General features: G+C 38.2%; 1 protein-coding gene and 1 long non-coding RNA gene across 4 annotated transcripts; one reads left to right on the forward strand and one right to left on the reverse strand.

Moving 5' to 3' along the window:
• The first annotated feature begins 22,773 nt into the window (after positions 1–22,773).
• On the forward strand, positions 22,774–48,844 carry pik3r1 (phosphoinositide-3-kinase, regulatory subunit 1 (alpha)). 3 transcript variants are annotated; one of them, XM_039779442.1, is made up of 15 exons: positions 22,774–23,010; positions 25,966–26,582; positions 39,323–39,415; positions 39,596–39,670; positions 40,028–40,159; positions 40,775–40,976; positions 41,353–41,435; positions 46,012–46,213; positions 46,302–46,482; positions 46,581–46,706; positions 46,794–46,936; positions 47,044–47,220; positions 47,332–47,406; positions 47,503–47,673; positions 48,189–48,844. In XM_039779442.1, the coding sequence occupies exons 2-15, from the start codon at positions 26,246–26,248 to the stop codon at positions 48,376–48,378; spliced, it is 2,187 nt and encodes a 728-aa protein (XP_039635376.1). In that variant the 5' UTR covers positions 22,774–23,010; positions 25,966–26,245; the 3' UTR covers positions 48,379–48,844. The 3 variants fall into 3 exon arrangements, with proteins under 3 accessions (XP_039635376.1, XP_039635377.1, XP_039635378.1); XM_039779443.1 differs by lacking the exons at positions 22,774–23,010; positions 25,966–26,582; positions 39,323–39,415; ... (2 more) ...; positions 40,775–40,976; positions 41,353–41,435 and adding an exon at positions 42,893–43,375 and having other exon boundaries at positions 48,189–48,842; XM_039779444.1 differs by lacking the exons at positions 22,774–23,010; positions 25,966–26,582; positions 39,323–39,415; ... (2 more) ...; positions 40,775–40,976; positions 41,353–41,435 and adding an exon at positions 44,236–44,601 and having other exon boundaries at positions 48,189–48,842.
• Positions 39,868–40,848, reverse strand: LOC120545255. The gene is made up of 2 exons (XR_005636639.1): positions 40,746–40,848; positions 39,868–40,150 (listed from the first exon to the last, which is right to left on the reverse strand). It is a non-coding gene; the product is annotated as an uncharacterized LOC120545255 (long non-coding RNA).
• Positions 48,845–64,570: the final 15,726 nt, after the last annotated feature.

The raw sequence follows: 64,570 nt of genomic DNA on the forward strand, positions 1-64,570 counted from the left end.
CTACTTTTCTTTGCAAAAGCATCAGAATACTTCTTCCGCTACTGCTGAAAACAAGCTCTGTGTCTGAACCACTGCCTCGTTCTCTCTTTCACTGCTCCCTATATTATAGACACTACATAGTCTGTAACACTTTACTTGAAGGTATCGACATAATCGTGACATGACACTGTCATAATTATGACATGACATTGTCATGAACATGTTATACACGTTATAAACAAGTCATAAACGTTTATGACTTCTGTCATTAAGTGTCATATTTTTTTTTTTGACATTACCAGAAGTTGTCTTGATTATGACAAGTTGACATTAATCAAAGTGACATTACCAGAAGTTGTCTTGGTCATGACAAGTTGACATTAAATTAGTTTGGGATGTCTTTGTAATGACAACTTGACATTAACCAGGATGACATTACCAGAGGATGTCTTTGTCATAATAACTGTTGCAAATGAGAAGTTGTTCTCAATCGACCTGGATAAATAAAAGGTTAAATAAAAAAAATAAAAATAACTTGACATAATGTCATCCTGTTTACTGTCAAGTTGTCTTAATAAGGACACTCCAAAGAAATTTAATGTCAAGTTATCATGACAAAGACATCCTCTGGTAATGTCATCCTGGTTAATGTCAAGTTGTCATTACAAAGACATCCCAAACTAATTTAATGTCAACTTGTCATGACCAAGAAAACTTCTGGTAATGTCACTTTGATTAATGTCAACTTGTCATAATCAAGACAACCCAAACAATCTCAACTTGTCATGACAAAAACCGAATGACACTTAATGACAGAAGTCATAAACGTTTATGGAGATTGTTTATAACGTCATGTCATAATTATGACAGTGTCATGTCACGATTATGTCGATACCTTCAAGTAAAGTGTTACCAAATAGTCTACTCTATGGGGAGCAGACATTATGATTCATCGTCATTCATAACATTAATTATTATAATTACCTTCACCAAGGAGGTCATGTTTTCGGCTTGTTTGTGTTTTCGTTGGTTTGCTTGTCTGTCAGCAGGATTACTGAAAATGTATTGGCCAGATTTTCATGAAACCTGTTGGAAGCGTGTAGCAAGGGCTAAGGGAGAACCAGGGGAGCGCCCATTAAAGCGGATTCAAATTACAGGGCAGATACACTATTTTTTTTCGTGAACATCGCGAGATATGGCATTTGTGCTTCATGTGGTGCCGGAATAATCTGAAAAATGAGCTCCCGACTGGGAAAACTCACACTGCATTAACACTGTGTGATAGGACTTGCCTTGGCGGAGGTCTGCGCTCTCCTAATGCCATTCTAATTCAAATTATTTTCTTTTGTAAGTGCAAAAACAAAACAAATGCGGTCTCTGGGTTTAAAGTTTGTGAAACGTTTTGACGTTTTTCGCACATCGCTGCAATGGCCCTGCTCCAATAGAAACTTAAACTAGACTTTGAAATCCCCAATGAGCTGTTGGACTGTATTTACATGGACAAGCTCATATTGAACATCTGAAAAGACAATATTACTGAACTGTTTCAATCCAAAGTCAGCGAAGGGACAGAAAAATAGTTTCTCAGTGCCCTCAAAAACAGACAGTTAAAATAGTAAATAAATAAAAAGAGTTCTAACTTTACGCTTTCAACTTTGTATAGGACCCGCTGAGTGAAGGGAACAAATGAGCGTTATGTAAACACATTCCCTGCACGCACAGCCCAGACCGCCACAGCTGGCTGAATTTGCGTAAGAGGCCCTGGCACAGACTCTGTGTGTGCCATCCGGGTTTGTAGATCACTGGAAATCTGCTTTGGTTCAGTCCTGTGTCACGGGCACCAACTGCATGGTACTGTGCAACGGATGGATTAACATAAGTGCAGGATTGAGGTTGTCCCAGATCACTAGAGAATCATAAGAGACTTTTTGTCCCAAATTTCCAAAAGCATTCATGAAACTTTGAAGGGGTTGTCTAAAGGTTATGCACTAAATTGTAATATGATTAACTCGCATTTTTCTAAACGAGAACCCAACTGATGCCATAAAGTAGGCACAATGAATTGTTTGAGGGGTCTGCTGGACAAGGAGTATTTCATTTAAAACAGTTTGTTTCCATTAAGGTCAGTGCGACTGTACTTTATGTAAAAGGATGACAGCCACTGCATTTGTCAGAATGGGATATGGGAGGATACTTTTATAGTCAAAACAGATATGAAAAACCAAAACCTATTTATTTTTTACTATATTTTTTACAATTAAAAGAAACATCAAGGATAACGTGTATTTCATACTACAGGTAGGCTACCCTATGGAATTTCTGTGAGCAAGTCACTGTGTTTGTATGTGTTGTACCAGCACACGTACGAACGCTAGACACTGGGGTGACTTGATATTCATTTCTGTACTGGAGAGGACCACATAGTTGTTGTGTGAGAGCTGCTTGAAGAGGTGCACCGGCCGGCAATGTAGAAGAAACAAAGTAATAGGTGGATGTACATTTAAAAAGTAAATATCACTGAGGCTCTCTCAGGACAAAGATAAAGGAAAAGTTTATTTTGGGAAATAATCTTATAGGTTTTCTTGCAGAGAGGTAGATGAGAAGATTGATACCGCTCTCATCTCTCTCCAGCAGTTAGCTTAGCTTAGCATAAACACTGGAAACAGGGGAAAACTGCTAGCGTGGCTCTGTCTAAAGGTTATTCACTTCTAATTCACCTCATTCAGTGACACTTTGTCTCGTTTCACTGGCTTATAGTTTCTGCAATAACGTATCACCACAACTTTACATTTCAGTTTTTGTACAAATTAGGCTAGCTGTTTCTGTTTTCCTGTCTGTTAGCTAAGCTAATCGTCTGCTGGCTCTAGCTACAGTTAGCCTAGCGCACAGACATGAGGGGAGCGTGCCTATGTTCCCACAGCCCTATGTTCCCACATTTCTAAGTGGTTTTTTTTTCACTGAAAATTAGGCCCTATGTTCCCACATTTCTAAGATTTTCAAAATTAGGCCCTATGTTCCCACATTTACTTTTTCATAAATTTGTATCAGATGTTATCCCCCTAACCCTCACCCTAAATGTTGTGGGGGGGGGGAGGATAGGGCTTAAATTGAAGGGAAATGTAGGAACACAAGACCTAAGTTTGAAAATGTCCTAGAAATGTGGGAACATTGGGCTGTGGGAACATAGGGCTGACCCCGACATGGGAGTGGCATTGATGTTCTAAGCTAACTCTTAGCAAAAAGCAAATAAGCATATTCCCCATGTCAAAGTATTCTTTTAATGTTGCAGACAGGATTTTGTAATAACATGAAGTCGCTCATAGAACAGAAAGGTATAACGGCCTTTCTAAATGTATTCTGATAGCATATTTTAGCTAGGTAGGCCACAATGTCCTCTACACAGGCCTTTATTGATAGGACAGCTTAGACTTGAAAGGGGAAAGAGAGGGGGATGACATGCAGCAAAGGGCCGCAGGTTGGAACTGAACCTGCGGCCGCTGAGGCGAGGACTGAGCCTCTTTACATAGGGGGCACGCTGTACATGGTGAGCTACCGAGTCACCCCATCCCCTACATCTTCAAATAGAAACTTCTATCTCAAGAAAAAAGTAGAAGTACAGCATTAGCTCAGTCCGTAGGGAATTGGTTTGGGAACTTGGGTAGCTGGTTCAAGTGACGAGCTCGTGAATACTGTGGAGCATTTAGCAGCTAAAGAAACCGATATTTCCCTGTAGATACCAAATAAAGAGCAAAAAGAGAGTCAATATTGAAGTTACATCCACCATGTGACCACAAACACGTCTCCAATTGTGAATATGGTACATTCCATTCTGTAAAAACTCTGAACAAAGCCTCTTAAATTGTAACACTATTTTGTTTCCTTAAGATTTATCTGCGTGAGCCAACCTTGAACCAATCCTCCTTTCCTTTGGAGCCTCTTTCTTATCTTTCTATTCTTACGTCATCTAAGTGAATGGAGTGACTGTTAGAAAATGCATATATATATCCATAAGTGTCTCATTAATCTTTTACAACATTGTGAACTGAAGCCTGCTTTGTGTCACTTTGTTCTCCGACCTCCCAACTGCTTTCAGAATCAACTCACAGAGGTCAAGCCAGTAGATGATAGGATACCAACCACAAAACAATCGTGATCAGATTGTTTTCCTAACACCAAATGAAAGAAAATGTTGCTCCGCATTTGCTCGACGTGCAAATAAGCAACTTTGCCAACAAGTTTGTCATATCAACGTAAAAGATGAGGATGTGTCAATGTTGTGTTCAGGTTTAAGGATACAAACACTGTGTTTCAGTTAGAAAGAGTAAATGTTAACAGAGTACCTTAAACTTCTGTTTGTTTTACAGCAGCCTATATGCAAATCTGTGCTGGTTGCTGGAGAGAGTAAATCAATTCTGCTTTGCACATAATTAGGAGAATTCACTGTGATGAGGAAATAAGAGCTAATTTACCAGAAGCACTCACCTTGGCATGAATATTAGGGAAAGTCATGCTCTCACAGGTACAGGCAGGCACTGATTAGTGGGTAATGTACTTACTTCAGTAAGTGGAGTAAAGCGCTTCACTGTATAACTGGAATAGACTAGATTTGTCTCACTTGGTCTGCCAGCACCGCATTAACAGTCACAGGAACACGTAGCTTACAAGCTGCTCATTGCATCAACTCGGGATGTAGAATCCACGCAACAATGAGCTACTGTTAGGAACCTGTGGGAAAATACAGCAAATGAAACACCTTTGTATGATATACAGTCACATTTGTGTTGAGCGGGTGTTTTTGTTTATTATACTGTGTGGTTTGTTGGTGGTGTTGGATAAAGTGGTTTCTTGATTCCAATCTTTTAGAAGCACGGCATGTTTCAAAACTATGGAGATATTGAGACAGTTGACATTGCTTCTTCTAATGGCTTTTTTGTGTCTTTGAATCCTTGAGTATGTTTTGCTGGTTGTAGAAGTTTTCAGATCCTTTACCTAAATAAAAGTAGCCATACCACAATTTAAAAATACTTAAATTATACTATGATCCCTGCATTCAACATTTTCAAGTATTAGCTCAAAAATGTACTGTATTAAATATTGGATTATTGGATTGTTAATACTATTTTATAAGGTCAAATGTTTTGTATGTAAAATCTTAATCTGCAAAGTAACTTGTATAACTGTCAGTTTAATGTAGTGGAGTAAAATGTAAAATATATTCCTCTGAAGTGTTGTGGAGTGTGAAGTGACAGAACAGTATGTATGTATGTATGTATGCCAGGCATTAACATACATTTTTACATCCAAGTCCCACTTGTTCTGTGTGTCAGAGATTATTCAGAATTAAAATGGCTTTCTGTCTATGTACGGATATTGAGCAAGACCGAACTGAAGTAATTCTTTAAAGCGAAAGTGGGCAAATCTGCTGTTGGCAGAATTCTCTCACTGTGGAGACCAGTGTTGACGGACTAGTCAAGCTGCAGATGTTCACAGATTATAGGCTTGTGCAATAATCAGCTTGGTGGAGACGTGTACACGCTCTCATTACTAGTGGCCCAGTGTGACAGGCAGAGATGCAAAGATCTTTGTACAAGTGCACTTTTTTTTATTTTCTTTTTTTAAAATCTAATGTATAAAAGAAAGCAAAGTAGAGGAAAATGAGTGCAGTTTTGTAAACACACAGATCAAAAGCAAACATTGAGCCATTTCCAATGGATCATTTCAACACATCTCGTGCTTGTAGAATCACCAGAAGCAAACAGGTCACAAGTGAGTGCCAGACAAATATGACTTCACAAAGAGCCTTATTCAAAAAGACTAGAGGGAATTTCCCCCTAGAATAAGGACACTAAACCTCTGGTGCCACATATTGGAGTAGTCAAAACAGGAAGTGGGCTGGTGCTTGGTAAGGGTCAATAGCTCAATAATTTAGCTGGACACATTGTGAATAGAGCAATGTTGGACCGTAAGGTGCAAGCTTAGGTCTTTGCAAGACCAAAGGAGACAGGTGCACCACACCATGCCATCTACAACTACCATTACTCAACAAAAACTAAACGAATGCATTGGAGATTGCATAATGTAAAAGAGTTCTTATTTTTGGACTTCTTTTTCATTATGTGGTAGGGATAGAGACATACAATTTATTTGCCTATATTTGTCTGAGGCCTAAATTCACCTGAGGAGATTTGAAATTGAGGCCATGATCGGACCCAGAGAGCAAGCTGCGATATTTTTTTTATACCACTTCCATTATACATATCAGTGATAAAATGCCTCCGAGCGATGTGTCAGTCATGCCCTGGCAGAAGACTGCACTGCTGAATTAATATTACATGTTAAACAATGCTCAGATTTGATGGGTTTGCACACTCAGACTGAGCCTCCAGTCATGTAGGCCTGTCCTGGCCTGCATGGCTGAAGCCAGACTACACACTAAGTGAGCTTTCTAGTATTAGACAATGAGCGTGAGGTGCAAGCTTAGGTCTTTGCAAGGCCAAAGGAGACAGGTTGAAAACTATCATATCCCTGTAACTCAACAGAAATTGAACTGACACAGTGTAGATTGCATAATACTGTAAACGAGTTTCTGTTTTTGCATTCATCCCCTAAAAGTGAAGCTTTACAGCTTCTTCTATGGAGTGGTCTGACAGGTAGAGACTGGTTGTCCAGATGTTTCATTAACGGGTTAACAAATGTTAGCTAACTAACGTTAGCAGACATGATGTTACGTTTAACGCCAAGTTACCTGGACAATTGAATCTACTGATTTCAAAAGGCAAACATTACTATCCAAACAAAAAATGACCCTATTTCTGGTGTCAGAGAAGCAGGTATCTTTTTGGTGCTTAAGAAGGCAAGTTCTGGGGCGCCCAGGGAGCTCACTTGGTAGAGCACGCACCCACATGTAGAGGTTTATTCCGCAGAGGCCCAGGGTTTCGAATCGATTTCTTGCATGTCTTTCCCCCGTCTTTCCCCTGGCATATCTAAGCTGTCCTGATGATTATGATTGAAGGATTAAAGGTGGAAATGGCCAAAAAATATTTAAATATAAAATATAAAAAAAGAAGGCCACCTCTGTCCTGTGATGGCCCCTTGATTCAGCGGAGGTGGTGGGAGAAGGGAGAACGAAGGCTAAGCTATCCTCCCTGATGGAGAACATGTCCCACTCCATGCAGCAGGACACTCTGACAGCACTGAGCAGCTCCTTCAGCAACAGTGTGAAGGAGAGATAGCGCAGGTCCTTCCTTCCTGCTGCTTTCAGACTTTACAATCAACACTGCTCCAAGTAGACCACACATCCCATAACTGACAATTCACAAATGTGCAATATCAATATTTACCCTGCGCAATGCTGTGAACGCAACCTTTCAGTCTGTTTACTTATTATATTTAGCTTTTCACTGTTGGCATATTTAATATATCTGGCATTTTTACTGATGCTTTTGTTATTGCACAATCCCCTTCGTTGCTATAACTCTACAAATGTCCCCGCTGTGGGACTAATCTTAATAGATGGTAAATTGATGATTCATTATGAAAGTTGCATGTGACGCTGGAACAAATCCAAAACAAATTTGGAGGGCGCGCTATAGAGCACTGCATGAACCAAATTAGCTGGAAGAATATTTAAATACTTAATGCAAGGTTACTTTCCTGTGCTATTATGGGAGAGCAGGAAAAAGCATGAAATTGGTGATCTAATACGGAACGGATGGACAGCAGGAATAGAAGCCAGAGGTTAACATGCCTTTTAAAACATATCCTTTCATTTTAATGTGTGAAGAATCTGAACACAGAAGGCATCCTCAAAATATAGAACATGCAAAGCAAGGGCACAATATCCATTGGTTGAAGCATTTATTTTAAAAGTTTGCATTAAAAGCCTTGAATGAAAAGCAAAGGTAACATCTGTAATGCCACAGTCTATTTTAGATTCTCCCTCAGATTGCAGGAAGCACTTTTCTTTAATGGATGACTCATGCTGCTACTTGTTGACAAGAACATGGTGCAATGTTCCCAGAGGAGTTGTACTGAAAAGCCTCCCACTCACATTATCCATGTTAGGGTTCAATCAATGACTAGGTAATCAAATAAGGTAAATGCCAAACTTGCCCTCCAGCGCACATATTCTTTTTGTTATGTTTTTAATACAAACCCCAATTCCAATGTTCACCAGCTAGTCAGTAGTCTAGATCAAAGGAAGTACATTTGGATCGTGCAACAAGGCAGGCCTGTTTGGTTCATTCGGGGAATGATTGTAAAGATTTACAAAGAATATGTTTTGGGGCCGATATGAGAGAATTGCTGTTGACGAAGTACACACTGTGATACACTGGTTAAGAGTGTTTAACCATGTATCCAGCTAGTTTAAAAAGCTCACCTTACTGTATTGTGTGAGCAGTTAACTTAAAATTTCTTTTGCGGGGTCCAAATGTTCCACCAAAACAAATTCCTTCCCGAGACTATTTTGCAGAGCCACCGCTGCTGCATTCGGAGCTTAGCGCCACCCAAGACGATTGTGATTGGTTTAAAGAAATGCAAACAACCCAGAGCATATTTTTCTTCTACCCTCGAATGTATGTGTGTATGTGGGTTTATGGGAGCTATTTTGCTGAAAACAGCTGCCTACTCCATCTGGAAATGACACTGCGGGGAGAGGAGAACCAAATAAAGTTATGGACCGTAAAACCAAAACAGTAAACTGAAAGACTCTAAAACACTTTGTAGAGCTGAGGGGAACTGCATTGCCCCCATTTTTACAGACTAAGCATGAAAGTAACATTAAGATGCACTTTTGAAAGCTGTGCAGTTCAAAAGTACAACATATTGTAATGAATGTTGTGCTAAGATCAAATAACAGAGAGCACAGTTCCAGAGGAGGGAGAAGTTATAATCATGTTGAGTTGAGGAGGTCCTAATATTAGAATTTGGCAGATAGAGGGCTGAAGAAACAGGATGTCTGATTCTAAACAGGGACTGAAACCCCTCAACAAACCCATTCCACACTAAATCAGATATGGTGCTGTCCCAAGAGAGGAGCCAATCAGAGGCAGTTACCATGGCCATGGGTCTTTTACAGCACAAAAACTAAATGTGTTTGTAAACACTGAGACGGCTTTAGGGGTTCCAAAAAATCAAAGAAAGGTCCAGGCCATGTAAAGGGAAGGGATTAGTCATAGATAGTATGTGAATGTATATTTCATATTTAGTTTGGTTCAGTTTATTAGTTTATCAGTATTAAAGCCATTCCCTGCACTACAGACACATTAAATGTTTTTGTTTATGTTAAAGTGATCTGTTGTATTCACGACACAATTAGATTCCAAAACAAAATGATTAACTTCTTTCTCATTATGCGGTAGGCATAGAGACATAAAATTTCTTTGCCTGCAGCGGTCTCAGAGGCCTAAACTTACCTGGGGAGATGTGAAATTGGTGTCATGATCAGACCCAGAGAGAGATATTTTTATGTCACTTCCCAGAGTGATAAAATGCCTCCGAGCGTTGTTCATAAATGTCAGTCATGCCCTGGCAGAAGACTGCAATGCTGAATTAATATTACATGTCAAACTGTGTTTGGATTTAATGGGCTTGCACACTCAGTCTGAGCCTCCGGCCATGCAGGCCTGTCCTGGCCTGCATGGCTGAAGCCAGACTACACACTAAGTGAGCTTTCTGGTATTAGATATTTAGTACATTTATTTTAGTTCAGAGCATGTTTAATGGATGGCATTACTTGAGCTTGCAATTTTGTCCACATAGCACAATATTTTTGCAAATTATGGAAAAATCTTAGTTTTTCTAACTACCAGGAACTAATCTTACAAAATCCAACCTCAGACGTAACAAACCAACTTCTTTGCAAATATGTTAATGTCATGAATGTAGGGACTTTCTGAACTTGTTCATGTTTCTTGTAATGACGACAATGATAATTTATTTCATTTCAGTTTATTAATAACTCTCACAATTTCCCAGATACCTAGGTGATATCTTCCCATTGTTTGTTTCGCCGGACAAACCCAAAATAATATTTAATTTACAATAAAATACAACAGAGAAAAGCAACATATTCTCACGTTTTAAAAGCAGGAACTAGAAGCTGGAACACGTTCTATAGGTTCTAACTAATATTGAGACAAGAAGCACTCTGTGGGGCCTCTGTGCTCACAGCTTTTTTATGACGCCAGATGGTCTGTCTTATATACAATGCAGCACCCTCTCCATCATCTTGTCCTGCACACTGATACCAAAGCTTGTGATGGGAACTGGATGTGTAGTCCAGATGAAAGTAGCAGGTCGTTGCTCAGACTGTTGCTTTAACTGGTCTCTAGAGCCCAGACCCTCTCTTTCAGTGCTGCATTCAAAGCCTCGCTTCTCTGTTCAGTTGTTCGTCCTTCTGCCATCTTCTTGAGGTGTTTTGATTCCCTTGCCATCTGCTGTCAGAGTCAGGCCAAATGTATGTTAAAGCCCCTTTTGCCTTCTTGTGTCATAAAATGTAGGATTATATAGCGAGAGAGGTTGTATTCCTTTAAACAGAGGATATTATGGGTGTAACAGATGATAAATACTACGGTTATCTCTGACCCTGGACTCAGCATATTTATTATCTTGAATCTCAAGCAGCAACATTAGAACCTACCTACCAGATCATATTATTGTCACCTTCATCAGATATTTCCATGTTGAATACACTCGGTATTAGATGCAAGCGTGTGCTTTAATTTGATTGTGAAACAAGAACGTTTCTGATTAAACTATAAATGCAAAATTAGTGTGTAGTGTGAGTAATAAAGGACTGTTTTGCAATACTGTCAAAAGTGCCCTGGAGGGATTTGCCCATTCTTAATTCCTCTTGTCAGCATTTGTCTCCGAATTTTCTTCACTTTAAAAAAAGATTTAATGCTGTGTATGACTCTTACCTTCTCGTGGCTAATTAAATATTACCATTAAATCACCCTTGAAATAAACTAAAACTAAGCACAAGTCAGTAATCGCCATGTTTTTTTATGCTATAAAACATCAGTGACATTGACCTGTGGGGATAAACATCACAACAGCAGGGTGTAAGAGATGGTACCACGATTCTGCTGTTTTCATCTATCACTTACAATTGATCTGTCTTTCACTACCATATGTCCCATTTTGAATATTATTTAATTAGACTTATTAGATTATTTCATAGGCTACATTATGATTTTAGCGTTGAATATTAACAGAAGCTGCAGAATAAGTCAATGAGAGTGCAGTCTTTCCAACAACGTATCTCACAATCTGACTGAAAATGTAACAGCGAACCTGCAGCGCCAGTGGCAGAGTAATGGATGAGCATCTACCAAGAAATTCAATTTGCAGCCAGATCTTACAGCCCCCCTCGTGTAATTCAAATCGACACTTTAAAACCCTCGCTGTGTGTTGATGACGAATTTGAAACGCAGGTGAGAAATAGCTGGACGGATCAGCAGAACAGTGTCTGACCTGTGCTGAGGACATCCATAACAATGTTTATTGCTTTTGCTGACAACTTCATATTCTTCTTAATTGCAAAGCAATCTGCTAAAGCAAATCTAAACGGTCAAATTGCCCCCTTAAGGTTCCGAGCAGGGTTGTGCTTTTAACGCTTTTCCCAAGGCTGACCAGCAATTGCAGAAACTAATATAACTGGAAAAAGACATTATTAAAGGAGTCTACAGTCATGCTAGTGGCTCTGTGAGGCAGTGCTTTGAGCTGAATGGTAATGTCAGCATCATAACAGGCTTTCAATGACAATGTTAACATGCTATTTAACAGGTAAATACCTTGTTCAGTATTTAATGAAAATAGAAACATGGGACTCTTTCGGATTATGTAACAATATCTAGGTTTCTGAGAAATGATGTCTTATGTCTGTAATTTTGGTGTGGTGGCTTGGAGAAGAGGCCAGTCAGAGGCGCGAATCAGAGTGGTAGTTGTCGTTACAGTTTGGAACAAAACACAACGCCAGTTGCTGAATTTACCCTGAATTTAATTGATTTAAGCTGCAGATTGTGTTTTCATTTTTCTCAACATTGTCGTCTTTAGTTTCCACCGACAGTTAGAATTTTTCTGTGGATGGATGTTTCTTGCCAAAATGCACCTTGGAAGTCAGAGTTACACCTAACTACCTACCTACCTACCTCTAAGTTTATATGTCCACAAGTCTATTAAAAAAACAGATAATTTCAGTTGTAATAACAGAGATCTTAATCTTTTTTTTACTGATGATCCAGTTGGGAGATTTTCATGTCCATCCAAGCTGAGATACATTTGTCTGGACCAAAATGAACCAACATTTCACTAAAAATCTAAAATATCAACCTCATGGTGGCGCTAGAGGAAATGTGAGGAGATTACCAAAGTCATTAGGCTCTCTGTTGATCATGAATGTCTGAATGAACTTTCATAGCAATCCACCTGATAGTTGTTGAGAGATTTCAGTCCGGACCAACTGTCAGAGATTTCCATAGCGTTGCTAAAAAATAGCCGTTAATATCAAGTAGTCTTGACCATGGGGGATCATTCAATTCAATTCAATTTTATTTATAGTATCAAATCATAACATAGGTTATCTTGAGACACTTTACAGATAGAGTAGGTCTAGACCACACTCTATAATTTACAAAGCCAAACAATTACAATAAGTCCCTCAAGAGCAAGCAGTGCGACAGTGGCGAGGAAAAACTCCCTCTTGGGAAGAAACCTCGGACAGACCCAGGCTCTTGGTAGGCGGTGTCTGACGAGCCGGTTGGGGGTGTGATGAACAGTGGCAATGATAGTCACAATAATAATGGAACAGTGACTTCAATGGTAATCATTGTGTTGGCCAGCTTTCTTATGACAATAAAGAGATTTCAACCAAATGACTCGCTAGTGAACAAAAAGATTAAGAGCAAAATTGTTGCTTGAGGCCAAGCCAATCATATGAAATTATCATCCGCGGTGGTTTTGTAACTGTATTATTAAGGAAAAGCTCATACTGGGACAAAGCGTCTTTCCCATTCTCTGACCGATGGTATGACAGGGTAACACAGTAGGATCACTCTTCTCTGCCCTGTATTCATCCAATCTCTGTGAATTATTTCCTCCCTCACAAGGAGAGCGTCGTGGCAAGCACATCAAACAAGATTACGCTTTTAGAGCAAGGGTATATTTACTCTCCTCGGAGACATATTTAATTTGCCTTGTTGCCCTGGTAACATGAATCTCACAGAGTGGCTGTGGCGTTGCCTGTAATTACAGAACAGGCCTCTTCATCTGAGGCTTTAATCTGAAAAATGAATACACTCAGGCTGTCAGGCGGGCCTGTGGCAACTCTCACATGGCCTTGGACACCATGAAATAGCAGCCAGAGGAATAAGGGCTCATTATTGCTCTTGAATCTGTGAACTTGTGAATTGAGCATTAAGTATGATTTTAAAATAACGAGCAATAGGGCAATTGATGTCACTATTTCCTGTGGGGTAATAGAGAAAACACAACATTTTGAAAAGGAAAGTAAATGAGCAACTGAAGGGTTGCTGGAAGCAAACAGATGTATTTTTCTCACATTGGAGGGAAACATAAATAATTCAAGCCAGGAGAGGCATTCCAAGTACAGGAACTTAAGAAAACTACCATGAAGAAACTGCATATAGGGATGAACAAGGAGGAGTGAGTCTGACTTACAGACTCCCAAAGGGAATAATTGCATGGACATTGGGATAGACTCATAGCTTTATCAAGACTAAGAGTCTACAGCCATGCTAGTGGCTCTGTGAGGAGGTAAATGCTAACGTAAGCATGCTAACATGCTCATAATGGCAACACTAACATGCTAAGCAGGTATTATGTTCAACATTTTAGTTAAAGGTCCAGTGTGTAGGAATTTCTCCCATCTAGCGTTGAGATCATATATGGCAATCAACTCTCTCACACTTTTTTCACACAATTTGGATTTTGAATATGTGCGGTCCTCCATGTTTTCTTCATTAAACTTGCCGGGGCCTGGAAGCTACAATACCCATTAGCAGCATTAGCAGCACCTGTGAGTTTATCATGTGACAGCGAAAATGCGAAAGGCAGAGCAGTATGTCCTGTATGTCCCTTACCGGCTAACGTATTTCAAGATGGCGCATGAATATGGAGTGTCTACCCCAGTTCATGTCAATGTAAATGTAAAATTTCAAGCCAAAGGAATACTTGGAATTGATGGTGGTGGTAAATATTCATGAAAAAAGGACAAGTTTGTGGACGGGCAACACAGATTTTGATAATGAACAACTAAACACTGGACCTTTAAGTGTGTTGGCATGTACAGTAATCATTTTGTAATTACTGTAGCACAGTAATTATCAAAGTTTGTGCAAACATATGCAGTAGATGTTAAAGGTCCCATGGCATGAAAATTTCACTTTATGAGGTTTTTTAACATTAATATGCGTTCCCCCAGCCTGCCTATGGTCCCCCAGTGGCTAGAAATGGTGATAGGTGTAAACCGAGCCCTGGGTATCCTGCTCTGCCTTTGAGAAAATGAAAGCTCAGATGAGCTGTTCTGGAATCTGCTTGTTATGAGGTCATAACAAGCAAGATTACCTCCCTTTTCTCTGCTTTGCCCGCCCAGAGAATTTGGCCAACCCATGGGAGAGAGACATCATGGCTTTCAAACGAGCAAAGTGGCAGTTGGTCAAGGCCACACCCCCACCCTCCACCTTGCCCCCCCTCTCTCCTCCTTAATAGCTACAGACACAGAAATGGCACATCCTAAGGAAAGCTCATTGTGGGACTGGCTCTAGTGACTGTAATTCTGCACCAAGGCTGAATTTCGGGAAAGAGACTTCAGATATAGTATTAGGGGACCACTGAGGCCTATATAAAAGCATCCAAAGAGCACCATGTCATGGGACCTTTAAGATATTTCACTTGATAAGTGAACACTTTGACCTTCTGGTGGCGCTAAAGAACAAATTGGAGGATCACCAAATTAGAGATTCGTCCTCTTAGCACCAAATGTTCAGTCAGTTGTATTCATTTCATGAAAATCAAGCTAGCAGTTGTTCAGATATTTCAGTCTAGACCAAAGTGGTTGACCGACCGACCGGATAAAGAGACATTGCCGCTAGCATGGCTAAAACTGTAAGAGAGGTAAAGAAAGAGACAGATACGCAGAGAAAGCAAAAGAAGACAGAGACAGGCAGGCATGTAGGAGGAGTATTTAGCTTCCACCCAACAAGAAGCATGTCTCGTCTCCTGGAATGGTTTCAAGCCCAAGTGCTCTAAATGAGAGGGCCCTGGAGCAAGGTTTCAATCTCTGCAAGCAAAATCACTGGCCTGTGCTCATCAGCCATAAACATGTCACTGCTGAACTAGGTCACTGTTCTCTGTGCGTGCACATCAAACTGGGGGGGCCTCCAGAGCAACGTTAGCTGGCACAATGACTTTTTCTGTGCTGTACCTCCACATGATGTGGCCCATTTTTTTTCCTCTTTTGTTTATGTCACATGTCACCGCCTCTTGCTCCCTCAGCATGCGGTAAAGATGGGGGAGACGTGGACTAAAAAGCGTTCCAGACAGTAGAGCGTTAACAAGGGAGGGGAAGAGGCAGAAAAAGAGAGGGAGTAAAAGAGATAGAGAGGAAGTGTGTGTATATACGATGGCGAGAAGAAAAAGAGAAGTTCAGTGGAACATCCATAGGAAGTCTTGAGGTTTTGAATGTTTCTCTAAATGAAAAGTACTTACTAAATGAATGTCTCTACATCCAAAAGACAGTAAGCTGACCAGCAACATAAAGCTATGATGGACTAATCAATTTATCTTTTGGTTAAAGAGGGACGTCTCTAAACAAAAGGCTACCCTGATGCAAAGGAAAAATAAGAAAGAAAGACAGAATAAGAGAGAAATAAACATATCCAAACATTCACTTTAGATGACAGTTATCTGTGTCACTGATTTCCCAGAAGTTTCCACTACAGCTTGCCAACATTATTCATTAATCACCTTGCAGTGCTTTGTTCCAAGACGTCTTGTTAATGCAAGGCAGAAGTTACTGGATTTTTGGACAGTGCTCAGCTGACATGTGGCAGTCGACAAACCTCCTGTTTTCTTCTTTACTCCTTTTTTTAGTTGAGAGCAGCTTTTTTTGTGAATTATTTACATGAATATTAAATATTTAAGTGCTATGTATTGAAGGAATAGTGACATTTATTTTCGGATAGGACAAGATAAGATCGATACCTACTTTACATTTCTTTAAACTGCAAAAAACATAAAAAAATAAGCATATTTCCCAAATGATGCACCATTCCTTTAAGCTTTGCAACATTAAAATATGTTCTATACAATAACGCATTCCTGCAGTGTCAACCTTTGGAATCATTACAGCACATTTAATGTGGATGCTGTGGTTTTCATATAGTATTTGACTTAATAATAATAATAATTATAATTATAATAATTATAATAACTTTTATTTATATAGTGCCTTTCATGAAACCCAAGGACACTTTACAGAATTACAGTGGCTATACTAAGGGAAGTTGTAGGCTGTGGTAAACAAGTGGTGTTCCAGGAGTTTTTTTTAAATGTCCAGGGATGTAGCATTTCTACATCCCTTGATTTGACTACTATCACAGTGCATATGTTACCGCTTTCCACGTTTGTGTTAACCTCAGATAACATCATCATTAAAAAAAATTATCTTCTGGATCCTCATGCACTTACACTTGTACTGTTGTGTTCAAAACCTGACTAATCTACAATATGTTCTTTAAAGCATGTAGGAATTCTTAGGCCAGAACAACACTTGAACTGTGGCTAATATTGAAAATGAATGATTGATGGACTAGTCCAGAGAAGAGGGTGATTGTCCGTTGCATCTGATGAGTTAATGGTTGAGTAGAGAGTTCTTTCATATTAGAGGAATGTTGTTACTGACGAGCACACAAGCAAGCCTGTGCCCTGTGTCAAAGAAACTGCAGAGGATTCTTTGAATTGCAGGATGTGGAATTAGAAGCAGGAAATCATCAAGTAGAGAGAAATGTTGCACTAATGAAGACTAATTCTCAACAATGTGAATTACTCTTTGTGAGTGAGGATGAGTGGAAACTACCGAGTGATAGAAACAAGCGTTTAAAGTTGATCCTATCTAAAGCTATAACATTACTATTATTCATGCATATGTTCGATATGCAAAGACTATACAAGAATTCCAGTGTTGTGTAGTTGTTTCAATGAAGCATGCAGTGGAGGAAAAGGTATTCAGATCTTTTACTTGAGTAAAAGTAATAATACCACACTGTGAAAATACTCCACTACAAGTAAAAGACCTGCATTCAAAACCTTACCTAAGTAAATGTAAGAATCAGCAAAATGTACTTAAAGTATGAAAAGCAAAAGTACTCATTGTGCAGTAAAATTTTCTTTTTCCATGGTCATTGTTTTACAATTATATCTGATGTTTTTGGACAGTGTAGTTAAATCTACAGCAATGCATCATATTCTATAAGATCATCATATGGTTGTAGCGTCGCTGTCCTGTGAGAACCACGTATCTCTAAAAAGTCAACTTTTCATGGTGTCAGAAAAACAGCCCTGTCTTCAGCTTTGTGCTAAAGTGGTTTGAATCCTATTTAAAGAATAGGGACTACTTTGTGTCTATAGGTAATTATACATCTGAGCATACAAATATGACGTGCGGAGTTCCCCAAGGCTCAGTTCTGGGGCCTCTTCTGTTCAACATCTACATGCTTCCACTGGCTCAGATTATGGAAAACAACAAAATAAGTTACCATAGTTATGCGGATGACACCCAAATTTACATAACCTTATCGCCAGGGAACTATAGCCCAATACAACAATTAAATATGTGCATTGAACAGATTAATGATTGGATGTGCCAGAACTTTCTTAAATTAAATGAAGAAAAAACGGAGGTGGTTGTTTTTGGAGCAAAAGAGGAACGATTGAAAGTCAGCGCTCAGCTTCAAACGACAATGTTGAAAACAACAGACAAAGCCAGAAATCTTGGTGTAGTCATGGACTCAGACCTGAATTTTAAAAGCCACATTAACATAATAAAAAAATCAGCCTATTATCACCTTAAAAATATATCAATATATATCAGCAGGATCTGGAAAAACTTGTCCATGCTTTTATCTTCAGTAGACTTGACTACTGTAACGGTGTCTTTACAGGTCTCCCCAAAAAATCAATCAGACAGCTGCAGCTGATTCAGAACGCTGCTGCTCGAGTCCTCACTAAAACCAGGAAAGTGGATCACATCACTCCAGTACTGAAGTCTCTACACTGGCTTCCAGTGCCTCAAAGAATTGATTTCAAAATACTTTTACTGGTTTATAAATCACTAAACGGTTTAGGGCCAAAATACATTTCTGATCTGCTACTACATTATGACCCACCCAGACCTCTCAGGTCGTCTGGGACAGGTCTACTTGTTGTCCCCAGAGTCAGAACTAAACAGGGGGAAGCAGCGTTCAGTTTTTATGCTCCACATATTTGGAACAAACTCCCAGAAACCTGTAGGTCCGCTCCAACTCTCAGTTCTTTTAAATCTAAGCTAAAGACCTATCTTTTTGATGTTGCTTTTCTTTAAATAATCTATTTTATTAACTTTAATTTCTTATACTGCACTGTAACTTTTATTCTTATACTGCACTATCAATTTTATTATTGTCTTTTAATGTTTTTAATTTGTTTATTAATGTTTTTAAATTGTTTTTAATTGTTTTCTTACTGCTCTTTAATGTTTTATGTAAAGCACTTTGAATTGCCCTTTTGCTGAAATGTCCTATACAAATAAAGCTGCCTTGCCTTGCCTTGCCTTTGTGATAATACATTTTCCAGCTGAACCAAGAGGCTTTTTAAACACTTTGTTTGTCTTAAGAAGTAGGGGAATTTTCTCAACACATAAAGGAACACTTCATCTTTCAGTTTATCACAAACATTCAACACATTTGGAGATACTGGGTTTTCACTGGACAGGAAGGAGATGAAAAAAGTACCTAAACTAAAGCTGTCGGACAAATGTAGACCTATAGAGTAAAAAGTACAATATTTTCCTCTGACGTGTAGTGGAGTAGAAGTATAAAGTTGCATAAAAGTGAAATACTTAAGTAAGTAAAGTAACTCATCGCTCCTTAATATCTAAATAACACATATTTAATGCATGCTGATGCGAAATATGCCATTATAAATAGATAATTACTAGTTACTATACATATTTCTGCCCACTAGGTTGAGATGAGATGCTTAAGTCTGCCTTTATGTTAATTCCAAGATGGTATAGAGAGTGTTTTCATCACATTCCTTTCATCGGATAATGGGCACTTCTATATAAACGTATAATGAAACACGGAACAAGCAAATGAGCCAATGCAGCAGAGAGGTGACGGAATTTATAGAGTATTCATGTGGCGATGGGGAACCAAAGCATAAGGAGGAAGTATCTTTTTTTCCTTCTTGGTTTTGTTTAAATATGCGTTGGTGGGTGATGCATTTCACGAGTTCATCTTATGTTAGTGAGCATTATGGGGTTACCCATGTGAAAATTCTCAGCTTGCTCACAAAAGTAAAAGAATCAGTGAATAGAGAGAGGGGATAAAGAGCTGGGAGCCGGCGAGCTCTACACACTAAAGTTAGCCATTATTAAAGCCTTGAAAACACTGCATAGATTAATGGTTTAAGGGGCCCAGAATGAATTCTTTAAAAGTAGGTCCCACTGTTATAACATAAAAGGAACCCTCTGGCATGTACCTGAAGCTTTAATTCAGCATCTGAGAGCACATACTGTACACCCCTTAACGTCCCAAAGCAAAACCATTTTGACAGGTTTAGATATTTTTTTTTTTTGCACTAGACTTTCTTCTTTCTCAAAGAACTTGTGGAGAAATTAATATATGCTGACATAATCTTTCTGCATGCTTATAAATATGAAGGAATATTGCTCATATTAAATTTCTGTTTGTATTCATGTAACCCTGTGACGTTTACTTTTTTACATATTCATATAATTTATCTCTGTGCTGGATTTTAAATACATTTGCAATATTATTCTGCATTGCTGACCTATTTCAGACTGTTTTGGAACGCTGTAGCACAGTAGGTGGTCTGAAAGCACTTCACACTTTAGCTAATTAACATGATAAAAGCCGAGGACGTCTGACAGTATGTTGGACCTCAAGTACGGTTCATTGAAATGTATGTCAACTAATAGTACTTTTCTAGTAAATTATTCAAGTAACGTACTAAAACAGTTTAAGAAAAGTTATTAAAAAAGAAAATTATTAGGATTTCTATAATCAACTTAAAGCAATACTTTGACATTTTGGGAAATTCCCTTATCGGTATTCACTTTTTGTCAAGAGTTAGATGGGAGGAACAATACTACTCTCACATATCTGTCTGCTAAATGTGAAGTTACAGTCAGCACTGGTTAGCTTAGCTTAGCTTAGCTTAGCATAGAGACTGGTAACAGAGGGAAACAACCCTGGCTCTCTCCAAAGGTAACAAAATCCACCTAGTAGCACATCTAAAGATCAATAATTAACACAGAATTTCTCATTTGTTTTTACTGTTATATTTTGTTGTTGAATCTGAACAAATGCTGGCTGTTCCCCCTTTGATTCTAGTCTTTATGCTAGGATAAGCTAACTGGCTGCTGGCTGTATCGATATTCTTATACAACTCTCAGCAAGAAGGGGAATATTTCATTTTCCAAAATGTCAAATTATTCCTTTAAGCTCCGTTTTTTATTCCGATAAATCAGTGAATATAGCTGCTCTTTAGAACAGGACCCTGGATTTCCAATCATGATCAGATGGCAAGCCCCCCAAAAAGCCATCTTAAATTCAAGGTACAGTAGAATGTAAGCTTTCAAATTGCAGGTTTACTGTGAGTAGAAACTGAATCCTCCAGAATCCTTGCTTGTGCAGTTACAGAATAAAATGGGCTTATAAATCCACATTTCCTCTCACTTGTGTTAAAACGTACAAAGGAAAACTTGACCGCAGAATATCCTTAGCATAAACAATTCCAGTGTCCAATTACCCAGTATTCAGTCCAGCAAGAGAGCAGTAGCCTACATCACGGATGGATACTGGTTTAGTTTGCATTAAAAGCTTCTTAGCTTTGCATGATATGCAAAAATGTTCTGAGTAAGAATAGAATATAAACAATTGTTCAAACTGTTTTGATATGTGCTGGATGTACCTATCCCATAAAAAGGAAATACAAAGTTACATCCAATTTAGGTTCAGGACACTAAAACACAGGTGCTAAATTTAGACTTTCACTTGTTAAAGAAGATAAAAAAAAAACCTTAATAAGTTACTTTCTGATTGAAGTACAACGACTTTATAACAACTCACCAAGTATTGACACAACTTACCTGTTGGTGCAATATTCTAATGTACAAAAAAGGTGCATAGGTTGTTAATGTTTTATCTTACCCTGATATGTCTGCTAGAAAATATAAACAAAGTCTAATCCAATAAATGTTCTGTGTGGGTAGAGTGAGAAATGCTAGCAGAGGTGTAGTTTGGGTATCTGCAGGGCAGCAGATGGGTCAGCAGAGCAAGGCTATTTAATCAGGGGGGTGAGGTGTAGTGATGGCAGAGTGGGGGATTATATAGTCTGGTGGTTCAAATATTAATTTCCATCATCCGCAGCAGTAATATAAATCCTGACTATAATATCCAGTTGATATCTACTGCACACAGATTGGTCTGGAATTAAAGAGGGAGAAAACATTGATCTTCTATCCATGCCAAAACATAAGTGGAGTAATGATAGAAGAAATGCAGTTAACTGTGAGGTTACTGTGGTAGATGAAAATTGCAACATTTGTGTTTTTTTTTTAATTTCATTTAAGTTTGCCATGGCAGCAGTTTGAAGTTCCTAGTTACTATTGATTTCAACACCACTCTATACTCCTTCCTCTTTTCTCAGTGGTGATGGCCACTGTGCCTATCTGATTGCAAAACATTCAAAGAGGCCGTTCCTTGTACAAAGCTGCTTATAGCCTCTTTTAGCACAGCCGGGACTGTAGGGTTTAAATTGATAGGGGATTTTTGCCAGCAGTCAGGCCTCTTTCCCGACCATAATTAGGCCACCCACATTCACAGTCATGCGCCTCATGGTGACTCTGTAAGATTATGGGACCTTCCAACTTTGAGGACATGTAATGATTTATAAAAAGAAACAAAACAAGTGAAAACTACTAACTGAATAAATAACCTCAAACATGCAACGTGCTTTCCTGGGTGTTGCAGAAAACTCATTTTTATGTTTAATTTCCTGCTGTATTCTATTATAGATATGATGTTATTTCACACATAATTTAATATACCAGTTATAGTTTATATAATTTGTAGAGTTAATTGCATTAGAAAGCAAGGACATGAGGAGTGGGCTATTCAACAGTTGTTTCTGTTCTTCAGATATCCTCTGGAGTGCTTGTTTAGGGCATCACACATAGTGTAAAGTAATATCTTTACATTGCATTACTTTAGATACTGGAAAAATAATCCCCTTCAAGTATGAGGACAGATGCTAATGTAAAAACCAATAGGACTACAATGTAATTGTAACATTGCGTGCAGAAAGTCATGTAATTTCCATAGGTATTTCATCTTGCGTGCAGTACAGTCACGGGGGAGTGTCCGCCATTAGTGAGAATGCGATTGGTTCGATTGAATGACGTCAATGATTGACAGAGACACGGGCCAATGACCGATCGTGCTTTGTCTTGCCCCTTGTTGGCCGCAGAGGCGACGTTCAAGGGAGGAGCATTTTGTTCTGGATAGGAGATCCGTGCCGTTATGTCGAAAAGCTGTGGCTTTTAACAGTTTGTACTACTTGTTAAACCGGATTTAAACGCAAGTGGAGGATTTTGGTTTACAACCGTACTGGTAAAGGAACTGTTTAGGGTTGCGTTTTATTGATAGTATCTCACAACTGTGAAGTTAAACGAAGTGGAAGCGTGGGACTCGTTGGAATCGCCTGTGGATTCATGCAGACTCGGTATGTATGGACTTCAGTCCAAGCTCGCGATGTTAACGTTAAAACAGTGCTAATTTAAGAAGCTATGCTAACTTTTTAGGTCGCTACGTTTCCCTGACGTTGTGGAGGAAGGTCTGGCAATGCGAGACAAACGTTATCCTGACCGTAACAGTTAGGTTAAACTTAAGTTACTTTTTTTTTATTTAGCTTTGCGTTACTTGCTAATCTTTTTTGTTTTGTTCTTTTTACCATCTGTTGTTAGCTTGTGTTTATAAAAGGCAACGCACATTGGCAACTTTTTGTTAACTTTTATCGTAATTAATAACTTCTAGCAGATCGCTAATAAACTAGCCGATAATGTTAGCAAGCTATTTAGCTAGCTAAGTTAACTGTCAACCTTCCTGCTCCCTCAACATTTTATTCCAATAACGTTAACGTTTAGGGCTGGATATCGTTCAACACTTTAAGTACCGAGTTAATTCGATACTGAACTTCGACCTGAACGATACTTTTTTTTTTTTTTTTTCGATAGAAATTTTATAAAACCCATTTTAGCAAAAATAATTTACAACATTAGCCTACACAGTATGGGACAAATATTATTTTTCAGCTCTACACACAAAACGTAGCAAAACAGTGGTGCCTTAAACAACCAGCTGTATGTGCAAGCACACTCCCTTTTTATTACCACAGGTCTACAGTCACTTTGCTGCTGATTGGGTAACATCTCTGACACACCCACCAAAACATACCTCAAAGCTCGTTTCACACCAGGGACCTGGGCCCGGTTCCGAGTGACCCTTGACCCAAACATCTAGTTTGTTTCATTAGTATTAACACTGCATACTGTACTGGGGCATGGTTGGTCGATCCGTGTCGAAGTCCACCTGAAAAGGTGGTCTTGAGTACAGTTCATGCGGTTTGCATCGGGTGTGAAAACCAACTGTACAAAAACACGGAAGTAAACTACTATTTGACGCGAATGTTTTGGTGCTGGTGATTTTCCTTTGACGCTGGCTAAAACCTCTTTGGGGGAGCGCCAAAAATTCTTCTATGCAGGAAAAAATCAGCACACGTTAGACTCATCTCTGACACCCATCTCTGTGCGTAACATACAGTTTTTTCCTGCATGCCTCTACTCTACTGCGCTAGACTAAGTATTACAATATCTTGCAACCATGCTATCCAAATCTGCAGGTTTGCTGCCGTTGTGAATTTAAGCTGTCACAAATAATGCTAATGTTAGCAGTCGCATGTTGGCTAAACAGCACCGAGGTCAAAAACAGCTAATCACTAATTGAGTGGTTGTTTGACCACTGTTAACATCACTGGGCTAACGCATGAATAAGTTCACCAGTGTTAGCTGTATAGAAAGATGGCTAATCTAATGCTAATTTAGCCAGCTAGCACACTCCAGTGTGTTTGCCTCACTCCCACGGCACTTAAAGACTTTAGTTGGGATGAGAGCTAACAACAGCCCCGGGACATATAGTTAACGTTAGCCCCCAGCCAGCTAGCAGACAGCCACTATCATTATAGCAATCCAAACCTGGCCAGCACTTAACTCCAGCGCAGATGCTTACGACGCTAATGGCAATTTAATGAACTGTCGGGAAACAGACCATATCAGACCCAGGCACCCGAGTCAGAACAGTGGCCATCTGTAATGATAAGTCTCCGTTAGCGTTACCGGTGTTCGTGCCGAAAATCTCATCCCTGCCAACATTTTTCCCCCTTCGCATTTAGCTGTCTTTACAGTTAGCTAAATTAACCCTACAAAAGGGGGGTTCGAGGTCGCCCGGATAGCTCAGTTGGTAGAGCGGGCGCCCATATATAGAGGTTTACTCCTCAACGCAACGGGCCCGGGTTCGACTCCGACTGCGGCCCTTTGCTGCATGTCATTCCTCCTCTCTCTCCCCTTTCATTTCTTCAACTGTCCTGTCAATAAAGGCCTAAAAATGCCCCAAAAAATAATCTCCAAAAAAAAAAGGGGGGGGTTCGGAACCAAAATAACTAGTTTAGATTACAACAAAAGTAAAGGGGTGATAAGTCCGGGCAGCTGGGGGATCTGCTGCTGCTGCACAACATCGGCCATCGGACATCCTCGCCAGAACGGACATTCCCCCAGCCATCCCCATCCACACCCGTCTCTCTGCATCGTTGAGTAACGTTACAACAAACCCCTTTCGCCCCAGTGTTGAAAAGATCCAAAAAGTGACACTGACGAGTGAAATAAATTGTGAAATTGTGGTTTTAGCTGCTGGCTAATGTTAGCTTGCTTGCTCACTAGCTAACTGGTCAGCTACCAATACAAATCAAATCAAGAAAAACTTAATTACGTTGGGGAAACTGCAGCTATTTATTAGAATGACATGACTAGACGTAACGTGAATAAACTTGAATGGGTAAACTCGTCCGTGAACAGAGGTATTCTAATCGGCGATAATGTTTAACAATTAAAACAACAACTCCCAAAATTCCAAGGAACTTGACAACGTCATGATTGAGAGACCCCTAGCAGCAGAAAGTTACGTATTGTAAGTTTAAAATGATGAAAAACAAAATATTTAATTAAAGGACTTAATGTTACAGTTCATTAAAAACAATGTTACAGTTCATTAAAAATGATGTTGATGTTCTACAAAGGAAATGTGATCTGCCACCAATTTACCATGTGACATAGTATAGTTGCAAAGGTAGTATGAAAACATAATATGCTTTGTAGAGCTTAAATACTATAAAAAAAATCTTTGTATGCTGGAGTTATTTCAAGTATTAAGTAGGCGGAGTATTCTCACTATAAATATAAATTCTGCCCATACAATAAAAAAATCCACGATGGCTTTTCAGCAGCTCTATCATTCAGCATTTTGTATATGATCTTATTTGTAATTTTTTAGAGATTTGTTGACTGCGAGTTATGCTGTAATTGTCCTATGCAATGTGTTGTGAATAGCCTCTGCTCTCGTCTTACAGGTCTGGATATCATTCTCAAGATCGCAGCTGGAGACCATTTACTGATGGGTACATAATTTGAGGGAACACACCAGGAGAACTGTAAATTATTCGGAAGCCAGAGAAATTGTGAAAGAATGAAGACAAGCTACAAAGTGTTGTCTCCAAAGGACGGCAGACGTTTACCCATACAGCTATTTGAAGTAGCAAATGTGTACCTGGACTAAACACGTACTCAGAGAAACCTGAACACTTTGCTGGTTGAATCTCCAAAAGAACACCTTGACACAAAGTGATCAAAATGAATGCTGAAGGATATCAGTACAGGGCTCTTTACGACTACAAGAAGGAGAGGGAGGAGGACATTAATCTGCACGTGGGGGATATACTGTTGGTAAGCAAAGGAGCTCTGGTGGCTCTTGGGTACACTGATGGGCTGGAACAGAGGCCAGATGAGATTGGCTGGCTGCCAGGCTTCAATGAAACCACTCAAGAAAAAGGGGACTTCCCTGGGACATATGTTGAGTACATCGGAAAGAAGTGGATCTCTCCCCCAACACCCAAGCCTAGGCCCCTCCGACCCTTACCTGTAGCTCCAGGTGTCTTCATGGCGGAGACGGACTCAGACTCAGAGCAAGGTGAGTTTAACACCACTCCACAGCCACAACTGAATAACTAGTAGAGCATGGGAGAGACGCGAGAAGAGAGAATACGAGGAAATGTGCTTTTAGAGGGAAGAGATGTTCTTTCCTCCTGAAACGTCACCTGAATTTGTCAGCTGTACGGGCGGAGTTAGCAACGGCCTCCAGCTGCACGGCTTCCAGGAAGGCTGCTCCCGTGTATCCTCGCTCACAGCTCCTCAGAGATCCCTCCTCGATCCTTACTCCTCGTTCCAGGATATGTCAAAGAACAGACAAGTGTGTCGTAGGGCTTTGAGCAATTATGTTGTGTAGTAGTCGATAAGTAACCAATTTTTTCCCCAACATTTTTTACCCATCCAAACACTCCGGAAACTACTTTGAAACGTGCAGTAGTGCGCTACAACAGTGCTAAGGTGTTAATGTCGGGGTTGTTGGTGAACTCAACTGCTGAAAACTTGATCCATACACAACTTCCTCAAGTAATGGTTTTTAGCAAAAGGTATAGTTTGACATGTTTACATATTGTGATAAATTCTTCATTTTCTTCTCTGGCGTCCGTGAAACCTACAGTATGTGAACTCCATAAAGATGATTTCGTATTGATTTGTCTGTGTATGTATGTATTCTCAGTTGTCATGGAGAGTTTTTATCACGTGACTTAAGTATGGAATTTTGGTCATGTGATAAAGATGTGTCTCTGGCGTTCAGTCGTCCACTGACTCTATGTTGATGATTAATTCATTATTGAATGAAAACAGCTCACACATTTGGATTCCGGTTAATAAAGTGTGAGAAAGATGCTGATTTTGCAGAACAGTTACAGTCTTTGCCAACAAGGGGCTCTGCCCTGAGCTGTACAGCTGCACTGGATGTGAACCAAGCTCAGTCCTAGAGGACAATGCTGGCGTTTATCCAGGCTATATTACACCAGATATCCAGTGGATATCGTCTGTGTTTCTCCACAAAGACACATTTTAAGGGAATATATTCCCTTATCAGTGTTGTTGAGAAAGATGATTGGATCACTTACTGGTGATTAAGGCAAATTGCTCTGAAAGCCTGGGGGAACAGTTAAGCTTGCTCCATCAAGACTGGAAAAAAATTGCCTTCCCACATCCTCAAAGCTGTCTTATTTACTTTTTAGTTTGTTGGCAGGTCATCAACATCTTTGTTTACTTGTTTTAGTTTGTTGGCTGGTCATCAACATCTTTTTTTTCTTCATTTTAACATTTCAGGAGCACAGGACTTAACTGTAAACACTTTACAGAAAACATAACTCTGCTCCTAAACCTGCAGTGCCTAATTTTTACATACCTATTTACATGATTTAAACAATAAATAAATAAAATTATTATTTGTGTAAATAAAACAACTTTCTGATGTATATGGGCAAGCAGTGTAACCCCATTTTTTGTTCACAGTTAAGCGGACACAAGGATGAAACCAATATTTTATTTTAAGTGCTTTAATTTAATGAAGTGTTTTACGTGGCATCTAGAAGCAATAACCGTATTGGCTTACTGTAGTTAAAGTTTGTAGTTGTATATAACTTTTTGCAAGTGACATGAAGTAATTCATTCAAGTTCTGTGAATTTCAAGATGGTTGCGTACATAAATTACCCTTTCGAAATCGTAATCAGTTTTACTGCTGAGACCACAACTATGAGCTGCAATTAAAACTTGCATCTTTTTAAAGACACTGCAGCTTGCACCAATGTGTGCTTAAGACTTTCTGCTCACTTAAAGAGCATCTGTAGCTGCCAGGTTTCTAGTTTCTGCCCTTTGTGGTACGATTGTGAAATTCTTTGCTGTGGTTTGCAGGGTGAGCGAGGAGCTGTATGAAGGGGGCATGTGTTGAATGGTTATGTTGTGGTTGAGTGGCAGCACTGAGCCTGGAGCGAGTGTGAATGTAGCACCGGGAGAAGAAAAGTCTCTGTGTCCTGGGCTATGGGAGACACCGAGAGAGGGGGGAGAGAGAAGGGGCCCTGAGGTTGTGGGTGAGGGAGAGAGAGAGAGCCCCTGTGCTTGCTAAAGGGTCTGTGCAAAGAATAGTTTGCAAAGGGATCAGGGCTGAAGAGGGGCTGCAGGCTTGTGGTGCAAGGGGGGAGGCATGGGGAAGGACTCAGGTTGTGCATGCTCAAGGGTGCTTTGAAGAGGGCTCTGCCATGGAGGCAGGGCTCTTTTTGCTCCCAGAGTGTTTGTGATTTATTGCCCGCCACTAGGGGATCTCACTCCCTTCCTCCTTTTTTTTAATTTTTTTTTTAATGTTTTGATAGTTCCTACAGTCAGCTCTGGTAGGGGGAATGGAGGGGCCTCTCCTCTCTGAGCCACAGGGGTTTACATGAGTGCAGCAGATGTGGAGAGGGTGAGGGAGAAAGAAAAGAGGACCAGGCTGGGAAACTATTCCGCCTCATTCCAGCTCTCAACCTTTTTTTTAAAACATTAAAGTGTTGCTCCTATTCTGGGCCTCTCAGTTGAGAGAATATACACATGTTAATGCCCGCCAAGAGGAAGGAACTCGGAGATTGAAACACAGAACGAGCCCCTCTTATAGCTCCAATTTGCTTCTTTGATTGCATACAGAAATGCACGATAGATTTTAACCTTGTTTTAAAGTAACAAAGACAGAAATACAAAAATGGAAAGTGATGCTGTTTCAAATTTCTTTAAAATTTAAAGTTGAAGTTCAGTCACCATGTGGGATATTTAGATTGCTAAAACGATGGCTCTACATGGTTAAAACTTCACTGTTTTTGTTGATCTTCCAACAGCCAGTCTGAGTGAACGTTCTTCCAAATGTTTGAGATAAGTGTGAATAACTGGTTGTTACTCTACATGCTACCACAAGGTTCAGCCTTACATGCTCAGTCTTGTTAAAGAAAATATTTGATGCCATCAGGCTTCATCTTCTCTTCTCCGTCTGAGGCTTATCCTCATTTTTTTGTTCTCATCATTGGAAAATACATATTTTAAAGATTCCTGGTAAATATGAATGTAGAACATTTCAAAAGCAGATTCCTTTGTGTAAACAAGTTGACTCTTTAAAAAATATAATTTTATGATCATATATTTGTGCAATAGACTTACTATATGGAACACTTGGGTTGATGTAGTGGTTGGACATTTTATAAAGGGCTACTGGACGGAAGAGAACAAAAGGAGAAAGTTGCAGGGAGAGTACTCTGCATAGCTGGATATTGAGATAATGTAGTTCTCCTTCTCTGGGCCTCTCTTGTACTCAAGCTGACATGTGGTGTATTGAACACTCTTCCTGTCAGTAGTGTTGATCTTTCTCGGCTAAGAATTCACTTCTCTCTTAATGTGGGCTTGTGGCAACTTAAGTTTTAGATTGGTATACATTTTGCTTTTTCCCCCCCAGAAAGGGCAGTCACATATCACTAAATCCATCCAAAGCAGTTGAAAGAATGAACACAGCAGCACAGAAGTTTATTTTTTATAATTTGCTTGTATTTGCTCTGATTTTCCTCTTTGGGGCTAATGGCAGCTGGGGCCAGGAATGTGTTGGCGCACAGACTGCATGGTAGACTGATTTGTAGCTTTGTGATGAATCAGTATTGTGCTAAGTGCTGATTGCAGTAACTTGGTTCACAATGCAAGTGGACAATAAATGGTTTGCACACTGAATAGGACCCCAGCGATTGCTGTTTTACTGTGTTAACCGTGTACAAGTTGTGGCGTGAGGCTAATTTGACTAATTTAGGTTTATTTGACTTTTTGAATTAGTTTATTATAATTACCGGGTTTAGATACCGTGGTGAACAATGTTTATCGCATTTTTGTTGCTTAACAGCTTGTAATGTTGCCGCCATTAGTCGGGGGTGAGGAGAGCAGGGCTTAAAGTAATCTGGCGTGGGGCCGGATTGGATTTGTTTTTGGTTTAACCAATCATCATAGTTCCACCTACCAATGGTATGAGGCTTAACGAGTTCTACCCAATCAGAGGCAAAGTAGGGCAGGTCTTCACCAAGAAATGTGTGTGTGCTGTGGTAACCGTGGTAACCCGGCAACGCGGCTAAACATGGAAGTTTATCAAATCTGGCAAAGATACAGCTTCAGTTGAGAAAAGAGTTAAAAACAAATGGCGCTGGGCATGGATAGAGGAAAAGGGTTGAGAGGGGAAGCAGTTCAGCACTCCATTTCCAAGGTGGTGGCACAAAATTTAGAGGGGTACTCTCGTACATTAGCATGGTCCTACCAGCCTGGTAAGCCCTGGTACAGAACCTGGTAACTACTTACAGACTCTGGTACACTAGCCTGGTCCTACCAGACTCTGGTCCACTAGCCTGGTCCTACCAGACTCTGGTCCACTAGCCTGGTCCTACCAGACTCTGGTACATTAGCTTGGTCCTACCAGACTCTGGTCCACTAGCCTGGTCCTACCAGACTCTGGTCCACTAGCCTGGTCCTACCAGACTCCATTTACAAGTGTTGACTTCCTTGAAGGCGGGTACTGTGTTGAAGTTTAAAACTATTGGATCTGCCCAGAGCCACTCTGGATCTGCCGTAACCAATCACCAACGTTTGGTCGTGACGTTGGCTTAGCATCGCTAGCGTTCGCCTTAGCCAACTCATTCACCGCTAACGGAGCGAGCTAGAAAAGCTAACTTTTCCCGAACCCCGTGGGGAGGAGGGCCACGACATCATGGCCGCCAACACAACTCAGGAAAGATTGTTCTTGCTCGGGCTTTAACTTCTGGATATTCGGCGGCATTGCCACAACGGACCGAATGGCTACACCATCTTTCTCCGCCGCCATTACGGAACTCGCCGAAGGTTACCGAACCTCAACGTCATCGTTCTCAGCCACTCCCTCTGGAGAAAACCCAAGAATGTGCCGCAAACCCAGACGGTGTATTAAAGGAAAATTAAAATTTAACGGAAGTACATAGGAGGGCGGAGCCAGGCTAGTAAGAAAGTGCTTGCTCGTCATGACTTAGATGCTAGTCACAAAGCTTTGATCCGTGCTCTCTGTCATACGAGTAACGTTATGTTACTTGTTTGCAGTCCTAATTTGTTGCTGAACCTGACTTAAAATTGGTCATTAAAAGAGAGTCGTTGTTAATATGCAGTGATGCAAGGATCCCATAAATGTGGTGGCAGATATTTCAAATCGAACAATAGACTTATCAAAGTCTAAGTGAGTAACCGTTGATCAGATATTTTATTTGGAAATAGGCCTGAATCACGACTTGAATTGATATCCCGATTCTCTGCCACGAGTTTTTTCTCACGAAGTGTAATGTTTATTGCACACATGAACCATGACAAAACAAATTGCCAGTACCAAACAGATTTTTTTTTTTGGCACCTATAGCACATTGCGCATTCCCACAAGCCTGTAAACATAGAGGCTTCAATGAAGAAAGAAAATAAAGTAAATTCTGGCCATTTAAGTACAGTAGGCTACCAAAAATAGTCATAATATGACACATTGAACTAAATATGGCCCTGATACAGGCGCCATCTGAACCCCTTGAACATGTCTTAACATAATTAAAACATGTCAATGTCAAATGCTCTCAATAAATTAATTGTAGAAAAAAGAAAAGAAAAATGTAATAAAGAAAAATTTAATAAATAAATTAAATCGCGAACAGGGGTGAATCGAGATTGTGATTTATTGTGCAGACCTATTTGGAAACACTTGGGATGTGGACATAGAAATTTAGTTTTTCATGAGGTTAAATTATTTGTATTGTAAATGAAGAGTAAGAGTCAAAGTGGGAGCAACAATACTGAACTGAAACATTTTACACCTACTTAAAGGTTTAATATTGTATGTAATACTGGCAGCTAGCGGTTAAAATAGTTACTACACTACCAATTCAAAATACTGGAGAGTCGTTTCCCCCGCCCCCTCCTGCTCAGACTCGAAGTTCACGGGGGTTGCCAGGCTGAGACCGCAGCATTCACAACAATGTTGCTAGACGCTCTTCTCACATAGCCAGACATTACTCTACAGCACAGCAAAGTAGCTAACGTTAGATGCTAGTCTCACATAGCCAGACATTACTCCACAGCACAGCAGAGTAGCTAACGTTAGATGCTAGTCTCACATAGCCAGACATTACTCCACAGCACAGCAGAGTCTTTTATGTATGTCAATGAGCAGAGTAGCTAACGTTAGATGCTGGCTATATTGACAGTCATAAAAGCCCGTTCTCACGCAGAGCTCTGTAACCAACTGACAGACACACTTTTTCGGCTTAAAATTACAGTATGAACCGCTAAAAACACAACAACGTCACCGTCCTCTCCACACGCCTGTCAGGCACACTTCCTCGGCTTAGAATTACAATACGAAACGCTAAAAATACTGCAAACTCACAGTCCTCTCTTCCCGATTTACAGCCCCCCTCTCGTGGCTTAAAATAACTCACCGTTGTCGGCTCCAGCCGCTTAACTACACGTTGTAAACAGCCATGGCCCGCTTGCCTGGTCCTCCCGGTAACGTTAGCAGTTAACAGGGTTAGCATGGCGGCGTTAGCCAGGACCAGTCGGGATCACTTTACTGGCTGTGTCTCAATTGTTTTTGCGAGTAACCAACTCGGGTACTCTAGCTATATAATTCAATGTGAGTACACAAATGTTGAAATGACATAAAATGCCCGTCCCTAGTGGCTGTGATAAATTAGCCTGAAGCTAATGCTTACCGGTTCAGGAGGAAATAAGCCAATTCTGCGTCCTTTTGGGATCTAAGCTGTCTCCATCTTTCAAATACATCTCCAATATTTACCAGGGGGTTGTTACGTCTCTGGTCACGCAACTGTTAGAAACATGCAGTTTTCTTTTTTTTTAGGTCGGGTAGAATCTATCTCCGTTGATCCTGTTCGCTTGTGTGCTGCTTTCATGGCTGTACTACCGTTAGAGCTGTAGCGCGCTGGGTTTACGTTTTTACAGGTATATCTGGCAACCCGGCCTGGCTGTCAAACTGGGCCGTTGATAACAACCACAGACCAAAACATGAACAGAAATTCCGTCACGGAATGTAAATTTCAAAAAGAAAAAATACTGAGATTAGCATTGTTGTCAGAAAAGATAGTATTTCAGTTCAACAGGTTTCCTTAATATCTGATGAGGCATTGGTGTCATTTTTGGATTTATTACAGTACAAATATTACATATTGGACCTTTTAATTTCAAAAATGTTTACAATTTAAAGGTGGTCTGGGGCTATGTGAGAATTGTAAAATAGATCCAAAACAAAACCTTTTTTTATCGTGTAATGTAGGAAGGCCTTTGACTTTTTTGCCAGTCAAATTCACTTTAATAAATGCATATTGAAACATTATACTGTGCAATTCATCGACTCCCCCACTTTCCAGTCATAATAATGACAACACAGACTCATCCTTCTCTTTAGTTTTTTGTTGATTGACTAACCAGTTAATCAGCTAATTGTTACATCTCTAACTGAAATTCTACAAAACATGGTTTAACATGTCCAAATATAGATTTAGACCACCTTTTAACCTTAGCGCAACTGACCTATGCTAAGCTAGTTTGAGTGAGTATCTACATTATGAAAAATAGTGACACATCCTCAACTGCTGTAAATAAACATATTTCGAAAAAAGTTGCTATTTCGTGATGTGACATAGAAAGGATAAGTAATGCAATTTTTTTCTTTATTATTTTTTCCTCTTTTTTTTCTTCTCCAAACTGCATTAGTGTATGAATCCAGTAAGACTTGAATAATGGTTTCATTACTCAATTTTGTGAAGAGACTGAAGTCTAAATTGGCAAATCTTCTTTACTATAGTCAAAGCATGTCTGCTAGCAGGATTAAGAAAGACAGAGAGAGAGAGACAGAGAGACAGACCGGCTGATGGACTTGAAGAAATGTTGCAATAAGACGAGGTGAGATTAGAAAGAAGCACATAGTCAGGGGCCCAGAATAGGTATTTCAAATATGTAATGAAAATGACCGGGAGAGAGACGAGGTGGACTAGCTTGTGTTGCTAGGTACTGTGTGTAAGCCTCGTGCTGTGGAGGTGTGGTGTTACATAATACTTTGAACAAGATAGATAGTTCACTAAAGGGTCCTCTTGTGCCTCTCACTGTGCTGAGACTGCTACGCCAAGGAAAACCGCAGCTATAGCACACCCTTTCAGTGCAGAACTTGCATTGCAGTTACACATTTTTACTATCACTCTCTTCTGTTCCACAATCAGAAGTGCACGACCAAGATGTTACAACTTGAAAATGCTCACATATAAACCAATTTTGTTTCTGCCTTTATTAGCAGGCTACAGAAATACTTTCAGTTATTGTCACTATCACGGATAAGTTTTGATTTTACACATCTTAAACTTCTCACATCAAATTCAATATCTTTATCTGTGCTGAAATGCTACTCATGGGGACATTTTGGACCCTGCAAAACCACATACTCTACTTTATAAATAAAACCAAATTTTTATCATGCGAGTTTGGCATGGACATGTTTAAAAACAGTAAATCAAAGTATGTCATCATTGCATAAGAGAAACTGTTAAAATGTTTCATGTAAAAAAAATTGGACAACCCGGAGATAGCAATACAGTCTGACTGATAATTTGCAGAAAAGGAAATATTTTTGGTGCTTTGACTGTTTGCATAGACTCGATGCTGCAAATTCAATATACTTGACATTGTGACAACATTTTCATTCAAATCAATCTGCATTGTGGCAAAAGTAAGGAAAATAACACTGCATGTATTAATTCTGAATGTGACACACGTCTGTCATATTTCAGACATTAAATGTGTGCTCTTCGATTATTAATTACCTAGTATACGTGTGGGTATGTGGCCTGATATACGGATCCACAGTTAATTGCATGTTGGGAAACTGGGGTTATTTGTGTTGTTGCTGTGTTTCATTGATGGTCTGCTCTTTATAGGGTTAATTGTCAGGCTGTAGCAACAGTCTCCTCATTGGCTATGACTTAGCTTTTGTGCTGCATCTTCCACCCTGCAGGAGGAGACATTGCCTGCCCTTTTTTCTTTACTTACTTCAGCTCAAAGCTGTATCTATCATTGACTTATAGTAAGGATGTTAGAGCTTCACTTGGAAATGTGTTAATGAAAAAGCTCTATATTGTTGAGTGTCTGAGTAATGCTTTAGTTTCTCAGCTACTCCCTGCATAAATGCTACTGTACAGTCAAATCCACTTTTATAATATATGTAATATATTTTGTATTATAATGCACGTGTTGCTCAATAATGTGCTGTCATGTGTGGTGTGGTGTGATGTACATCCCCTGGTTTATTAGTTTTTACTGCCGTGCCTCAGCTCAACCTTTTTTCAGACAAGAAGAAATGGTATTACCTGAAAATGCTGGTTACTTGAGTAGACACTCTAAATTTATCCAAAGTGTGTGCTATCTTTAGTGTGTCGGTGCTGCCCCACGCCTGTCCTGCCCACAGTCTGCAGTTTGTTCGGTTCAGACATACCGTTTCAGCCGGGGAGATTGTAACCCCCCATACCACAGCAGGACCAGTGGCAGCTGCATCGACTTCCTCAACCTGCGGTTGACTAACTGACTACTGGCTGGCTGAGGCCTTTTGGGATATCATGAGAAGGTCTGCCAAACATGCAGGCTTGTAGAGACACATCCAAGGGGCCCCTGTCTCCTTACTCTCCTTTCCCAAGTAGCCACAAAAACCAACTTCCATTGAAAATGTGAACAGTCTCGTTATGTATGTAGACCCTTAGCTGTTCTAAACAGAGCAAGACAACAATAATGCATTGTGTGATTACTGTAGTAACACTACAGTAATACAAAAGGATCATTTAGTGTGTTTGTGTTATATAATTATGCTACTAATGCAGTGAATCAGAGTTTCAGCTACACTTAGGTACTTGCAGAAAATTCTTTATTTTATTGAATGCAACATTTGTAAACGTTTTTGTAAGATTTGATAAAATCAGCTATTAAGTTTTTGCCAGCATTATTAACATTCTTGAATGAATTTAGCAAACGTTTCTAAATTATATATGTGTATATTTGTATGTGTTTCCATGGTTATTGGCTCTGGCCAGTAGGGACAGGTTGACCTCATGCCAAGGCATCTCAGAAATCATCACTGATAGCTCCAAACATTTCTGCCATAGTTTGTCTGCTACTTGATACAATTCCATCGGTGCCGAAACTATCGCATGGTTGACAGTACCAAGAAGCAACTCTATCTCCATGCAGTGTCACTCTGATGCCAGCCACAGATAGAGTAAATAAACAAAAACCTTTGTAGCGCCGCGTATGCCGGTACATACTTTGAGATCCTCGGGCAGAGATCTTTTGTCTGTTCCAGAGGCCCGGCTGAGAACTAAAGGGCACAGAGCATTTGTAGTAAGGGCCCCAAGGCTCTGGCACAATCTGCCGTAGGAAATCAGGTCAGGAATTCTTTGTTCAGTTCCTTTTGAACTGTCTTTTATTTCTTTAAAAAATGTTTTTCCTATTCTTACCTACACTGTACATGTTTTTATACACCATATTTTCTTTAAAACCTGATGATTTTATGACTTATCTGTTTTATTTTATTACTGGTCTTCTTATGGGGTCTACATAGGGGTCATCACTAAGCTACTGGAGACTGGCAGTATCAATGTATGTTGATCTTTAGATGTGTTAACAATTTACAAAATGCCATATTTAAAACCTTTTAATAAAGACCAACAGAAATGTTATCTTTGATAAAACTAGCCTTATTATATATATAGATATTGCAGTCCGGCAATTTTCATAGATATGAACATTGGGTGGGTTGGTGTGTTGGGGGTTTAAATTTAACCTCAGTTTGTGTATTGAGTTTCTCGGAAAAACGTTGGCTGTAGAATGGCAGCTGTGTTAGATATCTTGTCTGGGAGAAAGGTTACACTTCCAAGGTGTGCGATGGCAGCACCGCCTGTCTCGATCTCTATTTAGGGAAACTCTGGCGTTCCATCTCAGAGTTCACTGCTTCTGAGAAAATCCCTTCCCGCTTTGCAGTTCCAATAATGTCTTCCAGATGATCAGTTATCCTACATGGACTTTTGTGTGTGCTGTGGTTAGAAGGACTTTGGTAGCCCAGTTTCTTCACACGCAACATGCCAGCCTGTGTGCTGCGCTGGCCAAAGAGGATGTGGATTTGGATGAAGTGGTTCCTTATTTGCTTGATTGAACACTCTGTGGTGGAAGAGGGTAGTTCCGTGGTAATGACTTAGCATGCATGCATAAGTGGGACCAGTAGATGTCCGATTCAAAAAATTTATAAATTTTTAAGGTAAAAAGAAAGAAAAATATGGTCAGTAGAAAGGTTTCCATTCATAGTTTCTGAGCATTTCGAAACTGCAGACTTGGTCTTGAACAGTTGAGCCTTTCAGAAAGGTGCCCTTTCAGAATGCCTCTGCAAATCCAAATAAAATCCTTGCAAACCCCTTCATCCTTTCATGTCCACACCTGGGTACAAAGTTCTGAAGGAAAAAACCCAGACCTGGCTTAACTCATATCACAGCGTATTTGCTTAGTTCCACCAAACCCTAACTTGAGTGCTCAGCACCTCCTGTTCTTGAATCACTCTGTTGTAGTACTCACCTTTGACTTTTGATGCCAGTCTTTTGGTCTCGTACCTGCTTCCTTTTTGAAGTTCTGAGTAGTTTGTAAGTTATGCACCTAATCAACCTTTGCTGGTTCAGATATATTGCAGCCCTCGCCACATTCAATGTCGCATGAATACTCATCACAACTTCTGATGAGATGAGTAGTAGACCATTTAATTTGTGTATATTGGGCCAAATTTACTGATAGAACGTATCTAAACTGTGTACTAAATCAGGGGTCTTCAAAGTTTTTTAAGCCAAGGACCCCTTAACTGAGAGAGAGACGGATCAGGGACCCCCTACTACATAGGCCTATTGTATAAAATTAAGTTGCATATTAAACTCGGCCTACAATAATGTGTGGGCGGCCTAAAGCCTCTTTTTAGTGCTACTAATATATTTATTTTGTTGCCATGATTTTTGGGACATTTTATAGACAAAATAATGAATTGATTAGTCTAGAAAATCACGTGAAGGTGAATGAAAATAACTAATGTCAGCCCTCATGCTTGTAACTGCTTTGTACAATGAAATCTGCTGATCTGCTTGAAAAGTTTTTTATTTATGTCAAGTAAAACAAAATTCTGGTGGCAGGTAACAATTCAAAATATAAAATGTAATGGAATATAATGCATTAAGGGGGCTTTCACATCCAGGGCCTGGAGCATGTTTTGCTCCTAAAGATTTAGGAGTGACTAACACAAGGTAACTGCTGCTGTTGTAGCTAATTTGTGCAATAATACAATTGGGTTATGGCGTTATGAAGTGTAATATTTCTCTTTTGAAATAGGCTACATTATATTGATCAATAAATTATTAGTGATGTTGAATATACAGTAGTGCAAAGGACCACAACGGTCGGCACACATGTAAACCGCAGATTAATGTGTGTGAAGCGGCTCTCCGCTCCACTGAAGATATGCGCCAGGTCTATTTTCACGCGAGCCACGGGGCGTTCAGACAGCTAGGCAGGAAGTGAATCAGTGAGAGAATCCAGTCAGTTTACCAAAACATACATATGAACATAATATTCATCATGTGTCGGAAAAAAGCATCACAGGACCAACCAGTGACAGAGTGAAGAATTGGTTGGAAGCACCCTTAACTCCTTTTAAATCACTTTGGATGACAATCTTTTGTTATCTCCTCCAGGATTCTGTCTGCTGGACTTGACGGAGCAGTTCTCCCTTCCAGAGACCAGTCCACCCATGTTGGCCAGACTGCTGGAAGCTATTGAGAGGAAAGGTGAGCATGACCATGGAAACATTCAAGTATTTCATCTTGACATGCAACTGCACTCACGCTGACTCTCTTTTTTTAACCCCATTTGACTGTGCATATGTGACCTGTTACACAGAACCACATGAACCAAGTGGTGTTAGTTTTCTCAGTAAATACATAGATTTGTGTTTCACTGATTTGCAGGGCTGGAAACCCCCACTTTATATCGAACATTTACTGCTGGTGGTGGACTTGAAGTCAGACAATACTTTGATTGTGGTAAGTAGATTTTTTTTATCAACCTATGTGAGGCCAGTACGTTTCCAATAGTTGTGCGAGAGAGAAAAGAGGAAGTCTCAAATAGAAAGAAACGACTGACATAAGTGGTGATGACGAACAGAGATGTATGTGTGAGGTGACCAAAAAAGATTAGTATGTCTGCATATACAGTATGTGAAAAAGAACAGGATGTACCATGGTTTCTGAAGGCTTTATTGCATCAGCCATGGTTGCATCTACGTATGCATCAGATAGTTTTGCAGATTGAACACAAGCATGTAATTAAATATTTCACTGTGCACAAAGCAGTTTAGTTTTTAAGAGTGTGTCTCGTCTCTGTGTTGTATTGCACTTCAGATCCTCCCTCACCAGACCTGGATCAGGTGGAACTTTCCGTCCTGTGTGATGGTCTGCGCAGGTACCTGCAGGATCTTCCCCAGCCTGTCATCCCCACTGCAATATATGCTCAGATGGTCCAAACTGCCAAAGGTGAGAGCAGATGACCCGACACAGAAACAATGATCACTTCTTTACTGTACAGTAAAACAGAAGTGCTGATGTGATGTACCCTGCTATTGAACATTCAGTACTTTGAACAGAAAAAAAACACATGACCTTGTCAGTTCCCTTTGTCCCTTAAAGAAGATTTTTTTTATATTTGACTTTATGTGCCTTTTCCACTGTAATCATTAAGTATATAATTATTGTATGTTGTCACTTTCTCTTAACTTAGTTTCGGTCTGTCTTACTTTCTCTGTTGCAAGCACAGACAAACTTCTCACACAACACAATGTTCTGTAGCGCTGCATTCTCTTGCTGTCACATGGCCAGAAACAGGATATCTGTGGTTAATAGGAACTAAAACAGGCCTGAAAGTTTATCTCAAGCATCTTCAAGCAGCCAATCACCTGTCAGTGTACCTTACGCTCATTGTCAACCACACAATCTGTGCGGTTTCCTAACCTAACTGCACATGGTGCTTTCTTTCCATCTCGTCATTGTTTAAAGAAACATCTTTCATTTTACGCTCCTCTTCGACTCTGGCAGGATCAGTTTTTCACATTGTTTTACTGACCTCTCAGCCGTTCTCATCGGTTTCAACAGAGGTGGTGAATCCTGAGGAATGTGCCCAGCTGCTACGTTGCATTGCCATCGCCCCAAGCCTGCCTCCCCAATACTGGCTTACCCTCCACTGTCTGCTAAGGCATTTCTCTAGAGTGTGCCAAAACAGCTCCAAGAACCTGCTCAGTGCCAGAGCCCTGGGTGAGATCTTCAGTCCTGTGTTGTTCAGACAACAGGCCACCAGGTGGGTGTCAGAGCAGCCGGATCACGTCAAAGATAGACACTCAGGCAGCAGACAGACAAGTGTGCAGGCTCAGTCATGCAACACTGAGACACAGACTCTCAAGCATGTAAACTAGCAAACACTCACATTCAGGCTCACACATCTACCCACTGTCATCGCGCAGTCAGGCACTCATGGGTTTTAGCTGCACACAGATATAGGTTGGAGCTTTTCTTCTTACCAGCTGTACTGCGCAATTAAAGTAGCTAAGCCTGAATTAACATCAGATTAAAACCAACACAGAGTAACCAGAGCAGCAGTGACTGTCACTTGGGCTGTGAAACACAAACTTTATCTAACTTGCTTGCTAACTTTTTCTTTTTTATGCCCCCTGCAGTTGTGAACCCAGCTTGGATGCTCACATCAAAATCATTGAGGTTCTGGTGACCAGTGAATGCAGTGAAAGTCAGGCAGCTCCAGGTAGTTAACCACTTTTTACTTCTATCATCCACAAAGTTTTAAATGCTGTTGGTCTGTTGCTCATGGTAGAATGTTGTGGATTTAATAAAGAAATGCAAGACTGTTTAGCATTGCATTGCTGCTGTTTGGTATGTAGCATTTATTGTTGGATGCAGAACATGGTTGTGTGTTCTGCAAGGACTAAAACACTGCAAAGCATGAACTGAACACCCTCAGACCTGAACTATTAATAGCTTGAAGAAAGGTGTTGAGACTTGCAGCGGCTGCAGTTGTAGACGGCCTTGGGGTACACAGTTGATGTAAAATACTGACATTGTAGGGCAAGTTGAGACTACTTTGTCAAGTAGTGGTCATACTCAAGTGTTATAGCTGAAACACATTTCCAGATAATCTTTGTTACAGAACAGTGGAACTGTTTGAATAAGGTCTACACTGTTTCTAAAGCTTTAGCTGCAAAGAATGTTTCTGTTTTTTGAGATTGCAAATAACTTTTTACAGTTCATGAAATGGTACAAGGTTTCCATAGAAATGTGTTGGATACAGAGTACAGCTTGGTGTGATAGTGTTGATTTTCGTGTCTGTATGGATTTTGAATTTAGCTGAATTAAATAGGTTTTTTTTTTGTTTTTTGGTGATTGCTGGTGAATTTTCATTTAACATGACCGTGTAGGTCTCTGTTATTATTTTGTAATCTGTTATTAGTTAGTTAGTAATAAACACAGAACTGCACAAAGTCAGTTTCCATGGCTGATGCAGTGGTTGTCTGCATAGATGAAGCTAGTCCGGTGGTGTGTGAGTGCAGTGCATTGCGTGGCACAGTTTTGTTTTTACAGTGCTAGTTAAAAGCACTATCGTTGGCTGGGTTAGAGGCCCAGTGCTGGCTGTGGCTGTTAAAACATTTTATTACCTGTTAGGTCTATTTATAATGTTCCTGTGCATTGGTCACTTTCAGCTGTCAGTAATTTGCACCTGCGGGAGCCCTTTGGCACTGGGATGGATTGAAGGGCGGCCAGGCAGGCGGGCAAGACACAAACCCTGAAACGCTTTATTTCTTTTTACACACGCATATATAATCGAAAGACCTAGTCAAACTGGTTTCAGTCACATGTCTCATCCAGATAACAGGGTCACAGGAAGAGAGAAGAAAAGCCTACTATGTAAATACACATTCTGTACATGTGTTTTTCTGAATGACCTGTGTGTGTGTGTGTGTGTGTGTGTGTGTGTGTGTGTGTGTGTGTGTGTGTGTGTGTGTGTGTGTGTGTGTGTGTGTGTGTGTGTGTGTGTGTGTGTGTGTGTGTGTGTGTGTGTGTGTGTCGGTCCCCTCCCAGTAACTGCGTGCCTATTTTAAGTAAGCGACAAAAGGCCCACTTAGATTTGGTTGGCTGGAAAGTCGGCCTGCTCCACAGAGCACTTCTTGTTAACTGAGGGCTGCTTCCAGTTTCTAGAGCCACTCTCCTCCCTCCCCTCAGTCCTCCCTCCACTTGGTCCTCCCTGCCTCAAAGTGCCAAGCTCAGCAAATATTTGAAACTTTGCAAGTTAATCATGAGACTGAACTCCCCCTGCCTCCTCATTTACAAACAGAGAGAGAGAGAGAGAGAGAGAGAAAACAGCTATCGCTAATCATTAACTATCTTCCTCAGTGCAAGAGAAGGAGAGAGAGACTCAGCCCTTTACCACGCTTACAGCAGGAACTCAGTCAGTGAGCTAGACAGTCGCATGTTGCACCTGCCTCAAGCCGAGCGGATTACCTGGATTCCACTAAGAGGCACATAAAGCTGTTACCTTGTAAGAATAAAAAAAAGTGGCCTAAACTATGAAATGGAGCTTTACTGGAGGACTTAAAAGTAACTCTGTTGGATTTAATTTACCTTTTGGGAGTAAAAAAGAAGCTACAAAGAAGAGATTGTTGAATCACCAAAACATGCACAACTTGCAACGTAAGTTTGATGTTCTGCATCATTTTTATTTTATTTTTTTAAGATGATTTTTTGGGGGCTTTAATCGACAGGATAGCTCGAAGACAGGAAAGGGGAGAGGGGGTGGGGGGGGGAACGACACGTAGCAAAGGGCTAGGTTCGAACCCGGGCCGCTTCCAAAGACTCAGCCTACATGGGGCGCACACTCTACTGGGTGAGCTAGAGGTCGACCCATCCAACTTTTTTTTTAATACAAAAGTGGATCAGTGGGTTTCTACTGGTTTTGCCTTCAGGCTATAATGGTTATTCAGGTAGAATAAGACACACATAACACAGCTTAAGAAAAGACTAGAACATTATAGGTTTTTGTTTTCTTTAAGCCTCCAGTCATAGCTGTCAGCAAACCGTTTTGCCTTGGGCTGCCACTTTTGATGTGTAGTTATGAACTATTCTCACATACTGCATATACAACTCTGCAATGCTCTTTTTAAACCCTACAGACAATAATTTTAATACACTAGAGTTTCCTTACAATTCTTATAGAAAAGAGGCATTTAGGTCACAGACTTTGACATAAAATTTTTTTTTACATACACCGATTTGTAGTTTAGTTACTTCTTAAGTTAAGCTTGTAGAGAGCCAACAACAGTTGAACCTAGCAGGACTGCCTTCCACTTGAATCCTTATTCCTTACCAGGAACTAGGTCTATTTTGATTTCACTTAGGAAATCAAGGGAGTTATCTCGGTCATGCCGAGTGTCACGCTGTGGGATTACAGGCGTATTTCGGAGCTCTGGGTGCCGCTGACCGGGCGAAGCATTATAATTTAGCTGCGTACGTGCTGCTGCAGCATAGCTGGCTTTGTCTGAGTGCCAGCAGTGGGCCGGACTAAACCTCCGCGCAACATATGCAGAGAGGAGGGGCTGAGCAACCTGCAGGAGAGCGAGCAGGCAAGCTCGAGAGAGAGGGAGAGGATGACAGGAAAAGCATGGAAACAGGCTGCTGGTCCTTTTTTCTGCTAGTGGAGAGACGCTGCACATTTGCTTTTAAGATGGATGCATACTAGGATGAAATGCTGGATGCTGCAGAGAGAATTATGCTTATTTTTTTTTTCGCATAGTTGCAGTGTTGTAAAGAATTGAAGCAGGGAAGTAAAAGGTAATGGGCTTTCAGAATGACCTCATCACTCTAAGAAAATGAGAAATGCAGGAGTGGTTGGTGACAAACCCCCCTTGTGATTGGCTGTGGTAAGTGATGTAACACGTTACTGAGCAGGCTGCCCTAAATGGCTTTTTAAATGAATGTTTAGGTGATTGTATAAGAAACATTTTATCCTGTAGATATTTTTGCAGTCAATCAAATATGCAAACTATCTGTAGAAATGTGTCTGTGGAGCTGTTGCAAAGCTAAGACTTAATACTAGATTGTCCACATGAGTGAGTTTAAGAATTAGAAATTTCTAGTAATCTGGAGAGAAAATGTGATCTGGTTGGTAGGGTTAGGGTTGTGCTGAGAAGTGCAGCGGAAACCATGAGCTGTGGTTTAGTTGGTAGGGTGCATTTTGCACAGATTGTAAAGCTTTGCATTTTCTGCCATGTCACAATTGTAGTTGTCTGTCAAATGAACCGTGCTTGTGGTCTCAGTGAGCCGAGTCCTGCAAGGTCCATTTTAGCAGAAAGGTTGTTAATACAGAGGGAGTGAACAAAGGCAGTGCAGATTTATGGGTGAAAAATACCTCGCTAACTTAGCTCTGCTGCAGCTAGCTTCACTGTGAAACTATCAGCTTGTGAGCAGCCACTGCATATTTAAGATGTCTTTAGATCCACATCAGCGGTTAAAATGTTTCATCACTTGATTATCGTATGAAAATCAACATAGATCCAATGCAAATCTGACTCTTAGTGCTGCCTTAAAGCTGTAATTGGAAAATAAGATTGAAATAGTCTTGATTGTAAATACTGAGTCAATGATAATGATCTAACAGGATCTGGTTACTTAACATTAAAGCTGGATATTTGCTGTGAGCAAAACAATGAAGGGAAATCTATGGTCATATGGGTGTTTGCATTAGGTTTTACAGTTTTATTATAAAATGTGCTAAATGCATTTTTAACCTTTTTGTTTTCCCGTTGAAAGAACCATAATCCACATTATACATGATTGACATTTTTGGCATAAAAAAAATGTGTATATATATATAGTCCACACTGCTCTATTTGCAGCTAGGAATATTTATAGAAAACCTTTTTCTTGAATGAAATTTATTCTCCCTGACTCATGCTTCAGTTCCCCTCCCACTGCCTCACTGACACCGCCTCTCTGGTGGAGAGGGGCAGCATTTTCCCATCCCTATTTAATCAATGGAAAAAAAAGAAAAGGAGTGAGTCACCGTTCTTGTGTGATTTCCAGCGTCTGCAAAATGCTGGACTGGATTCAATGTAGTGGATCTCAAATTTAGTATCCAGTTGTATTTTTTGCAGCTTTAAAGAAGGGCAAATGAATGTTTTTGATGCAGACCATTAACAGCGTCGTATTCAGCCAGAAAATCAATAATTTAATTCAAGTTAAGAAACGCAATTAATGTTAACGTGAGCACATACAGGCTCCATTTCAGTACATTTATTTACATTCTGTATTCACTCCTCTTGTTCTCACAGCTCTACCTCCAAAGCCACCCAAGCCCACACCTGTGACTAACAACGGTATGAACAACAACATGGCGCTACAAGACGCCGAATGGTACTGGGGAGACATCTCAAGGGAGGAGGTCAATGAGAAACTGAGGGACACTGCAGATGGTACGTTTTTGGTGCGAGACGCCTCTACAAAAATGCACGGAGACTACACTCTGACTCTGAGGTAAGTTTGAAATCATTTCTTCTTATCGCCCATCTTTTATTTATTTTTGGCAGTTAGTTTAACAGGTTTTGCTTTGTTTTGTCTACAGGAAAGGAGGAAACAACAAACTCATCAAGATATTCCATCGGGATGGGAAGTACGGCTTCTCAGACCCACTGACCTTCAGCTCAGTTGTTGAGCTCATCAACCACTATCGCAACGAGTCACTGGCTCAGTACAACCCCAAGCTAGACGTCAAGCTGCTGTATCCTGTCTCCAAACACCAGCAGGTAAGGCGTCAGCTCAGAGTCTACTAGCAATGCTTAAAGTGCTTATGTTCAAGCAATTTAACCGCAACGTTTTGTCTCGGTTATGAATCTTTTCTCAGGATCAGGTGGTGAAAGAAGACAACATTGAAGCGGTGGGGAGAAAGCTCTGTGAGTACCACCAGCAGTACCAGGAGAAGAACAAAGAGTACGACCGACTGTATGAAGAATACACCAGAACATCACAAGTGAGTACCATCCAGAGTCCCAAGTACGATCAAGTCTTTACTGCAATATTTGTACAACATACACTAATACTGTGCCTCTGCTTCAAGGAAATCCAAATGAAAAGGACCGCTATCGAGGCTTTTAATGAAACTATAAAGATATTTGAGGAGCAATGCCAAACACAAGAGCGGTACAGCAAGGAGTATATTGAGAAATTCAGGAGAGAAGGCAACGACAAGGAGATCCAGAGGTAAGAATACAACACACAGTCACCTGAGACATAGAAGCAACAGTGGAAGGTAATAAAAGTTTTTGTTTGTTAATTATGTTGAAATTAAACTTCATTGTCGCTTTCAGGATTATGGGCAACTACGAGAAGTTGAAGTCCCGGATTAGTGAAATCGTAGACAGCAAGCGGCGACTGGAGGAAGACTTGAAGAAACAGGCGGCAGACTACAGAGAGATCGACAAGAGGATGAACAGCATCAAGCCCGACCTCATCCAGCTCCGTAAGACCAGAGACCAGTATCTCATGTAAGTACAGCAGTTCATCAGTGCCTTTTGTCTGCTGCTGAAACTTCAAGCTTCCCTCTGGAGAGAATCAAATTGGATCTGCCCTGGTTTCTAATGTTTTCTCTCTCGTAGGTGGTTGACCCAGAAGGGAGTCCGACAGAAGAAACTCAACGAGTGGCTCGGAATCAAGAACGAGAACACAGAAGAGTGAGCAACTATTTTCATTTTAACAAATTAACCTACCCTAAAATGCCTTTCACTCACAACTTATTTGTGTACGTTGCTTTTTTTCTTTTTCTTCAGTCAATATTCTATGGTGGACGATGATGAAGACCTTCCTCATCACGATGAGCGGTCCTGGAAACTAGGCAACATCAATCGACTACAGGCAGAAGCTCTCCTCCAGGGCAAGAGAGACGGAACATTCCTGGTTCGAGACAGCAGCAAAGCAGGATGCTACGCCTGCAGCGTTGTGTATGTATCAGTATACTTTTCTCAAACAGCTGTTAAAGGAGATGTTCACAAACAATAGTCAGGTGCTCTGTATGAACATGGAAACATGATTTGTTCCTCCTTTTATTTACTGAACATTAAGAGATCCCTCTCTCATGTGCTTTCAATGTCAAATCCAAAAATCCAAACCTTATCTGAAGCAAATGTATGGCTTCAACAGTCTGAGTTTGACAAATCAATAGTCTTTTAAGTACAACATTTCTTCTTATTGTTACTATCTAACAGGGGACAACTGTCTGGAAATGCAAGGAGGACATTTTATACTAAAAAGACTTTGAAAGATATTGACTATACTAGCTTATACCATGTATGAACCGGAGGAATGATTACAGCAAGCAAAATCTGTTCAAGCGAGCACCTGACTATTGTTTTAAGACTTTAATGGTTGAGGTTTTTAAAATAGCGGGTGGTCAGAAAGAACACTTTTATTGCTTACAGACACAGAACAGATTGTGACCATTGTCCTCTCCTTGCAGCGTGGACGGTGAGGTGAAGCACTGCGTCATCAATAAGACCCCCTCAGGTTATGGCTTTGCCGAGCCGTACAATCTGTACGGCTCATTGAAAGAACTCGTACTTCACTACCAGCACACGTCTTTGGTCCAGCACAATGACTCTCTGAATGTGACGCTAGCTTACCCGGTGTATACCCAGCAGAGACGGTGAGGACCTGGATGTTTCCACATGGACACAAAGAAAAGGCCTCATTGGGGAGTTGGAGATGTATGTCCTCAAACTCCATGATTTGAAAAAAGAGGCTGTTTGCCGGACTCAGACTTGAAATCGGAGGAAAGGACGCAATAAAGCCTGAAACATGTCAGTGACTTTGCCCAATCACGAGCCAGAGGCAAGTCTGAATGTAGATTTATTTCTCTTTTACTTATTCTGGGAGCACAGAATGGAGCGAAAACTGCTGAACTCTCCCACAGAGGAGGACATTTGAGGCCTTTTCCTAATGGTGCTTGTTCCTTTTCAAAGCTTTACCAGCCGGGAATGTCTAATTGCAACAGAAACTCTTCAGATGGAACTTTACTCACCGGCCACAACTTTGTTTTTCCACCTTTTTTGTTTTATTCTTTCACGTCACCTGTGTGTGTGTGTGTGTGTGTGTGTGTGTTTTTTTTTTATTTGTGTGTGTGTGTGTGTGTGTGTGTGTGTGTGTGTGTGTGTGTGTGTGTGTGTGTGTGTGTGTGTGTGTGTGTGTGTGTGTGTGTGTGTGTGTGTGTGTGTGTGTGTGTGTGTGTGTGTGTGTGTGTGTGTGTGTGTGTGTGATTGTCCATGTGACCAAAACTCATAGAATCAGGAAAATGTGTGACGTTGGGAGGGCTGTGTAACACATTTGCTTGTGTTAACTGTTAAGTAGCAGACCATGGATCAGCTGATAAATGTAGCAAAATGGCACTTTTTTAAGCAGAGTTTAATTATTATTTTTTTGAAAAGACTCCTATGGACTTTTATGAGAAGAGCAGAGAGGACAAGACGTCTGCATCCTGCCTTCTTACTGTTGAGCATTATAGTGCAGACGCAAACTTGATCTCTACTGTGGGCAAGGTGAAACTAGAAATGGACTTACTATTTCATGTACATATGTGCAAAGTCATGAATGAAAGTGCACCATACCAAAAAGGGTCAGTTCCTATTATATTCTGATCTGCTATTCAATTCTTCCTCCATTATTTCTTCAGAAATTGGAACATGTTTTATTCTGTTGCAACCAACAATATAAGCTTGTTTTATTGCTTGAAAAGTATCTTTTCCTGTGTAAATATCCAAGAGGATATTTTGTGTCAAAATGCCAAGATACAGTAAAAAAATGCTTATGATTTTTATCGATAATAATAGCAACATACACTTTATTATAAATTACTTTAACTAACAACTGGTATAAAGATGAAAAAGATTGTTCTTTTTTTTTTTTTTGCTTCAAACTAATGTTCTTCTCAGGCAGAGCCTTTTGAGTATTTGAGCTGCTTCGGTCACAAGTACTATTTTTTACAGAGCTACATGCAGTTCTTTGTTGAGATGGACAAAGAAAGCACTCAGAGAATGGGATGATGGGATTGTATAACTCTGATCAACCATCACCACAAAAACAGTATAGATTTATTTTGTAATAAAATATATATGTTCCCACATGAGAATATATCAAAGCAGACTGGTGTTTTCAACTCAATGGATGTTATTAAAAGATCAAATTACATTGTCCACTTAGTATTTTTCTGTATCAGAAAATCACTGTGTTTACATGGGTGGATTGGCTCATTTCAGATAGTCTTTCATTTCATATTTTAAAAAAGGACAACACGCGCCAGTGGAATCCTTGACAGAAAACAAATAGCCAGAGCTCAACTACATTTCTTCTCTCCGCCCCGCCCCCACCCTCTCCTTTTTTTTTTTTTTTTTTAAGCTTTTAAAAGCCCAAGTGATCGGTACATGTGTAAACCCAGTGGAATGGTAATAATTATTGGAAAATAGTTTTAAATGAAGCAAGGATTACCAATGTATAGTCCTCGTTAAGTCTCATGTGAAAACGTACAAATTAAATCACTCAAAATGAGAAAATGTCTGCCATTACTATTTTGCGATCATGTGATATTTTTATTCCCATCCTAACATGTATTCATGCTCAGCACAGCTGTTAAGTTAAACTGTTTAATATATATTTGTGTAACAGATTAGTTGTATAAAAAAAAAAAACCTTAACCTTCACCTAATGTAATTTTGATTATTGCTTTTACAATTTGACTTAATTCTCTCAAACTTTGGCACACATTTTTTGTGGAAAAAGTTAAACTGACTTACCAACAGCAAAGTCTCCACTTGTGTGGCCTGAGTGTCAAAATAAATGTAGACAAAAAAGAAGACATTGGACATGAAGACATTTGTAAGCATGGAAACTTTTTTATAATTTTTGTTTCATGCATATTATTCTCCCCTCAAGGCAGAACTGTTGTACAGCTTGGAAGAAGCTACTAAAATGTGTTTTAGATGTATTTAACCAGATTACTCTTCCAAGATTACATTTTTAGCACATTGATAGTAACTGTCATTTATTCTAGGTTTTTTTTTTTTCAAAGGCGTTGTCATGGATACTAGATCTGTGATAACCACATTTATTTTACTAGAGGATCTTATTTACCTCCCCAACAGCTGCTGGCATGAACTTTTGTTTCTTCTCGTCAAAAATGTTTTTTTGTTTGTTTTATAGTTCTTGGACAACATGCGCCATTATTTTCTTTGCCCCAATTCTGGGTTGTATGATTGTTTTAGGTGTCTTTTTTTATTTGAAGCTCATCTTTTTGTGGGTGCCCCAGACATGATGATTAGATTGAGATTTACAAGTGTTTCCCAAGTTTTGCTTCCAATCTGTATTGAGCTTTGTTAAAAAGGAAATAAAACACTTCTTGTAAAAAAATAAATAAAAGAAAAACTATTGTTTTAGTGTTATTATTGAAGCTAATGCAATTAACATTTGTTTGTTGACAGTCCTATTCCCCACATGATGAATCCCTAATGACTTTGCTAATCCCCTCACTTTTCTCTCGCGCCACCATGACATTGACATTTGTGACTTTTAGGCAGCTAACAATTAGTTTCATTATTGATTTATCTGCCAGTTATTTTCTAAATTAATTACTTTTTCTATATCTTAAAGTTAAAGGCTTAAACATGTTAGTAATTCAATTCAATTTTATTTATAGTATCAAATCATAACGAGTTATCTCGAGACATTTATCAGACCACACTCTATAATTTATAAAGACCCAACAATTCCAGTAATTCCCCAAGCGCAAGCATTTAGTGCGACAGTGGCGAAGAAAACTTCCTTTAAGGGAGAAACCTCGGACAGACCCAGGCTCTTGGTAGGTGGTATCTGATGGTGCCGGTTGGGGATGTGTTTTCAATAGTATAGTATGCCATAAAAAAAAAAGTCATAGTATATGCTTAAAAATAATATATGAATAAAAAAGTAATTGTCTGTTATGTCGAAAAGAGTCATAGTATATATAGTATGCCGGCAAAGGAAAATAAAAAGTCATAGTACAGCACGTCAAAGAAAGTCAGTATAGTATGTTGAAAAATTTCAATAAAGTCATATTATAGTATGTCGCAAAAGGTCATAGCATAATATCTCAAAAATTCCTACAAAAGGTTATAGTATAGTATACCGAAAAATAAAAGGTCTTTGTAAAGTATGTCGAAAAAAGTCATAAAAAAAATCAGTCATCGTAGTAGTTGATAAAAGTCATAGTATGGCATGTCGGAAAAAGTCATGAAAGAGTAATAGTATAGTAGGTCGAAATAAATCACAAAAGTCATAGTATAGTGTTTCGAAAAAGTTAAAAATAATATAGTTTGTTGAAAAAAAGTCAAGAAAAGTCATAGTATAGTTGCCACAAAAAGTGAGAAAAAGTCATAGTATAGCATGTTAAAAAGTTTTTAAAAAGTAATAATATAGTATGTCGAAAAAGTCTAAAAACGTCATAGTATAGTATGTCGAAAAAAGTCAAAAAAAAAGTCATAGTATAGCATGTCGAAAAAAGTCTAAAAAAAGTCATAGTATAGTATATCGAAAAAGGTGAAAAAAATCATAGTATAGTATGTCGAAAAAGGTGAAAAAAGTCATAGTATAGTATGTCGAAAAAGGTGAAAAAAGTCATAGTATAGTATGTCAAAAAAGTCTAAAAAAGCCATAGTATAGTATGTCGAAAAAGTAGTGAGACAAAAGTAATAGTATAGTATGTTGAAAAAAGTCATAAAAGTTGAAAAAAGCATAGTATAGTAAGTTGAAAAAAGTCATAGTATAGTATGTCAAAAAATATGATAGAAAAGTCATAGTATAGCATGTCGATAAAAGTCTAAAAAAGTCATAGTATACAGTCCCTGACAAAAGTCTTTCGCTTATCTAAGTTTTAGGAACAACAAATAATAACTTGACTTGTAGTTGATCAATTGGAATCAGAAATGGCTTATATGAAATGCAAAGGCTTCTGGATTATGCAGACCATACCTAAATAAAGTCTTGTATCATTCATTGAGTTTTATCATTGAATTAGGACAGAAAGGTCAGATTTGACTTGGACAAAAGTCATGTTGTGTCTTTAAATGATTCAACCAATCACATATTAGAGCTTCACCTGTGACAAATACTGTAAATAACACATTCCCAGGTGCGTTTTAAAAGAACTCCAGCACACCAGACCTTCATGTGAAGTGCAACCTGACCTCTCACAACATGCCAAAGATTCAACCACAGACCAAAGTGCTGATCATCAAGAGCTTAAAGACCAAGTCTGCTGCTGAGGTGGCAGACATCTTCAATGTATCCAAACGTCAAGTGGAGAGGATAAGAAAAAGATTTGAAGAAAATGGTGAAGTTCTTGACAAGCCCCGGTCAGGAAGACCCCGTAAGACAACTGTTCGAGAGGACCGTTTGTTGCTTCGACAGTCCAGGGCCAGCCCTTTTTCACCTGCAGCAGAGCTACATGAGAACTGGTCACCAGAAACCCCTGTATTTATAAGAAAAGTTTGTTGAATCCATGGCCAAATTAGTGCTCACAAACCAGCATTAAACAAAAGACAACAAAAAAATTGTGTTGCATTTGCAAAGCAAACAGCTTTCACAGCTTGGTGAAAGGATGGACAGTGGAAAAGTGACAGAAGGTTGATTTTTCTGATGAATCATCCATTGAACTGCATCCCAATCACCGCAAATACTGCAGAAGACCTGTTGGAACCCGCATGGACCCAAGATTCACCCAGAAAACAGTCAAGTTTGGTAGAGGAAAAATCATGGTTTGAGGTTACATCCAGTATGGGGGTGTGCGAGAGATCTGCAGCGTGGATGGCAACATCAACAGCCTAAAGTATCAACGAATTCTTGCTGCCCATTATATTCCAAACCACAAAAGAGGGCAAATTCTTCAGCAGGGTGGCGCTCCTTGTCATACTTCAGCCTCCACATCAAAGTTCCTGAAAGCGAAGAAGGTCAAGGTGCTCAAGGATTGGCCAGCCCAGTCACCAGACATGAACATTATTGAGCATGTCTGGGGTAAGATGACGGAGGAGGCTTGGAAAAAGAAACCAAAGAATCTTGATGAACTCTGGGAGTCCTGCGAGACTGCTTTCTTTGCTCTTCCAGATGAGTTCATCAATAAGTTATTTGAGTCATTGCCGAGACGTATGGTTGTAGTCCTCCAAGCTCATGGGAGTCATACAAGGTATTAATTAATTTTCCCAAGGCACCATGACTTTACGTATGCTCTTATGTTATTGTAGCATGATGTGTATTCAAAATAAAGTATAATTTCTACCATACATTACTGTATTTTTGTATGTGACAAGACTTTTTTCCAACTTAGACTTTCTGTCCTAATTCAATGATAAAACTCAATGAATGATACAAGACTTTATTTTGGTATAATAAGCATAATCCAGAATAATTTCATATAAGCCATTTCTGATTCCAATTGATCAACTACAAGTCAAGTTATTATTTGTAGTTCCTACAACTTAGATAAGCGACAAGACTTTGGCAGGGACTGTAGCATGTCGAAAAATATGATAAAAACGTCATAGTATAGCATGTCGAAAAAAGCCATAGTATAGTATGTCTGAAAAAGTGAGAAAAAAAGCCATAGTATAGTATGTCTGAAAAAGTGAGAAAAAAAGCCATAGTATAGTATGTCTGAAAAAGTGAGAAAAAAAGTCATAGTATAGTATGTCGAAAACAGTCATAGTACAGAATGTCTAAAAAAAGTCATAGTATATTTATGTCAAAAAATATGATAAAAAAGTCATAGTATAGCATGTCAAAAGAAGTCATAGTATAGTATGTTGGAAAAATTAGAAAAAAACTCATAGAACAGTATGTCAAAAAATATGATAAAAAAGTCATAGTATAGCATGTCGAAAAGAGTCACAGAATAGTCTGTCGAAAAGGTCGAAACAAGTCACAGTATAGTATGTCTAAAAAGTCATAGTATAGTATGTCGAAAAAAGTCATAGTATAGTATGTCGAAAAAAGTGAGAAAAAAAGTCATAGTAACATGTCGAAAAAAGTCCAAGTATAGTATGTCGAAAAAGTCATAGAATAGTATGTCGAAAACAGTCATAGTACAGTAGGTCTAAAAAAAGTCATAGTATATTTATGTCAAAAAATATGAATAAAAAAGTCATAGTATAGCATGTCGAAAGAAGTCATAGTATAATATGTTGGAAAAATTTGAAAAAAACTCATAGAACAGTATGTCAAAAAATATGATAAAAAAAGTCATAGTATAGCATGTCGAAAAGAGTCCAAAAAAGTTGAAAAACAGTCATAGTACAGTATGTCTAAAAAAAAGTCATAGTATATTATGTAAAAAAATATGATAAAAAAAGTCATAGTATAGCATGTCGAAAAATATGATAAAAACGTCATAGTAAAGCATGTCGAAAAAAGTCATAGTATAGTATGTCGAAAAAAGTGAGAAAAAAAGTCATAGTATAGTATGTCGAAAAGGTCAAATGAAGTCATAGTATAGTATGTCGAAAAGGTCAAATGAAGTCATAGTATAGTATGTCGAAAGAAGTCATAGTATAGTATGTCGGAAAAATTAGAAAAAAAGTCATAGTATAGTATGTCGAAAAAAGTGAGAAAAGAGTCATAGAATAGTATGTCGAAAACAGTCATAGTACAGTATGTCTATTTTTTTTGTAAAAAACAAATACAGCCTAGATTCTATTTAGATGTAGCATGTTACAAAAAATTACCACAAATATGTCAAAAAATATGATAAAAAATTCATAGTATAGTATTTCCAAAAAAGTGAGAAAAAAGTCATAGTATAGTATGTCGAAAAAAAGTCATAGTATATTATGTCAAAAAATATGATAAAAAGTCATAGTATAGTATTTCCAAAAAAGTGAGAAAAAAGTCATAGTATAGTATGTCGAAAAAAGTGAGAAAAGAGTCATAGAATAGTATGTCGAAAACAGTCATAGTACAGTATGTCGGAAAAAGTGATAAAAAAGTCAGAGTATAGTATGTCAAAAGAAGTCATAGTATTGTATGTCGGAAAAAGTGATAAAAAAGTCATAGCATAGCATGTCGAATAGTCTAAAAAAAGTCATAGCATAGCATGTCGAATAGTCTAAAAAAAGTCATAGCATAGCATGTCGAATAGTCTAAAAAAAGTCATACTGTAGTATGTCGAAAAAAGTCTAAAAAAAATCATAGTATAGTATGTTGAAAAAAAGTCTAACAAAAGTCAGTCGCGCTTTCAGGGGTCAGGTTTTGATAAAATTTACCACGCTCACAACTTCTGTCAAAACCTCATTTAGTTCAGGGCTGAGCTGCCTTGATGCGAGCGCTTCCCTGTGAATGACACAGTGCGTCCAGTGCGCATCTGGCACAACCCTCTTTATTACTGCCTGCAGCCCGTTTCTTGACCCTGCCATGGTCTGTGCGCCATCAGAGCAAAAGCCCACACAGTTTTCCCATTTAAGGCCGTGTTCTTTGAGGTAACTGTCCATGATCTTAAACAGCTCATCAGCTGTGGCTCTATTTTTTATGTATTTGCAAAACAGCAAATCCTCGCACAGTGACTCGCCATTCACAAAGCGGACGTACGAGATGAACAAGCAGTCTTTATTGCTGTCAGTAGTTTCGTACACTTGTAATGCACAACGACTGTCTTTTAATTTTTGTATGAGTTGTTCCTCAAGATCACTTGAAATGTTGCATACGTCTCGCAACTGTGTCGTTTGACAGGGGGACAGCTTTTAATTTTGCTGCGCTTGTCTCATCAAGCATAATTGACACCATGTCTAGAGCAGTGGGGAGAATGAGCTGCTCTGCAATTGTGTGTGGCTTCTTGCATTGTGCAATTCTGTATGCCACTCTATATGAAGCCATCTGTGCTTTACTGTTTACTGATGCAGCTTTTACCATGCGAGTCTCCTGTTGACTGTCTTTTTTTTCTTTTTTCTTTGAAAGAAATCAAGTGGCTTATTGACGTGACTGGGGTGTGTGGTCTCTAGGTGTCTTCTTAATTTTTTAGGTCTCATACTGTCTGCTGCTAGTGGTTTAAGACACAGGACACACATCTGTCTCCCCTCTGCCCCCACCACCGCTGCCGTGAATCCAAGAGCAAGATACCCTTCATCATATTTTCTTTTCGGTTGGCTTTTTGGTTGATTAGGCCCGTCTGGTTTGTGTCTCTCTGCTGGCGCTGGCTCGACAACTTTTGAGGTCCGTGTCACAAATTTATCCATGTTGTGTTATTGCCCACAATAGCCTGCTACCCATCGGCGCGAAACATAGATATATACACATATATCTATGGGCGCGAAAGTTTGTTCCGCTACAATTAATATTCCGACGTCACATCAATCATTATTTTGACACGATCGTTTCCAGGTTACTTTTCTCGGGGTCTCATATCTATATCTATGTTCTTTTAATTTAGACTGCATGTAGGCTAGTAATGATTACTTTGTTTGTGGGTGTTTTGTTTTGAATGTATGATATTTGTTGTCATTAAAGAAAGGCATTGATAAAGGGGGTGGGGGTGGGGAGGGGAATTCCTGTTACACTTGGTGTCGCCCCCGGGGGTGATCGGTCTAATAAGCGGCAACACAGGCATAAAAAGGAAAATTTCCTCCCGTTTGGGGCGCCCCACCTGTCACGTCTCTATTCCCCACCAGTGGGGCGCGCCCCACACTTTCAGAAAAAAGTCATAGTATAGTATGTCGAAAAAAGTGAGAAAAAAGTCATAGAATAGTATGTCGAAAACAGTCATAGTATAGTATGTCTAAAAAAAGTCATACTATATTATGTCAAAAAATATGATAAAAAAGTCACAGTATAGTATGTCGAAAGAAGTCATAGCATAGTATGTTGGAAAAAGTGATAAAAAAGTCATAGCATAGCATGTCGAATAGTCTAAAAAAAAGTCATAATATAGTATGTCGAAAAAAGTCATAGAATAGTATGTGAAAAAAAGTCTAACAAAAGTCATAGTATAGTATGTCAAAAAATATGATAAAAAAGTCATAGTATAGCATGTCGAATAAAGTGAGAAAAAAGTCATAGTATAGCATGTTGAAAAAAAGTCATAGAATAGTATGTCAAAAAAAGTCTAACAAAAGTCATAGTATAGCATGTTGAATAAAGTCTAAAAAAGTCATAGAATAGTATGTGAAAAAAAGTCTAACAAAAGTCATAGTATAGTATGTCAAAAAATATGATAAAAAGTCATAGTATAGCATGTCGAATAAAGTCTAAAAAAAGTCATAGTATAGTATGTTGAATAAAGTGAGAAAAAAGTCATAGTATAGTATGTCAAAAAATATGATAAAAAGTCATAGTATAGCATGTCGAATAAAGTCTAAAAAAAGTCATAGTATAGTATGTTGAATAAAGTGATAAAAAAGTCATAGAATAGTATGTCGAAAAGGTCGAAAGAAGTCATAGTATAGTATGTCGAAAAAAGTGAGAAAAAAGTCATAGAATAGTATGTCAAAAACAGTCATAGTACAGTATGTCTAAAAAAAGTCATAGTATAGCATGTCGAAAAAAGTGAGAAAAAAGTCATAGTATAGCATGTCGAAAAGAGTCCAAAAGAGTTGAAAAAAAGTCATAGTATAGTATGTCGAAAAGAGTCCAAAAGAGTTGAAAAAAAGTCATAGTATAGTATGTCGAAAAAGTCGATAAAAGTCATAGTATAACATGTCGAAAAAAGTCACAGTATAGTATGTCGAAAAAGTCATAGTATAGTATGTCAAAAATATGATAAAAAAGTCATATTATATAGCATGTCGAAAAAGTCATAGTATAGTATGTCGGAAAAATTTGAAAGAAAGTCATAGTATAGTATGTCAAAAATATGATAAAAAAGTCATAGTATAGCATGTCGAAAAAAAGTCCAGAAAAGTTGAAAAAAAAGTCATAGTATAGTATGTCGAAAAAGTAGATAAAAGTCATAGTATAGCATGTCGAAAAAAGTCATAGAATAGTATGTCAAAAACAGTCATAGTACAGTATGTCTAAAAAAAGTCATAGTATATTATGCCGAAAAAAGTGAGAAAAAAGTCATAGTATAGCATGTCGAAAAAGTATAGTATAGAGTATCTCAGAAAGAGGTCGAAAAGGAAGTAATTATAATTATAGTATGTCAAAAAAAAGGTGATAAAAAAGTGATAGTAAATCTAACAAAAGTCATAATTAAGTATGACGAAAAAAGTCGATAACAAAACTGTAAGTATGATGTCAGAGATCAAACAGGGTATAGTATGTCGGAAAAATTAGAAAAAAAGTCATAGAACAGTATGTCAAAAAATATGATAAAAAAGTCATAGTATAGCATGTCGAAAAAAGTCGAAAAAAGTTGAAAAAAAGTTGAAAAAAAGTAATAGAACAGTATGTCAAAAAATATGATAAAAAAGTCATAGTATAGCATGTCGAAAAAAGTTGAAAAAAAGTAATTGTATAGTATGTCGAAAAAGTCGATAAAAGTCATAGTATAGCATGTCGAAAAAAGGTCATAGTATAGTATGTCGAAAAAGTCATAGTATAGAATGTTGAAAAAAGTCAAGAAAAGTCATAGTATAGTATGTTGAAAAAAGTCATAGCATAGTATGTCAAAAAAAGTCATAGTATAGTATGTCGAAAAAGTCATAGTATAGTATGTTGAAAAAAGTCAAGAAAAGTCATAGTATAGTATGTTGAAAAAAGTCATAGCATAGTATGTCAAAAAAAGTCATAGTATAGTATGTTGAAAAAAGTCATAGCATAGTATGTCGAAAAAAGTCATAATATAGTATGTTGAAAAAAGTCAAGAAAAGTCATAGTATAGTATGTCAAAAAAAGTCAGTACAGTATGTCGAAAAAGTTGAAAAAAAGTCATAGTATAGTATGTCAAAAAAGTCATAGTATAGCACGTCGGAAAAAGCGATAAAGTCATAGTATAGTATGTCAAAAAAGTAAAAGAAAAAGTCATAGAATAGTATGTCGAAAACGTTGAAAAAAGTCATAGTATAATATGTTGAAAAAAGTGAGAAAAAAGTCATAGTATAGCATATTGAAAAAAATCTAACAAAAGTCATAGTATAGCATGTCGAAAAAAAGTCATAGTATAGTATGTCGAAAAAAGTCATAGTATAGTATGTCGAAAAAGTCATAGTATAGTATGTTGAAAAAAGTCAAGAAAAGTCATAGTATAGTATGTTGAAAAAAGTCATAGCATAGTATGTAAAAAAAAAGTCATAGTATAGTATGTTGAAAAAAGTCAAGAAAAGTCATAGTATAGCATGTCGAAAAAAGTCATAGTATAGTATGTTGAAAAAAGTCAAGAAAAGTCATAGTAAAGTATGTCAAAAAAAGTCAGTACAGTATGTCGAAAAAGTTGAAAAAAAGTCATAGTATAGTATGTCAAAAAAGTCATAGTATAGCACATCGGAAAAAGCGATAAAGTCATAGTATAGTATGTCAAAAAACTAAAAGAAAAAGTCATAGAATAGTATGTCGAAAAAGTTGAAAAAAGTCATAGTATAGTATGTTGAAAAGGTCATAGTATAGTATGTTGAAAAAAGTGAGAAAAAAGTCATAGTATAGCATGTTGAAAAAAAGTCATAGTATAGTATGTTGAAAAAAGTGAGAAAAAAGTCATAGTATAGCATCTCGAAAAAGTCGATAAAACTCATAGTATAGTATGTCGGAAAAATTTGAAAAAAAGTCATAGAACAGTATGTCAAAAAATATGATAAAAAAGTCATAGTATAGTGTGTCGAAAAAAGTCATAGTATAGTATGTTTAAAAAAGTCAAGAAAAGACATAGTATAGCATGTCGATAAAAGTCATAGTATAGCATGTCGAAAAAAGTCATAGTATAGTATGTTTAAAAAAGTCAAGAAAAGTCATAGTATAGTATGTCCGAAAAAGTCATAGTATAGTATGTTGAAAAAAGTCAAGAAAAGTCATAGTATAGTATGTTGAAAAAGTCATAGCTTATAGTATCGTCAAAAAAGTGCATAGTATGTGCGAAGTCGATAAAACTCATAGTATGAGTATGTCCGAAAAAGTCATGGTAAAGGTATGCGTGGAAGTGAAAAGTCATAGAACAATTATGTCAAAAATATGATAAAAAAGTCATAGTATAGCAGCGTCGAAAAAGTCGAAAAAGTTGAAAGTTGAAAAAGTAATAGAACAATTATGTCAAAAATATGATAAAAGTCATAGTATAGCATGTCGAAAGTTGAAAAAATGAATTGTCCAAAGGTATCATACAAAAAAGTCCGATAAAGATGCATAGTATATGTCGAAAAAGGTCATAGTATAGTGTCCCGAAAAAGTCATAGGTATAGAATGTTGAAAAAAGTCAAGAAAAGTCATAGTATAAGTATGTTGAAAAAAGTCATAGCATAGTATGTCAAAAAAGTCATAGTATAGTATCGCCGGAAAAAGTCATAGTATAGTATGTTGAAAAAAGTCAAGAAAGTCATAGTATAGTATGTTGAAAAGTCATAAGCATAGAGTATACAAAAAGTCTAGTATGAGTATGTTGAAAAAGTCAAGAAAAGTCATGAGTATGGTATGTTGAAAAGCATAGTATGTAAAAAAGTCATAGTATAGTATGTCGCGAAAAAGTCATAGTATAGTATGTCCGAAAAGATCATAGTATGGTATGTTGAAAAAGTCAAGAAAGTCATAAGTATGGTATGTTGAAAAAGTCATAGCCAGTATGTCAAAAAAATGGTAAGATGTTGGAAAAAGTCAAGAAAAGTCATGATTATGTGTGTTTGAAAAAGTCATGCATAGTATGTCAAAAAAGTCGTAATTATGGTATGTCGAAAAGGTCATAAGTATGGTATGTTGAAAAAGATCAAGAAAAGTCATGGTATAGTATGTTAAAGTAATTAAGCAGCATAATTGTCAAAAAAGTCATGGTATAGTATGTTGAAAAAGTCAAGAAAAGTCATGGTATAGTATGTTGGAAAAAGTCATACGCATAAGGTCGCCAAAAAAAGTCATTGAATATAGTATGTTAAAAAGTCAAGAAAAGTCATAGTATGTATGTCAAAAAAAGTCAATTACAATTATGTCGAAAAAGGTTGAAAAAGGTCATAGTATAGTATATGTCCAAAAAGATCGTAATTATAACCTTGTCCGGAAGCGGTAAAAGTCATAGTATAGTATGTCGAGAAAAAGTAAAAGAAAAAGAGTATGTATGTCCAAAGCGTTGAAAAAAGTCATAAGTATAATATGTTGAAAAAGTGGAAAAAAGTCATAAGTATGGCATATTGAAAAATCTAACAAAAGTCATAGGTATAGCATGTCCGAAAAAAGTCATAGTATAGTATGTCGAAAAAGTCATAGTATAATTATGTCGAAAAGTCATAGTATAGTGTATGTTGAAAAAAAGTCAAGAAAAGTCATGAGTATAGTATGTTGAAAAAAGTCATAGCATAGTATGTAAAAAGTCATAGTATAGTATGTTGAAAAAAGTCAAGAAAAGATCATAGTATAGCATGTCCGAAAAAGTCATAGGTATAAGTATGTTGAAAAGTCAAGAAAAGTCATAATAAAGAGTATGTCAAAAAAGTAATAGTACAATTATCCGAAAAGTTGAAGAAAAGTCATGGTATGGTATGTCAAAAGTCATATAATTATAGCATCGGAGCGATAAAGATCATATGTTATGGTAATAATCAAAAAGAAAAGAAAAAGTCATAGAGGAAAAGTTAAAGAAAAAGTCATGAGTATAGGTATGTGAAAGGTCATAGTATGGTATGTTTGAAAAAAGTGAGAAAAAAATCATGGTATAGCATGTTGAAAAAAGTCATAGTATGGTATGTTGAAAAAGTGAGAGAAAAAGTCATAAGTATAGCATCTCGAAAAGTCGTAAAACTCATAGTATAGTATGTCGGGAAGAATTTGAAAAAAGAAGTCATAGAACAGTATGTCAAAAATATGATAAAAAATCATGGTATAGTGTGTCGAAAAAAGTCATAAGTATAGTATGTTTAAAAAGTCAAGAAAAGACATAGTATAGCATGTCGATAAAGGTCATAGTATAGCATGTCCGAAAAGAAGTCATGGTATAAGTATGTTTAAAAAGTCAAGAAAAGGTCATGAGTATGAGTATGCGGAAAAAAGGTCATAGTATGGTATGTTGAAAAAGTCAAGAAAAGTGCAGTATAGTATGTTGAAAAAAAGTCATAGCATAAGTATGTAAAAAAAGTCCTTGGTATAGTATGTCGAAAAAGTCGATAAAAATCATAGTATAGTATTTCGAAAGTCATAATTATAGTGTGAGTACGAAAAGTCATAGAACAATTGTAATCAAAAATATGATAAAAGTCATAGTATAGCATGGCCGAAAAAGAGTCGAAAAGTTGAAAAGAGTTAGAGAACAAGTATGTCAAAAAATATGATAAAAAGTCATAGAGTATAATGGAAAAAGTTGAAAAAATGGTGTAGTAAGTGACGAAAAGTGTCGATAAAAGTCATAGTATAGCATGTCGAAAAAGGTCATAAGTATGGTTGCTCGAAAAGGTCATAGTATAGAGATGTTGAAAAAGTCAAGAAAGTCATAGTTGAGTATGTTAGAAAAAGTCCTATGCTTATGAGTATGTCAAAAAGTCATAGTATAGTATGTCGAAAAAGTCATAGTAAAGTATGTTGGAAAAAGTCAAAAGAGTGGTCATAATTGGTGTTGAAAAAAAGTCATAGCATGAGTATGTCAAAAAGTCATAAGTATAGTATGTTGGAAAAAAGTCAAGAAGTCATAGGTATAGTATGTTGAAAAAGTCATAGCAGATATGTAAAAAAGTCATATTATAGTATGTCGAAAAAAGTCATAAGTATAAGTATGTCGAGAAAAGTCCATAAGTATAGTATGTTGAAAAAAGTCAAGAAAAGTCATAGTATAGTATGTTGAAAAAGTCATAGCATAGTATGTCAAAAAAAAGTCATAGTATAGAGTGTTGAAAAAAAAAGAGTCAAGAAAGTCATAAGTATAGTATGTTGAAAAAAGTCATAACGAGTATGTCAAAAAAGTCATAGTATAGTATGTCGAAAAGTCATAAGTATAGTATTGTTGAAAAAAGTCAAGAAAAGTCATAGTATAGTATGTTGAAAAGATGCTTAGCATAGTATGTCAAAAAAGTCATGAGTATAGTATGTTGAAAAAAGTCAAGAAAAGTCATAGTATGAGTATGTTAGAAAAAGAGTCATAGCATGGTATGTGAAAAAGTCATAATATAGTATGTTGAAAAAAAGTCAAGAAAGTCATAGTATGGTATGTCAAAAAAGTCAATTACAATTATGTCGAAGGTTGAAAAAAAGTCATAAGTATGAGTATGTGCAAAAAGTCATAATATATGCGTCGGGCGCGATAAAGTCATAGTATGAGTATGTCAAAAAGTAAAAAGAAAAGTCATAGAATAGTATGTCGAAAACGTTGAAAAAGTCATAGTATAATATGTTATAAAAAGATCTGATGTATATGAAAACTTGAAAAAAGTCATGGTATAATATTGAAAAGTGAGAAAAAAAATCATAGTATAGCATATTGAAAAAAATCTAACAAAAGTCATAGTATAGCATGTCGAAAAAAGTCATAGTGCATAATTATGTCGAGAAAAAAGTCCTTAATGGTGTGTCTGAAAAAGAGTCATAAGGTATAATTATGTTGAAAAAAGTCAAGAAAAGTCATAGTATAGTATGTTGAAAAAATACATAGCATGAGTATATAAAAAGTCATAGTATATAAGTATGTTGAAAAAAGTCAAGAAAAGTCATAGTATAAGTATGTCCGAAAAAAAGTCATAGTATATTATATGTTGAAAAAATCAAGGAAAAGTCATAGTAAAG

Source organism: Perca fluviatilis, chromosome 17 (assembly GCF_010015445.1).
Source record: "Perca fluviatilis chromosome 17, GENO_Pfluv_1.0, whole genome shotgun sequence".
NCBI classification, from domain to species: domain Eukaryota; kingdom Metazoa; phylum Chordata; class Actinopteri; order Perciformes; family Percidae; genus Perca; species Perca fluviatilis.

What these genes read in the sequence shown, in the direction of transcription:
- pik3r1 (XM_039779442.1), top strand. Translation starts at nt 26,246, where the DNA reads ATGAATGCTGAAGGATATCAGTACAGGGCTCTTTACGACTACAAGAAG. An exon ending in GGACTCAGACTCAGAGCAAG is followed by an intron (nt 26,583 to 39,322) that starts GTGAGTTTAACA and finishes TATCTCCTCCAG; the next exon opens with GATTCTGTCTGCTGGACTTG. An exon ending in ACCAGAGACCAGTATCTCAT is followed by an intron (nt 47,221 to 47,331) that starts GTAAGTACAGCA and finishes TCTCTCTCGTAG; the next exon opens with GTGGTTGACCCAGAAGGGAG.